Source organism: Gymnodraco acuticeps, unplaced genomic scaffold (assembly GCF_902827175.1).
Source record: "Gymnodraco acuticeps unplaced genomic scaffold, fGymAcu1.1, whole genome shotgun sequence".
In the NCBI taxonomy this organism is placed as follows: Eukaryota; Metazoa; Chordata; class Actinopteri; order Perciformes; family Bathydraconidae; genus Gymnodraco; species Gymnodraco acuticeps.
Window position 1 is genome coordinate 542,187 of NW_022991144.1, and position 71,603 is coordinate 613,789.

The window sequence follows — 71,603 nt, forward strand, 5'->3', positions numbered from 1 at the left end:
CTTCTCTTTAACGTCTACATGCTACCACTGGCTCAGATAATGAAGAACAACAAAATAAGTTACCATAGCTATGCGGATCAATCAATCAATGTTTATTTATATAGCCCAATATCACAAATGTTACATTTGTCTCAGTGGACTTTACAGTTTGTACAAAATATCAGTATGACAATACGACACCCTCTGTCCTTAGACCCTCACATCGTACAAGGAAAAACTTCCGGAGAAAACCCACAGTTTAAAGGGAAAAATGGGAGAAACCTCAGGGAGAGCAACAGAGGAGGGATCCCTCTCCCAGGACGGACAGACGTGCAATAGATGCCGTGTGTAAATTGAAAAGATAATACATTTGCAACATAGGTAGTCCAAATGTTTGGAAATGCATGTGTGTATAATAGGAAGATGAATCCACGAGGATATCCATCCAGGACCTATGATCCAGGACCACAGCCACGACTCAAGATCCAGGGCTCGCGATCCAGGACAGAGGAGCGCAGGATCATCCATGACTCCGGATCCCGGCGTATATAGACACCAAAAAGAAAGACATTTGGGGAAGCTGGGTTAATCGGAACATGAGAGTACACAGGTATAGACAGAGAGAAGGAAGAAGTAAGATGTCCCCCGACAAACTAAGCCTATATCAGCAAAACTAGGGGCTGGATCTAATCAGCCCTAACTATAAGCTTTATCAAAAAGGAAGGTCTTAAGCGCACTCTTAAAAACGGATAGGGTGTCTGCCGCCCGAACACAAACTGGAAGCTGATTCCACAAATGTGGAGCTTGATAAGAAAAGGCTCTGGCTCCCATTGTACTTTTAGAGACTCTAGGAACAACCAACAACCCTGCATTCTTGGAACGCAATGCCCTAGTAGGACAGTAGGGTATAATGAGTTCTTTAAGGTAAGATGGCGCCTGCCCATTAAGGGCTTTGTAGGCGAGAAGAAGAATTTTAAATTCTATCCTGTGTTCTATAGGGAGCCAGTGTAAGGCAGCCAGAACAGGAGTAATGTGGTCCCTTTTCCTAACTCTGGTTAGTACACGAGCCGCAGCATTTTGAATCAGCTGAAGCGACTTGACTGACTTCTTGGTACACCCTGATAATAAAGAGTTACAATAATCCAGCCTTGAAGTAACAAATGCATGGACTAGTTTCTCTGCATCGTTTTGAGGCAAGATATGCCTGATTTTTGCAATGTTACGTAGATGGAAGTAGGCGGTCCTTGAAATTGATTTTATGTGGGCGTTAAAGGATAAATCCTGATCAAATATAACACCAAGATTCCTTACAGTCTCACTGGAGGCCAAATTAATGCCATCCATAGTTAGTATATCCTTAGATAATTTGTTTCGTAGATTCTTCGGGCCAAGTACAATAACTTCAGTTTTGGTCGTGTTTAACATCAAAAAGTTTAAGGTCATCCACGTTTTTAAGTCCTTAAGGCAGTCTTGAATTTTATTTAGATGATTAATTTCATCAGGCTTGATTGATAAATATAGTTGAGTATCATCCGCATAACAATGAAAGTTTACAGAATGATTCCTTATAATATTGCCTAACGGAAGCATATATAATGTGAACAAAATAGGTCCGAGCACTGAGCCCTGTGGCACTCCATGGCTAACTTTGGTTTGCGTGGAAGATTCATCATTGACACGTACAAACTGAGAGCGTTCAGATAGATAGGACCTAAACCAGTCTAAAGCAGTTCCCTGTATGCCAACTAAGTGCTCTAGTCTTTGCAATAAGATATCATGGTCGATAGTATCAAATGCAGCACTGAGATCGAGCAAAACAAGAATAGAGACACGTCCCTTGTCAGAGGCTATTAGAATGTCATTTGTGACTTTAACCAGAGCTGTCTCTGTGCTATGATGTGTTCTAAAGCCAGACTGAAAAGCTTCAAATAAATCATTGTTTTTTAAGTAATCACACAACTGTTTTGCGACCGCTTTCTCAAGAATTTTTGAGAGGAACGGAAGATTAGAAATAGGTCTATAGTTGGCTAAAACCTCTGGATCGAGGTTGTGCTTTTTAAGAAGCGGTTTTATCACTGCTACTTTGAATGATTGTGGAACATAGCCTGATAATAAAGACATATTCATAATATTTAATAAATAAGTGCTAATTAATGGAAAAACTTCCTTCAACAGCTTAGTTGGAATTGGGTCTAACATGCACGTTGATGGTTTAGAAGAGAGAATCATTGAATTTAATTGTTCAAGGTTTATGGCTGAAAAGCATTCTAGTTTACTATCTAGTGTAATATTAGAACTTACGTTTCCGGGAGCTGTTGATAACACTATACTGGTCAAAGGCAAGAGGTCATTAATTTTGTTTCTAAGAGTAACAATTTTATCGTTAAAAAAGCACATAAAATTATTACTACTGAGTGCTATGGGAATAGAAGGCTCAATCGAGCTGTGGCTTTCTGCCAGCCTGGCTACAGTGCTGAAAAGAAATCTTGCATTATTCTTATTCTCATCTATTAATGAAGAGTAGTAGGCTGCTCTCGCTTTACGCAATGCTTTCTTATATTCATTGAGAGTAATATGCCAAATTAAACGAGATTCTTCAAGTTTAGTAGAACGCCATATCCTTTCAAGTTGTCTCGACTTTTGCTTTATTTTGCGGGTTTCGGCATTATGCCATGGAGCTAGTCTATGTTGTTTTATTTTCTTCTTTTTCAAAGGAGCAACAGAGTCTAATTTTATTCGCAGCGCATCTGTAGCACTATCAACAACATGATCAATTTGGGGTGGTGTACATTTTGTATAAGTTTCCTCCCTTACATGCAGACATGCTATCGAGTTAAGTATTGGTGGAATCTCTTCCTTAAATTTGGCTATAGCACTAACAGATAGGTTTCTGCTGCAGGAGCTTTTGACTAATGCTTTGTAGTCTAGTAACAGTACTTCAAAAGTTACTAAGAAATGGTCGGATAAAGCAGGATTATGCGGTTCGACTAATAGTTGCTCAATTTCAATACCATAAGTCAGAACAAGGTCGAGAGTGTGATTATAGCAGTGGGTTGGTTTATTTACACTCTGACAAAAACCAACAGAATCTAATATAGAGTTAAATGCAACAGTAAGGCTATTTTTATCATCGTCAACATGAATATTAAAGTCACCTACGATAATTACTTTATCTGTTTTAAGAACCAAAGTTGATAAAAACTCAGAGAATTCAGATAAGAATTCTGAATAAGGACCTGGTGCACGGTACACTGTAACAAATAAGATTGGCTGCAAAGTTTTCCAGGTCGGATGCGTAAGACTAAAAACGAGGCTTTCAAAGGAGGTATAATTTAATTTTGGTTTAGTATTGATAAGTAAACTTGAGTCAAAGATGGCTGCAACTCCACCTCCTCGGCCCGTGCCTCGGGCAATATGAGTATTGATATGGCTGGGTGGAGTGGCCTCATTTATGCTGACATATTCTTTATGTCTCAACCAAGTTTCAGTGAGACAGCATATATCAATATTATAATCTGATATTAAATCATTTACCAATATTGCTTTAGATGCTAGAGATCTTATGTTTAAGAGACCACATTTAATATTCCTGTTTTGTTGCACTGTAGTAGTTGTTACATTTACTTTGATTAGGTTATTATGTATGACACCTCTATTAGGTTTTACCTTAACTTGTCCTTGGGCAGACACACACACCGCTAATATTGGGTATTTTATTGGGTTCGGGATTCCTATGGATGACTGCCTAGGAGAGAGCGCAGAGAAGCGTGTAAGACTGCGACTCCGCCTCCTGGTCTCAACTCCAGTTTGTCATGGATTAAGTCCACAAAGCCCTGAAATGTTTGCCGAAATGAGATCGGCACCTTCCAAAGTAGGATGAATGCCGTCTCTCTTAATCAGACCAGGTTTTCCCCAGAAGGCTGTCCAATTATTTACGAAGCCCACATTGTTTGCTGGGCACCACCAAGACAACCAGCGCTGAAATGATGACATGCGGCTATACATGTCATCATTGATCAGATTGGGGAGGGGACCAGAGAAGATTACGGTGTCCGACATTGTTTTAGCATAACTACACACCGACTCCACATTAAGTTTGGTGCATTCTGATCGGCGTATACGAACATCATTACCACCGACGTGAATAACAATCCTACTGTATTTACGTTTATTTTTAGCCAGCAGTTTAAGATGCGCCTCAACGTCGCCCGCTCTGGCCCCCGGAATGCATGTGACTGTGGAGGCTTCGGTCTCTAATTTCACGTGTCTCATAATAGAGCTACCAATAACCAGAGTTGGCTTCTCAGCGGGTGTCTCGCTGAGTGGGGAATATCTGTTAGATACGTGAACGGGTTGGTGGGGACCTGCGGGTTTCGCGTTATGCCCCTTCTGAACAGTCACCCAGTCTCCCTGCTGCTCGGGAGTTGCCGGGGGACGGCTAATAGGAGCTACCTTTTGCCGGTCCGCACCGGCTAACATGGGCTTTACTGTAGCTGAGTTTCTTTCTAAGATGCGGAGCCGGGCTTCTATGGCTATGATTCCCGCCTCCAACCTAACAACTATACTACATTTAACACATGTACCGGTACCAGTAAAGGAGGTAGGGAAGTAACCAAACATGAGACAGTTAGAGCAGGAAATAGCACCCGAGGGTGGGGAAAGAGCCATGGCTAGCTATCAAGCTAAAGTAGCTACCGTTAGCAAACCCGAAAAGAGTGTAGGCAACTGTGGAGTTACAGTCGCTAAGAGAAGGAGAGTTGTGAGAGCTTAAGTTATAGTAACGTGTGATTACAACGTCAGGCAGTTGCCGTGATCAAGAGTTTTAAAACGATCGATTAAGTTAAGATAATAAGCTATCAGCAACAGAACGGACACACGGGATACCCGGAGATGACAACAACCGGAAGTTACAACATGCTTACCGCAATAGTGGTCCGAGGATGAGAAGGATGAAGGATTTCAAAGTTCTTTACTTTCACATCTCTGCTGTTGTTTCAGGGTCAGGTCTACAGTCTGATCGGTGCAGCAGGTGATAATCGCTTCGCCCTGATGCATGCTGGGTACAAACACTCTCAGGGGATCGATGGGTTTCGGATGACACACACATTTACGTAACCATTTCACCAGGAGACGATGCTCCAATTCAAACACTGAGTAAGTGCATTGAACAAATCAATGACTGGATGTGTCAGAACCTTATCCAATTAAACAAAGATAAAACTGAGGTAATGGTTTTTGGAGCCAAGGCAGAACGTATATAAGTTAGCGCTGAGCTTCAGTCTGCAATGTTCAAAACAACAGATAAAGCCAGAAATCTAGATGTAGTCATGGACTCTGACCTGAGTTTCAACAGTCACATTAAAACAGTTACTAAATCAGCCTACTATCACCTAAAGAATATATCTAGGATTAAAAGACTAATGTCACAGCAGGATTTGGAAAAACTTGTCCATGCTTTTATCTTCAGTAGACTGGACTACTGCAATGGTGTCTTTGCAGGTCTCACTAAAAAATCTATTAGAAAGCTGCAGCTGATTCAGAACGCTGCTGCTCGAGTCCTTACTAACACTAAGAAAGTGGATCACATCACTCCTGTTCTGAAGTCTTTACACTGGCTTCCTGTGTGTCAAAGAATAGATTTCAAAATACTGCTGCTGGTTTATAAAGCACTGAATGGTTTAGGCCCAAAATACATTTCTGACCTCCTGCTAAATTATGAACCATCCAGATCTCTCAGGTCTTCAGGGACTGGTCAGCTTTCTGTCCCCAGAGTCAGAACTAAACATGGAGAAGCAGCGTTCAGTTATTATGCTCCAAATATCTGGAACAAACTCCCAGAAACCTGCAGGTCCGCTGCAACTCTGACTACTTTTAAATCCAGGCTGATTCATATCTTAGACTGCACTGTAACTTTTATCCATGTATTTTTTCTTTTAATGTTTATTTTATTAGCTTATCTTTTTAATGACTAATTTTAAATGCCATTTTCTTAATGTCTTTCATTTTTTGTAAAGCACTTTGAATTGCCTTGTGTTGAAAAGTGCTATATAAATAAACTTGCCTTGCCTTGCCTAATAAAGATTTCATGTGACACATAAAATGGATTTGTTGATGGGAATTAATGTGAATAAATTAACTCTAGGTTAACGGTACTCTTGCTATCACTACTCACCGACACTCTATAAACCTTGTCCCTCATGCAAGCCCTGACAACACTGGTAAGCACACCATCTAGGCTGCACTGTTTTACGTGTCCTGACTTGTAGTGGTTCTCTCCTCTATCTACACTCTTCTTGTCATCTTTGGAAAACGATATCAGACTGGTAATTGACACAGCCATGACTTCTAGTTAAATTCAGTGTTGGTAAAATTAAAAGCTTTGTTAAAATATGCAAGCACGCGGAAGTCAAAGTCAGCTTTATTGTAAAAAATTCTACATGTGTTATACATCTCGAAATATCGTTTCCCACAGTGTGACATGTATACATAAAACAAAACAAAAAGGGCCTAGATAAACGGGGTATACAGTTTAAAATGTTAATATATTTAAAGTGTTCAAAGTGCAGTTTCAGTGCAAGTCAGTTGAAACGATCTTAAGTTGGCGTGACGTTAAAGTCGTGCGACCCTGCTGCTGTATTGGCTTGTAGTTCGTTTATAGCATAACGTTAGCATTTCGCTTTTGGCGACTAGATTTATGATTCAAAAATTATAAAAGTAGGATAGACATGTGGAGATTATCCGGCTGAACACAACGTGATTCCTCTCTTAAATGTGTGTCAACCACAGACCTTATTTCGAGCTATTTTCCAAAATTCTATGGAGAATTTGCATTGCGTTTTTCACGAAGGAACCGGAAGAAGTTTACTTCCGGGTTTTACGACGCGTCACTGCGGTTCTCTATTGGAGAAGTATGCTAATTAAATATATGTATTTTCGTATTTTCACGGCAACACATAATCCCACCGGTCACAATTGTGACCGGGCATAACACATAACATTTCAACTACTTTTCCACGAGTTTTTTTAAAAACAATGATTGATTTTTTCAAAGGGTTACTAATGACACAAGATTTGGATATTTTCATGTCTGGGAAAAATGTGGGATTAAATGGGTTAAAACCATAGACTGTAAACCCCACAACACTTTAGGCTTTAGTGTGTTAGCTTTAGGTAGCAAAAAACGGAGATATGCTTACCGTTATTCTGATCAAAAATTGTGTTCAATGGCATTAAAACGAGAAAAACGCTGGAAGACCTGGAAAACAGGCTCGGGGCTCAGTAAAGGCTGGCTTGACTTCAGGTATAATTCGTCTGTAAACACACTTTGGCGGCTATCCTAGTTAGCGTTAGTTTAGCTTGCTAAGCTAACGTTAGCTGATGTCGGTATGCTGGGCTGGTGTAATCAATGCGTAGGCTACTATTAATCACTGCTGTGTGTAATGTGAATTTGCAGAAAATGAAGAGAAAGTCAACTGACATCTCTTCTTATTTTAAGAAGAAGATGAGTAAAGGAGAGACAGAGCTGGCAGGGGAGCAGCAGCAGCAGCATAGGGCTAGTGAGGAGATGGCCATACATGCTAGAAAGTAGGCTACATGTGGAACTCTGTTTTGTAAAAGTGAAACTAAAACCTAAGTACAGTTTTATTAATGGGATTGTGACCTTTGTAATCATTTAAGTCTTCTACACACTTTGCAGCTCCTTCAAAATGAAACGAGAATCTATGCAGTTTTTCCTCTTCTGTGTTCTGAGGTTATGAGCCGACCATTAGTCAAATTTGTTTTCATAATGTTCTGTATGCTAATTTAAAAAAATGGTAACCAGTTTGTTTATAAAGTATAAATATATACATTTTCAAAACAAATGGAATACAAGCTATATGTATTACTCTCACCACAGTGGACTAATCTAAAAAAATAGAAATATGTCTCGTCACCTATTTTCTGTCTAATACTAAAAGGTGGTATTTTGTATCATTTATAATGTTTTGAATTTGCTATAAAGGTCAATAATAGATGGTGTTTTTGTGTTCAATCCATGGTTCAATCACAGTATGTATTTTCCATTGTATACCCCTTGTGTTTTTGGGTCCTGTTGAAATAAAATAGTCATGTTTTAAAACTTGATTTAAAAAAGTCATGTCAATCATCTTTGATCCCAGTGTGACACAAACAGCTTTGTTCAGTCTAAAACAATTTATAACCTAGAGACATAATATAACTGAAGAACATGTTGTGTTGCTGTTGTGTATTGTATGTGTTGAGAATGCTGGAAATGTTGTGCCTTACAATAAAGGAACTTATTTAAATTAAGCTGTATTTGTCTTTTTAAAAGGAAAGAACAACTAGCATATATAAAAAACAAAACAATAAATCACCAACACATGTATACATAACACAAAACAAGGTTCTTTTAAATGTTTGAAGTAAAATGTTAACTATCCGTATTATATTCACTTCAGGTGAATAGTATCAGAAAATGTAAAATAAGAAACCAAAGTATATCAGTAGGTGATTCTCTTTGCCATTGTTTTAATCTAGTCTGTACTTTTACAACAATTACATTCTTGGTTTTGGTGGGCCACCCCAAGATTTTCAGTGGCCCCATTTGGCCACCCCTATGAAACATTTCTGGAGGCGCCACTGCTCATATCTGTTCAGAAACTAGACAAAAGTTAAACAAGTACAAACCACAGACTGCCTGTGTCATGGCGATTACAGTCGCTGGTTTATTTATGTCTGTATAGGCCGTTGTTGTGAGTGGACGGTCGGAGCATATACTGCGTTAGCTTAGCCGATCTCCATTTAGAAAACACGCATTTTCGTCTGCCGTCTTGTCTGCAGACTTATCAAAGTATTAATTCATGGTTTTTACTAACCGGTATCAGTAGGCCTATTGTTACTTCGGCATAATTTTGAAACGTGTATTACAATTAAATCACGGTCAAATATGTTCATTTTGTTGTAGTTGTAGCCCCCTTGCCAGCGATTCTCTCTCTAGCTTAGCATATTAGCCCGACTCAGCCTCGTTGTTGGCCCGCTAAGAACCTCGATTTTATGGGGCCAGAAAAACTGTGAAATAGTACCCGCTAGCCGGTACTACGCCAAGTGGAAACGCAACCAAAAACCGTGTAGTGGAAATCCGCCATTAGACAATTCGTTGTGATCTTCCCTTAGTAACTAATGTAATATAGTTTCTCTTTTACCCACTGAAACTCATTAGAGCCAACCTGGGGAGGCCAACTTCCAACTTTGAACACTTTTGGATTAAATGATGAATTTGACATTTTTGAGAGGATTCTCAAAATTCTCTTTTTTTTAATTGGTAAACTAGAAAAAACATATGAGTGTCTGATTCTGATACCACTCCAACCAGAACAAAATGAAAATAGATATTAGTTGTTAATTAACAGAACACTCTTTGCAATCATTTTACTTTTACAATAACAGCAAATGAGAGAACGGGACAAGCTGCTTGTTCGCATGTATTTTTAAAATGGTATCAGTATATCTCAGCCTGAGTTTGATGCTTCCGTTTGCTTGCTGACTTGTCTACATATGTTGAATAGTTGAACTTGTTATTGTATTATTGTGCACATTTTCACTGCATCTCCATGGCTTCCTTGCAAAGGTGAGTAATTAGTGGCTGTAGTTGCCTTTAGGGCGCCTAGTTGTCTTCTGTCTGCATATTTTAAGTCACTGGTTTTAAAACAGCTCAGTAAAACAAACCACAATCAACAAATAACTTTTTTCTAAATAAAGACATGTTGAAATAGTGAATAGTCTTTGGCAATTATATCCCATATATAGACATCATATATATGTTAATAGGTGTAAGGGAAACTTCTGTGTAGCAATGCAGTGGGAGTCACAGACTCAGGAAGGAGACACGGTAGAGCAGGAGCTTCGATATCAAACACTGATGATTTATTTGGAGTTTCGGCCGGAGAGATTCACATCACAAGTCACAGCAGTCACGGTCTGACTGCACGGGTGGGTTGCCACGTCAATTCTCAAGAACTCTACCTCAGACCCATGTATTTAGCTAGTTCTGAGAGCATCATCAACATGCTGCATAACAAGATAAAATCACAACACCTCTATCAGCTGACGTCAACAGGCAGGAACATAGAATCATAACACTTCTATCAGCTGACGCCAACAGGCAGGCACAGGGAGACAGTACACTGAGAGCACAGCAGCCAAGGTTACGAGGTGCGTGTGCTCAGTCAGGACAGTTTGAACTGATAAACTGGGTCAAAGTTATGGGCCTTGGAAAATATTCCACAACAATAGGGAGGTGAGGCTAACAGTAAGTAGAATGAGAAACCCATCCAATAGGTTTAGACACGAGTACTCGTCTAAACCTATTGGATGGGTTTCTCATTATAGGGTTATAGTGATGAGATTAAGAGAATACTGGAAATCTGCTTTTAATGGACTGCAGTGAGAACAGATGTAAGGACCAACAGCAGTGAGATGCCTGATCGTAGCAAAATCTGGTTTGTTCAAAAAAGTGGACCCCCATGATCAATTGAATTCAGAGAATAAAGCATAAAAGTATTTTCCTGATTGGAATTACATTGAGCTGCATTAAAGTAAGGACTACAACCAAATGACTTGTTCTCAAGAAAAAGTCACCTGTGTTCACATTTACATATATGACCTATGTCCTTATGTATATTGATTATTGCTACAAGAGGTATAACAGCTACAAATGAGCTGAACCTGTTTCAGATGTTGTGTTTCATGGCCTTTCAATATTTTAGAATCTGTTCTTTTATCTGGAAACGATGATGACTGTAAATCGTGTAACACACGAGTTTTGCATAATATGAGACGTTCCATTCTACCCATGATTGGTAAAGAGAGCACAAACATGTTTGAATTGTTAATAAAAATGTGTACATACATTTTGGGGATTTCTCCTAAAGACCCTGAAACGTTTCAGCTTTATGGCAAATGGGTTGCTAAGGAACACACCATTTTTCGTTATTATGATTTTTAACAAATATTTGTACCCAAATGTCTTCAAACATGATCGAACAACACCCAAAGACCTAATTTAGACCATAGACCCCATTCATAAATAACAAAACCTGACCCCAATCAAACCACAAAAGCTAGCCATACAAGCCTTTTGTGAGAACGCATTATGAAAACCGTTCAATTGTGGTCATTTCAAGTTGCAGAGGAGGGAACGGTTTTAGAGGGTCCACCGTGAGGACATACTTTTTATTTTATTTATTTGTGTAACCTTTATTTAACCAGATAAAAACATTGAGATCAAATCTCATTTACAATGCTGACCTGGCCAAGAAGGCAGCAACGTTATACATTCTTACACATTACACAGACATATAAAATACAGAGAACACAACTAAGTAAACAAAAGACGGACTCTCCCATATTGGACTACATCAGGTTCTGATAGCATCATACCCACTAAAAAGGTATGCCGCTTTCCAACAATAAACCCTGAATCAATGAGGGTATTAGGAAGAAGAGGGTTTTCATGGCACAGGACATTAAGGGAGAATAAGGTGGTTCAGAAGGAGCTGAAGAAATAGCTGGGGCAGCTAAGGACAGCTACAAAGATAGACTGGAAGCTACCCTTGAGGCAACAGCTCAAGTGAGGTGTGCGTGTGCGGGTTGTTAGAAAGACAATGGGCTACAACCTTTCCCTGAAAGAATCTGGAATGTAAAAACCAACCTGTTTTAGACCGGTTTGACGATCCAATCCATATGTGATAACAGAGCAGCCTGGGTCTAGACACGACAGCATCATTGCCTCCCTTCACACCTATCTTCCCCAAGCAAAGCATCCTTTCCACACTGAAAAATAATTGGGGTAACATTTACTTAGAAAAACCTAGGTAACAATTTCCATGCAGAAATTCTAAGCAAATGTAACCTATATTTCAAGTGATCTACTTACAGTTAGTAAGTGTTTGTTACTAAAGGAAATCAACTCAACTTTACAGTCAAATTTCAGTTTGTGTAAGTACATTGTACTTACTATTGCATAGTAGATTTTACTTAAGATTACATTTGCATCTTATTAGAAAATCTCCAGTAAACAATATTTGGCTTTTCAGGTTTTTTTTACTTGCTATTCTTGCCTTTTATTTAATAAATATGTAGATAATATTTTAATAGAATGTATTCTACAGGTAACATCAAATGCAATGACAAAACATGAAACAGTAGACACTTTTAAACAACACATTTATTTTTGTTCTGTTGTCTGATACATGCCATGATTAAGCTACAGTTTACAATGATTTTAACTAATACTGCACATACATCCGTTCAATTTAACAAAGCAGGCACAGAAACACATTGATATACTGTCACTCAGGTCGAAGAAGGATCCGGCCCTTTACTTCAGTAAAAATATTCATACCACATTGTAAGAATACTCTATGACAAGTGAAAGTCTGGGAATGAAAATGTTACATTAGCTAAATGCTGTTTGAGTATTACACGTTAAAGTACCCTATAGTAAAAAATAAAAAATTAACCAAAAGAAATCGTAAAAGCTCAAAATTAATAAGGATTACTAACAATATTTACAATTGTTTGTACATTAAAAAAAAAAAAACAGAAGTGTATACTTGATAAACTCCATAAAAGATCTAGTGAAGCACAGACTACAATATTTCCATTTAATTTGTACTGGAGTATAAAGTGTAAACGAAAAGAACATTCTCAAGTGAAGAGCAAGTACCTCAAATTTCCACCACTGCTTATGCAAAAAGTTGGACTTTCAAGAGAAATCTTGAGGAAATGAAGTTCAAGAAAGATTTTTGAAAAACGACAGAAGCGTATTTCAACTTTGATGTGTTACTTAAGTTCATTGCATGGGTGATGCCCGTGAGCAGAAGGCAGGCGTTCACCAAACATTTACACTCATCAAGCACCTCCGATCCCTCGATGGAGATGGGCACGTTGGGAGGTGTGGCGTCTTCTTTTGCTGAACTTCATGGAGGACATGGAGCTTCATGACACACTCAGCATAGTCCTTTTGTTGACGATTTATTTGCCTCCATTCCGTCAAAACATGTAAATCAGTGTTAACATACAATACTGTAAACTTTTCTTTGACGTTACTTAGAGTTAGCTATTTCATTTAGTATTTAAGTAGCCATTGATTGTACATGTTCTTTTTAAGCAGAGATGGATGGGGTGAGCTTCAAAAGGTGCAAAGGGCTTTATTATCATATGCATTAGATACAGTGTGGATATGCAATGAAAAACTTCAGTCCCAGGCTCCTCCAACAATGCAACATAAATATAGGACATAAAAGAAATACAAAATATATATAAAATAGTGCAAGCTCAGGATACTATACTATTACTATACTATTATTACTATTAATGATATTAACTCTTATTTGTTACGGTCAAAGTATATGACAACAAGTAAGGAAGCTCAGTTTATTAAACGTTAGCTTTGTTTCCATCAGGAAATAAACCCGATTAAATAATTGGGTTCTACAGGCTCAAACTATCAATCCTCCTTAAAAACACATTTTGAATCAAAATATTAAACATTGAAATTGAGTAAGTTTGAAAATATATAAATAAATATTATACAGTAAAATTAGAGGTTGTTCACATAATGGCAAGATGTACTTACCCTTAGAGCACATGTGTCAAACTCAAGGCCCGGGGGCCAAATCAGGCCCTTGGTGGATTTAATTTCGGCCCGCAGGATAATTTCTAATTACTATTAGATCTGGCCCGCCGGTATATTGCACGCTTCACTCAATCCTGAGGATCTCCTCAGCTCAGAGCCTGACCCCAAACATTGATGAACTTGCACTCAAGATGAGATGCCAAGTATCTGGCTTGAACTAGCATCACAGAGCAGCACACTGAGTTTAATGGATGTTTCCTTCTGCTATTTCTTTCTTGCGACAACAGGGCATGTTTGGTTTTTTCTTTGAGGGAAATTGGTTTTTTAAAGCTGTTGTTGGCCTGAGGAAAAGCTGCAGATAGAGCCATAAGAAATGAATGCAACTGATTATTTAATGTTGTTTTTATAGGCAATAATTCAAGCTTTGATAGTTCCAGGTTTAATATGTGCAATAAGTTCATTTCAATAAGTCATTGCAATAAACATTGAACCAGTCCGGCCCTCGACTAGTACCGATTTCTTAATTTTGGCCCACTGTGTATTTGAGTTTGACACCCCTGTCTTAGAGAATAGAGATATTCATGTACAAACAGAACAGCAGACACATTTTAACACAAATCAAGCGGAACATTTACCTGGTTCTCTTTAATCAGCTACGCTGCAGACTCTTCCAGAAGCTCCACCAGGCGGGAGGGTGGCGTCCGTCTAACTTCAACGTGGTGCTGTTTAACAGACATGTCAATTATTGTAGCGAACACACATAACTGTACAGAAAGAAGTTGGAAACAAAGATTATGCCTTAACTTAAATTTAACGCGCTACAGAAGGAGACACCAACAGTTCAACTTCTAATAAAGTCACTATTGTCAGGCGACTGCCATCTCGTTCACCTGATGAACACCTACAAATTCCTTGGAGATCACATTAACAATAAAATGGACTGGACTGACAACAATTATGCCCTTTAAGCTGTTCATTTTCAGAGTTTGCAATGGCTTGCAGCATTTTTAGATATGCTAAGATTTACATAACAAGTCCAGAAAATATAGATGATTGTTTCATGATGACTGTTTTTTCTCTATAGCCTTAATAGAACTAACTCTGGTAATCTTGCCCTTTGATCCTATTAACTTCATAAGGCTGATTGGTTGAGTAGTGATTTGAGTGATTGGTTGATGAGCAGGGCTAGACAATGAGTGTTCTAGCATTTAATATATGAATGTATAATAGTGATAATTGTCGTGACAGATAATTAGTGGGCTAAACACCACGTATCAAGTTTGAATTTACATAACAATTATACGTTTTATGCCCGCCGTATACACGATTCAACTTTCGCTTTTGTTAGATAACGAACCAACGGGGATCCGTAGTTACGTCAGCTAATGGCAATTGTCAGAGTGGCAAGATGGCTACTGAACCAAATAAGACTGAGATCCTTACCATTTTCAAAAGATTAAGATCTATTCCTACAAACAAGGTAAACTTAAAAGACTCTGCAGTTGTGCGTGTATACTTGTGTATGTCTTGCTTGTGTTGGCAGTGTTTTAGTCAGAGGCTGTGAGCTGGCTTGCTGTATTTTTCTGTCACCCAGCTAACAGGAGCTAACCGCTGCTGCCGGTGAAGAGTCAAACATAAAGGCCACGTATACGATCTGTGTGTTGAGGAGTGAAGATAATCACTAAGCCACACTTAGTTTATGTAAATAAATAAATAATGAATTAACAGGTTAGACTGAATTCTAGATATGTCCAAACTACGGCACACAGTTTAGTAATAATATGAACCTTCTCCATTTGAAGTCGTAAGGCTTGACGGTATTAAACCATATGCTATCCAATGCTAAAGCTAACAGTGTCAGTTGTACAGGAACTTCATGACACTTGATAAGCTTGGGAGTCAGATCCATATGCTCAGTTTAATATTCAAATACTATACATTGCCTGGTATATTTTTGTATCAAAAAGTGTTTGTTAAATGCAGTGCTGCCGTCTACCTAGCTACACTTAATGCAGCATTTAAGTACAATGTGTAGGTACTTACTTATTTAAAATGTTTATTTCACGCTACGTTATACCTATATATTATAACACCTTACTCCTTTGCATTCTAATTTAATTTTGTAATGTTTGAATTAAACTAAAGGATAGTATGTTGTTGTATGGGTTACAAAGTAATCCCTTCATAACATGTTAAAGGTGCGTTACATGAAGATGCAAGTGATGTATCATCACCCCACCTTTACTGTAACCACAATGAACTAAACGATTAACATTAAGTATTGTTAAAATACCACAATGTAAAGGTATGTTACATCATGGATGGTAACAAAAAACTGCTCACTGTAATGAACATTCAGATGCTGGGAGCAAGTAATATTAATAAATAAAATGTACAAATGTGCCTTGATATTATTCCAACAGGATTTTTCAAAGATGTTTTTCGTTGCATGGCCTCAGATCTACTTCATATAGTAAACAAGTCTCTTGAATCAGGTGTTTTTCCACAGGCCCTGAAAACTGCAGTCATTAAACCGCTCTTAAAAACGAATAATCCTTCAGTAATGAACAACTACAGGCCCATATCAAACCTGCCATCTCTAGGTAAAATCATTGAAAAAGTGGTTTTTCAACAGTTGAGTAATTTCTTGCATTTAAATAACTGATGTGTTCCAGTCACACATTTACGTAACCATTTCACCAGGAGACTATGCTCCAATTCAAACACTGAGTAAGTGCATTGAACAAATCAATGACTGGATGTGTCAGAACTTTCTCCAATTAAACAAAGATAAAACTGAGGTAATGGTTTTTGGAGCCAAGGCAGAACGTATAAAAGTTAGCGCTGAGCTTCAGTCTGCAATGTTCAAAACAACAGATAAAGCCAGAAATCTAGATGTAGTCATGGACTCTGACCTGAGTTTCAACAGTCACATTAAAACAGTTACTAAATCAGCCTACTATCACCTAAAGAACATAGGATTAAAAGACTAATGTCACAGCAGGATTTGGAAAAACTTGTCCATGCTTTTATCTTCAGTAGACTGGACTACTGTAATGGTGTCTTCACAGGTCTCACTAAAAAATCTATTAGAAAGCTGCAGCTGATTCAGAACGCTGCTGCTCGAGTCCTCACTAACACTAAGAAAGTGGATCACATCACTCCAGTTCTGAAGTCTTTACACTGGCTTCCTGTGTGTCAAAGAATAGATTTCAAAATACTGCTGCTGGTTTATAAAGCACTGAATGGTTTAGGCCCAAAATACATTTCTGACCTCCTGCTAAATGATGAACCATCCAGATCTCTCAGGTCTTCAGGGACTGGTCAGCTTTCTGTCCCCAGAGTCAGAACTAAACATGGTAAAGCAGCGTTCAGTTATTATGCTCCAAATATCTGGAACAAACTCCCAGAAACCTGCAGGTCCGCTGCAACTCTGACTACTTTTAAATCCAGGCTGAAGACTTTTCTTTTTGCCGCTGATTTTAATTGAACTATTCATATCTTAGTAACTTTTCTTTTAATGTTTATTTAAAAAAATATTTTTTTTTAATGACTGTTCTGAATGTCTTTCATTGTTGTAAAGCACTTTGAATTGCCTTGTGTTGAAAGGTGCTATAGAAATAAACTTGCCTTGCCTTACATGTTGTTTCCGTTCAGGTGTGTTTTGACTGTGCGGCTAAAAACCCTAGCTGGGCCAGCATCTCCTACGGTGTGTTTTTATGCATCGACTGCTCTGGCATCCACCGCTCCCTGGGAGTGCATCTCAGCTTCATCAGGTAAGCTTCAGTGTAAATCAACAATATCACCAAGCTGTCGGAAGTTATCGTCATGGAGAATACGATAGCCTTCGCAGCAGCTGGCCCTAGGCTTTGGAAACCTCTACCCCTCCATGTGAGGTCGGCCCAGACCCTAAGGGTTTTTAAATCTACACTTAAGACACACTTCTTCTAACTGGCCTTCTAGTCAGAGCGGAGCACGACTCCTGACATTTCCCTGTGTGTGATTTTATTGTTGCTGTTGTAGAAGCGTTATAGAGTGCTATATAAATAAAACTCAATTTGATTAGATTTTTATTTGAATACTTCTTTGACAATTTGCGTGAGCAGTTGAGCTTTGTGAAAGAAAATCATTCCACCTTTTAATTATTGTTTGCAGTGCAGCAAATAGTTCTGTCTTGAGTACAGATTGTTAGAGGCTCAGAATTCATGTGTGTCATACCGAAGTGCTGACTTTTCCATTTTGAACCTAGGTCCACTGAGTTAGACTCCAACTGGAACTGGTTTCAGCTAAGATGTATGCAGGTCGGAGGCAATGCCAACGCGGTAAGTCAAATTGCAGTTAGGAATGAAGCCATATAAATAATTAACTTAATGTTCTAGGTGAGGTAATTGGCAAGCTTTATTTTGCTGTCTGGTTTATTTATATGATTCAATAAGTCCCTTTGTCCTCTTCTGAAGATGGCCTTCTTCCGCCAGCATGGCTGCTCCACAAATGACACCAACGTCAAGTATAACAGTCGTGCGTCCCAGTTATACCGTGAGAAGATTCGGCAGCAAGCTAATGCTGCATTGTCCAAATATGGCACAGATGTGAGTATCAATCTGTTTGGGGCATGGGTCCTGTGTCTAAATCATAACATATATTTATTCAATTCCATTGGGGAAGTCAACAGTAGACTCTCTGTCTTTGTTGATCAACTGTACACAACCTGAGGTCATTGTTATTATCAGTAATGAACCGTTGTCCTGTGTATCATCTACACAGTTATGTAAGAGGTGTTATCACTGTCTGAGACGTGGTAGTAGATGCAGTGCAGAGTCCACTAGGTGTGCAATGATTTCATGTCAGACAGGAAGCCAAAACAATAACATTTGGAATTGCAAACATTGTTTAAACGTAGTTGATGAAATTGTGTTTCTCTCATAATAACAAAGTCTGGCCTTCTTTGTTGCAGCTATGGATTGACTCTTCTACAGCGAGCACGCCTTCAGCTCCTGAGAAGAAAGAGACAGACTTCTTTGCAGAACACACACAGGTTTGTGTTTTCCTACAAAATGATGGCATGCTGCTAAAAAACCAAAACAAGTCCACAACATATCGGTGTATTTTTCTCTAGGTGGAACAGGAAGGTTTTTGTGTCGTACTATTTTAGTAATACTGCATTATTTGATTGAAAATCATTTGAATCCTTGTGTGTTTAATTCAATGTATAACTAGCTTAACATTTTCTTTTTTATGTTTGCAGGGTGCTAATGACTGGTGCATGGCGCCGCCCTCTGAGCCAGAGCTGAATGGAGCCGCTGTCACCTCGCAGCTGACGGACCCAACGGCCAAAGTCCAGGATGACATCCGTAAGTATTAAAAAACCTTTATGTTGACTGTCTGTTTTACCGTTTTGTTTTACACACACAACAGGCACTCTGCTTATTCAGCAAATAAAAGTCAGACGTCCTTTGTCGGCTCTGAAGGGAGCTCTCCAAAGTCGGACAATATAACCCGATGATGGCATCAGGGTTATTTGGTCAGACAACAGAAAGACTCCAAACAAGTTGGGAATGTTGGGTTTTTAAACGTGTTCAGTTGGTAGGAAAGTTATGATAAAAGGACATTATAGTGGTGCATTATGGGAAGTAGGGCTGTGCGATTATGGCAAAAATCATAATCACGATTATTTGGGTCAATAATTGATATCACGATTATTTTTGACGATTATTCATTGACCATTTATTGAACTTTAAAACAAATAATATTTTACCAATAAACAAGATCAACAAATATGTTGGAGCGCACTTCCAAAACCATACTAAACATATATTATTAATATGATAAATAAAAAGAAATTAGACCAAAATAAATGAAATCCAACATGTTGCAGTGCACTGTCACAACCTACTGAACACTCCTTAACATATAGCCAACATTTTGGTTCAACATATTCAACATATTCCACTCAGTTAAACGTTGAAGGCTGGCCAACCGTCATGGTCCAGAAGTAACAGGAAATAAATGTTGAACTACAATTTAAGACCAAATAAAAATGTTTAGGCCACCATGGCAAATGCTGGTAGGGCTGCTCATGTCATCTCTTAAAGATTTTTTGCAAGAAACACCAGGCTGTTTACATGGTCTGGTTTCAGAGATGAGCGCAGGCAGGTGACAATATTGCCACCTGTACTGAAGACCCTCAGCCACGCCCCAACACATGGAGTGACGCCGGCCAATCACAAAGCTTTGATGCGTTCAAGTGCATTATTCTGGCACAGGAAGAATATGTTACAGGACATTAACGATAAAACAGAATATTGTTGTTCTATTTTTAGACACATCTTGTAATCAACTGGTTGGGCAACCCTGGGCTAGACCATAGGTGTGGTCTCAAAGTAGTCAGCTGAAGCCACATCTCTCTCAACTTCCCCACGGCATTTGTCACATAGCGCAGGCAGCGCAGACCTGCTGAAATAATACCGAGACGGCATCGCGTAACGCTTGTCGAACGTGTTGACAAGTTGCTTAAAGCCCTGGTTGCTAACAGTGCTAACTGGGCACATATCTTTAGCGATGTGAAATGTAATTGCAAAGTACTTGCAAATAGTGGAAATAGTTTTACCCTTCTTTTTAACGAGTTGCTGCTCTTGTTCTGACATCTTCGCTCGAGCTGAACACTCACAACACATGTCACTCCCACGTGGCCGAGTGGGCTTTTAGGGAGGGGTGAAGCGCACCCAGCTAAATAATCGTATTTTGTCAATTATGCTGTTTTCATAATCGTCGCAAGCCATAATCGTAATCGCGATTAAAATACGATTAATTGCACAGCCCTAATGGGAAGTGTAGGTTCCAAAATGACTGGAGTTTGTCTGATACAGGGACTGAACCTCATGATAACTCGACCTCTGCTGCTTTACATTGAACCTTTTTAGAAAAATAAAAAATGTATATCAGCTTTTACCTTCTAGTCTTTGGATTAAGAAGATTCTGCTGGGGTGTCCTTTTTCTTTAATTTTCCATATTGAAAGACACTCAAAAAATAAAAAAATGGACTGGCATGACATCACTTAAATACAAATAATTACAGGTAATACATAAACATCATGGTCATGGTAATAATAAGTCAAAAGAATCAAACATTAAACAAGCTGTGGAATAAAATGAATGTTGTTTTTGTTGCTTTAAATGTTTTCCTTGGTTCCCGCTGTAGATCCGGAGGAAGGACCCAGCATCGAAGGTCTGAGCTCGTCCCCCAAAGCCTCCATCGGTGAGTACTTAAACATGATTCATGGTCTGTGAGCGAAGTCACGAGCGTAGGCCCGCTCTTTCGTAACTCCAGCCCTGTCTTCTGAAATTCTCATTCTCAAGTTTGATGTGCGTGCTTGTTCGAAGGGTACACACTCCTCGCTCTGAGAGACTGTCTCTCCGTCTCTAGATCTCTTTATTTGTATATATGAACATGTACTGGATCCCTCTTTTTATTTCTTAAGTCGCTCCAAAAGGATTCTAGTTTATTATCAATTTCAATGAATCCGCAGATTTTTCCCCCAAATGATTCTTCACACATCAAATGAAATGATATAGCATGTGCTTCACAAAAGATGAAAAGAACAAGATAAAACGAGAATTAGCAATATTAAAAACAGCAGAGGGATTAAGAGAAATCGAAAAGAGACCTTAAATATCGATTCAAATCAAAAATGTCCTTCCAACTCACAGATCATTCATGGATTCATCATGTAAACAGTCCTTTATAGCCATTAGCCGTATCTATTGATAAATGTCTAATTTGGACCCCGACATGTTTTAATATAGCATTCTCTGTTAAATTCGACTTCTTCTGTGTTTTGGATCACGGTTTTGGTGACGGGCTTTGTCCGGTCGTATAGAGGACACCATGCGTTTGTCCTCAGATGAAGGACGGCTACTTAAAGGTGATTAGCTGTTGTTTATGCCGGCTGGATTATGCCTTTACGATGCATGGTTTTGTTGCTTGATTGACATCCCTCCACCCCTCCCATTCTCCTCTCTCTGCTGATCACACAATGGAAACAAGCTCATTCTCACACCTGCTGCTCAACAAGTTGTCAAGTAATAAATGTGTGTTGGAAACAGTCAACCAAGGGCCCTGCATTGTGTGGAAAGAGAACAGTCCTTGTCACGTACCTGCATACCTGCAGGTAATTGCTGTGTGAAGGAGTATTTTGCCGCTAGCATTGAAACATGCTAAAATGTTGGTGTCATAACTCTCTAAGGGTGGACAAGTGTCTAAATATAGCATTTGTGACAATAGTGTGGTGTCTCTAAATGAATGGTTTTCTAAAAGCATCTCTTCACTGAATTCCCTCATATTGCAGATTCCTCTGAAAACATACTGACGCAGAGGAATATCATTCAAACTGAATGGTGCTGCTAAAAGAAAAGGGGCAACATTTTTATAAATGTTATCAGTTGTTACAAAATACACTGTTGTTGTTACTGTTAATAAGTTGCCAAGATATTATGTAACTCTGCTGAACAATAGCCAGTAGTGTCATAGAGAGTTGAAGTAAAACTGAAAATTGTACGAGTGTTATGAAGGTTTGAAGTTTTTCGTCTTGCGGTTACATTTCCTGAACTCCAGTGTCAATGCGAGTTTATAATGCTGCGGTGCTCCTGCTTACATGTCCTCCACTGAGAGCAAGCAGTGTGGGAATTAACAATAAAAACCAGCCCAAGCTATGTTTTTGTATCGGTGTGATTTCTATGCGATATTAACTTATGGTGTGTTTTTCATGCTTGGATTTGAGGTTGTCTTAGTCATTGTCAATTGGCCTACTACTAAATGAAGGCTTAACATAAGCCTATTGCTCTTTTGACATGTTGCATAATGTGTTACAGATGTGAGACCTTCCATTATTGGGAAAAAGAAGCCCATGGCTGCCAAAAAAGGGGTAAGTCATATTGTTGCCATACCTTGGGTTTTAGGAGCTGCAAGCTGTGTCCCTGGTGCTTGAGTAACATTTATTGTGTTACAATTAGAGAGGGGTTTTTCCTTCCTCCCCCCCCCCCCCCCCTGCCTGAAACTCCTCCATTGGAATCCCTTGTTTACTATCGTAACATAGTGACATCACTATGTAACACTCACACTTCTATTGGATAGCACTCCAACACATTGTACGTGATAGGCTAAGGGGTGGGACATTTCTAAGTCGTTGACCAATCACAACAGAGCCGGCCAGCTAACCAATCAGAGCAGACTGGGCTCTGGTTTCAGACAGAGGGTGAAAAGAGGTGCTGCAGCACAGGCAGTATGAGAACAATAAAGAGCTTTTTGAACATTAGAGCATGGAGACACGTCACAGTAGAGGCACTAAAGATAAATTAACCTTAAAATGAGCAGAATTGGGCCCTTTTTAAATCGATGCAAGAGCTAATCTGTGCACTACTTTTCCATCTCATGCAGCTCGGTGCCAAGAAAGGTCTCGGTGCCCAGAAGGTGAGCAGCAAGAGTTTCACGGAGGTGGAGAAGCAGGCGCAAGTGGCGGAGAAGATGAGAGAAGTGCAGGCTGTGGAGGTGAAGAAAAGTGCAGAGGAGTCCATGTAAGAAGTATTATTTCATCTATTTTCACACAGAAATCCAGGTCCATTTTCAAAAGATCGGTAAAACGTTGTAACTTGTTTTTGCTTTTGCAGCGTGGCTTCGATGCGTCTGGCCTACAAAGAGCTGGAGATCGACCGGAAGATGGAGGAAAAGAAGATGAACACACTGGAGGGCAAAAAGAGGGAGCAGGCGGAGAGGCTGGGCATGGGCTTCGGCAACAGGAGGTAACTTCACTGATCAGAGTTTGGGGACGGTCTGTTTCTCTGCAGAGGATCACATTGATTATGAGGAGCATCAACTTAACTGATGGATCATGTGTAATCATCAGGGTTAGGCAAGCTACTGGAAACAGTAACAGATACCACTTATTTGTCTGTATGAAGATTTCTACAACATCTAAGTAATTTGGTTCTCTGGAAAGTAACATTTACATTTTATTTTAAATATATGCTTCAACTCTCACATAGCTATAGTTTAGCTATTCTGTATGTCATTTAATTTATAGCAGCCGCTCCCTGCGCCATAGAGCAATATTATCTTTATAATGCTAACACAACACTAGTACAATGTGTACATTTGTACTTCATATGTTTCACATAAAGATTTGTATTTTGTTTTATATTTTAATGGATTATTTTAACTTCTTATCTTCTTTTTTTTGCCCATTACATGTATTTTTTATTTAATCGATGTTTATTTTATCACAATATTAAATAACTTTCACAAAACCCACATTTTACTGGTAAATAAATTGCTCTGATGAATGAGTATAAGAGTAGTTATTAATTGTGATAATTAAAATATATTTATATATATTAAGTTACATTTCTAGTTTCTTTTTTCTTTGTTGAGACTAATATCTCAGAAGATTCAATAAGTGTGTGTGTGTGTGTCCTGTTTCAGCGCTGTGTCTCACTCGGTGATGTCAGAGATGCAGACGATCGAGCAGGAGACTCCAGTGGGGACCAAGTCCTCCTCTCGCTCCAAACTGGACATGTTTGATGAGCCGGGCTTCACCTCGGGACCCCCAAAGTACGTATGACAGCTCTCGAACGATATATATATATGAATATGATTCAGTTTCAACGAGTCAACTTGCAGTACAACCAGGTGAGTAAGACATTGTGTTTGATGTCTCAGATATAAGGACAACCCGTTTACAGTTGGAGACAGTTTTGGATCGCGGTGGGATACAGAGGGAGGGACCGCCTCCTTCACCACCTCCTGGGCTCTGGAGAAAGAGGACCCCAAAGAGGAGGTCACCATCTCTAGTATTCAGCCAATCGGAGAGAGGTATCTATCCATGCACTGTCATTGTTGAAATAATAATGACATTTGTGTCCCCTCCACTGGGAACAGCTCTGATGTGTGTTCTTGTGTCTAACCCAGACTTCCCAGCAGGAGGAAAGCGGAGGTGTCCGCTCCAGTGTCAGAGTCCAGTGAGGCCCGAAATAAGTTTGCAAACGCAAAGGCCATCTCTTCCGACATGTTCTTCGGCCGGGAGAACACTGCAGATGTGAGAAATAATTTCAGTTTTCAATTATAACTTGTAGCACTTGAAGCTTGCATTCAATTCCTGGCAACTATGTGTTAAAAGCAATAACTCCTGGAGAGATATTGATGTGCTAATTGTGTATTGTCATTACCCAGGTGTTGATTTTAGTTTGTTCTTCTCTCAGTATGATGCCAAGACCAGACTGGACACCATGTCTGGAAGCACCTCCATCAGTTCAGCTGACCTGTTTGGAGAAGCCAGTGACCATACAGGTATGACCTATTGTGCATTATCTTTTATTTTTCTTTGTGTCACAAAAATGCCATGAGGAGACCACAGCAATTTATGTCTGTGGAACTCAGGCCAAAGGTCATTGGTTTCTACCTGAGACATACATCTTAATATATTTGTGAGCGGTATATTCAATCTCAGTAGTTTTCTTAAACAGCTTGTCACTGTAGCTTCTAGCAAATGCATCTTAAACGGGAGTTAATAGTGCATTTGTTGGGGACTATTTTGAGCGGCGGATTACTCCACATTAAGTGTTGCACTACTCATACATTCTGTATTCTGTGTTTACTGCAGGTTTGAACGGTTTCCCCTTACACAATGAGCTGAACTGAAAACAAATCTTTATGTATGTTATTTATTTAAAGTAGTGTGACTTACATACTTCCTCTTCTCAGGGAGGGGAGCGGGCTACGACGGTGTGCTGCCCGCCGGCCCGGACATCGCTCAGTTCAAACAGGGCGTGAAGACTGTTGCCGGCAAGATGGCCGTCCTGGCCAACGGTGTCATGAATACCATCCAGGTGAGAGTTTGTAAACTGATATGTGATATCGTTTTGCTGCAGCCATAGAGTGGTGCATTGACAACCTAGGCTAGAAACAAACTACATCACGGTCACACGACTTCACATCATCACCACCGCTAAGCTAAAGGTGGCTAACATTCGGAGTGATGACTTTAGTATACTCTTCAAACAATGAGACTTGAACATGATTCAATATCTGACTATCTTCATTAGCTTACACACAAATGGCTGCTTCTGTTTCTGAAACATGTAATGTCTCCAGGATCGCTACGGCTCCTACTGATTCGCCCTGAGGGATGAGCACCAAGCTGTGGGAAGACATACCAACTGACGCCTGTGAAGAGCCCCCCCCCCCCCGCAGAGAGGCGGAGTAAATGGGACGATGGAGAGACAGGAAGCAGAAAGGATTGCATGAGGATAATAAATCATCCTTCTCTCCCGGTCTCTTCTAGAGACATTTTTTACAGGAGTGAGACTGTATTTTCTTCTCTCATTAGCTTGAGTTTTATTTTCCTAAAGGAAACCATCAAAGAGTGTAGTTTTTTCTAAACCGAGAGATATGTTGTAATTTAATGTTGTTGTTTTTTGGTCTTTAGTTTTCAAAATGACGTCAGAGTTAACTCTTCCATATTTTATTCCTTCAACAAAAATCAAAGTATTGTTTTTGATTTATATTATCGAATACTTAAGTCTTTTCTTTTATTGTTATATTAATACACAAGTGCAGTGTATATAAGTTAAACCGTCGTTGCGTTGATTTGAACAAAAATCCACAATGTGTGCATTCAGTGTTTGATTTACTTACAGTACAGTTCATCCACAGGTTATTTGTATTCATGAACAGAGCACTGAATGACCATTTTAGATGGTTTGTTTAGAGATTGGAATTATGCATTTCAGTTGGGTGAGAGTGTATATTGTGAAACGGTGGAGCATCCCATATTTGATGTCCTGGTTGCTATTAGTCTACATGGCAGCACTGGGAAACCCGGGAATGTCTATTATGGTTCCCCGGCATTTAGTAACTGTCAGATAACTTGCATATGTTGGGCATTTTAAAACATTTGCATAAATTGCGTTAATGAGCATTCATTAGTGAACAGGTTATCTGCTGGATTCTGCACAAACTGACTGGCCAAGGCGGGAGTTGTGCGGCAACCATTCGCTGTAGGGAACTGAAAATGATTACCTCAACAGTGGACAATATTTACAAATATATATATAAGCAGTCTGTCAAAGACAACATTCCAGCGTCTTCCAAAACTACAGAATTCATCAAAATCGACCCAATGTGTCAGGAGTACCAATATGGCCACTATCTGGTCATTTTGGAAAATATCAGAAATGGATTCAGCATCCTCAATAACCCCCAAATCACTCCAATAACAGCCAAGCCCTTTTTGAACTATGATCCATATAGGCTATAATGCAACCTATGCTAAGTGGGAGCCTTACTATACATTTCTTTAGGGTACTCCACAAATACGGGTTCACAACAGGACTCTATGGTCTGGAAAGTAGACTATATGGTTATTTAGTATCTATACTTGTAATACCCTGTGACCAATACATCGTGTTCCAACAAACCTAAGAGGCCGTGCCGGGGATGAAACCCAATCAGTAATGGTACAACAAATAAGTCTCATTTAAAGTATGTAGATAAGAGGTAAAGTCATGAAACACTGATATCATTTTAAGACCTGGAACTTGTTTCAAGTTGAATCTGAAGTCTGCCCTAATGTACTTTAACTGAAACATTCGGACATGTCTGCCTTCTTCTCACTTTAACCTTTATTTTTGAAAGGCTGATGTCTTTTACATTAGCTGATCCGTTTTGGACCTATGAAAAATAAAAATGCATTTGACATTCAGGATGTAGAGACAAAACCATGCCTTATTTGGCAGACAAACCCCCATTGACATCTTATTGAAATGCAGTTAACCTCAAGGATAAACATCTTCACCCCCCCCCGGCAGGCAGACTTGACATTCAACAAGTTATTAAAAGAACTGTAGAAGAGGAACCAGTTTGAAAAGCTCTTTGATGGATCAGTGTCATATTTGTCCTAGCGTGGCCATGTGTACGTTCCGACCCGTGATAAAACTCCAAAAAAGTAACAAATGTGGACTGAAAGGATGAAACATTCAACTATTTATTTGTAGACTACAAAAAGATACGTATTCAGTATGTTAATAAAGATTTAAAACATCTGGATTCTTCTCATGTTGGACTCTTTCTCCCTCACACCCCCAGCTTCAAACCTGTTTGTGCTGTCTTACAAGTTGTCATGATATTTTATCTGGTGTTGTACAACTCTTTCCTGCCAGCAACTCTTCCCTGCCAGCAACTCTTTCCTGCCAGCAACTCTTTCCTGCCAGCAACTCTTTCCTGCCAGCAACTCTTTCCTGCCAGCAACTCTTCCCTGCCAGCAACTCTTCCTAAAGAAATGGAAATGCAACGCTTGCTGGTGGAAAACAGACTGTCAATCAAGGTGCTGGGTTTGACATGCTGCCTTTAGTCACATGTCGTTTTCACAGTACTGACACTCATGAATCGTCACCTACCCAAAGAATGGAGATCTCCAACATTTGGCTTACAGGGCAAATTTAGCTTTTGAAGCATTCATCAAACCAGTGCTTTGTTCCGTCAGAAACAAGGTAGTAAAACATGTAGGGCTTATTTCTTAAGTAACCAGGAATAAGGAGGGTCCTCGCTGTCAGGGGAAAGTGGTAATTATCTCCACATCATTTCATCTGATTTGTGGGGAAATTATAAAGCGCCTGTCCCTGGGCCGGACCGTTCCGTTCTCATTGTTGCCCTCGTCGACTTGCGAATGATAAAGTTCCGAACACATCCATGGGGGTTTATCCCCAGTTGTAGAAGTAGATCTTCTGCCAGGAGGGGAGGTAATCCATCAGAGGCCCTGGACACACAAGCAGGATCAAAACAAGCACCAATGCAGTGGTGTAAAGTAACTGAGTACATTTACTCAAGTATTACACGCTTTCATATTCAAAGAGAAATATTGTACTTTTTAATCTACTACATCTATCCCACAGCTTTAGCCACTAGATACTTTGCAATTAAATATTTCTGCCTGAAAACAGTTTATAAAACAGGATATGTTGTTATAAATGAAACTAGCTTTTATGTTTAATAATTTACATTTGGCTGAGAATACTTTCTTGCGATAACTTAAGTAACATTTCCAATGCAGGACTTGTACTTGTAGTACTCTTTACTATGGAGGGCGGAACATGATGTAAATAAATGTATGAAGAAATAAATAAATGCTGAAATAAATACACAAATAAATAAATAAAAGAATATATTAATATGGAAATAAATACATCAATGTATAAATAAATAAATAAAAGAATATATAAATATGGAAATAAATACATCAATGTATAAATAAATAAATAAAAGTCGAAAATAAAACAGAACACACGTTATATATCTTTCATCTATTTCTACATTTAAGCGACATACATTTATTTATTTATGTGTCCGTATGCTAATGAGGTAGGCGGTCCTAACCTCAGTCTGAAGCAGGATTGGTTATAGGAGTGTGTGATCATTTCTGGCAGAGGGCTCTATTGGTTTAAGAGCCATTGGAGATCATTTACGATCATTAGCGGACCATTTAGAGAACGGAGAACCAAAAGACTATGTCCAGTTTCGTGTGGAACGATGTATAGAGGACTTGGCTCAGCTCGATGTGGATGTTAACCCAGCTGTGTTTGAGAGTCTTCAAGAGGTTGCCCGCCAACTTGAAATCCTCTCGGAAACAGAGGAGGCGACCCTTGGGCGTCCATCTTACATGTTGCCCCCAAACGTTATTGAAGCACATCTTCGTTGGGGGCACACCGCTGGGGACATCGCGCAGGTGTTCGCGGTTAGCCAGTAGTAGAGCCCTCTGCCAGAAATGATCACACACTCCTGTAACCAATCCTGCTTCAGACTGAGGTTAGGACCGCCTACCTCATTAGCATACGGACACATAAATACATAAATAAATAAATGTATGTCGCGTAAATGTAGAAATAGATGAAAGATATATAATAACGTGTGTTCTGTTTTATTTTCGACTTTTATTTATTTATTTATACATTGGTGTATTTATTTATTTATTTGTGTATTTATGTTAACATTTATTTATTTATGTATTTATTTCGTCATTTATTTATTCCTGTATTTATTTATTAATTCCTGTATTTTTTCATACATTTATTTATTTATACTTATGTCCGTCCTCCATACTTAACAGTGTGGTGTTTTTAGCTAAGTATCTGAATACTTCCTTGCCTTTATGTTATGAGCTGTGAATGGGATAAAAGAGAGGAATATCATTCAAACTGAATGGTGCTGCTAAAAGAAAAGGGGCAACATTTTTATAAATGTAATCAGTCGTTACGAAATACACTGTTGTTGTTGTTGTTACTGTTAATAAGTTGCCAAGATATTATGTAACTCTGCTGAACAATAGCCAGTAGTGTCATAGAGAGTTGAAGTAAAACTGAAATGAACTGCATTCTAAATGAAAACGATATTGCCAATAAAACAAATGAATGAAAAGGTGGGTTGATAAAGCAGAAACTAAACGTTGCTAACACAGGTGTTGGTCCTGCCACAACTGCGTCACTCTCATGGGAGCTGTAGTCTTTTTAAGTCCTTCAAAATGGCTCAGGGTTACGTTGATTCACCACTTTGATTCCCACTGACTTTTCATCCAGCTCCACCCAGAAGTTGACCTTTAGGGTTTTTTGTTAAATATCTCAACAACTTTTGGATGGATTAACATAACATGTGATATCTATGATCACTGATCCCTTCACTTCACAGTTCTCACACCATTCTCCCTTCTGTAACAGCCTGTCAACACTTTGATGAAGGTATGTTGCTAAGTAGCACTGTTAACCCAACCAGACCAGACCACACGTCACGAGGGATAGACTGTGCTAAGATAATAAGGATGTTGTTATCCAAACAATATTTTGTTATTGTTTTCACGAGCTATGAATGTTAGACTCTCAGGTATGAATACAGTACTTACGTGCAATGAGGCCTATCCCTGGGACATTATCAGCCAGAAGTCTGAGCAGGAAGAGAATCTTTTCCCTAAACAAACACACAGCTGTTAAAACACTTTGTGGTGCAAACAAAATCAAAACAATTCTATTGGTATTTCCTGCTATTTTACAAATATTCGAGTGATTCTTGCAAAACTGTGTATTTCACATAGGAGAGGAACAATGAATCGATTCTTTGGCTGATAAATGTATTGCAGTATAATCTTTTGTTTGTAATCCTTTCAAAGCAGATCTGGTGTCGAATTCTAAAATGTAAGGATTTCATATAAAAGAGTAAACTGAATAGAAATCCCAAATCTCCTCTCTACCTGAATCACTAGTGTCAATCAAGTGTAGACCACGCCCCTTCCAAAGCCTACAAAACTCCGCCCCCTTCCCCCCCTCCAGAGACTGCTGGACAAAGGACTGAGTGGCACATGGCATTCCCAATAGTTTGTTACTCTTTGATATGAAATGTTTAAGTTAAGAGTTAGTGTTTATCAACCTGCTAGATTCCTTTTGTTTTGAACATACGTTGAAGGAAAGTGAGCAGTGAATCCTGTGGATGCATTACATGATCTCAGTGACATAGTCAACCTTATTCTAGAATTGCTATTTTTGCCTTTATGATAAGACTGGCAATATTCTTTTATTTAGATCAAATCATCCACATTCGCCACTCGTGCTTTAACTGCCACCAAATCACCGGATTGTGAAATAAAAGGTGAAAGGGCCAGCTGGGATGTTCAGTGACCCACCTCTCCACACAGTATAGTTTCTTTCAGAGCCCCATTATGTTTTTGGGGGGTTGTATCTTTCCTGTAAGGCGCTATATAGGTTTCTCTCCCTGCCTGAAACGCCTCCACTTGACTCCTTTGTTCACTTCTGTGACATAGTGACATCACTACATAACGCTCGCTTTTCTATTGGCTAGTGCCCAAACACATTGTTTTTCTGTTGCATGCTTGATCGTCTGGATTCTATCCTGACATCCAGACATACTCACTCAGAGAACTTGTCGTAGAAGGGTGATCGCAGCAGGTAGTAGAGCAGAAGGAATGTCCTTCTCCTCATCTCCGCCTTCTCCCATCGATTTTGACATTTTCTTTCACTGAGCACAGCGAAACTGAAAAGAGAAGCACAAATAACTGGAATAACTTATTGTACTTTCTTCTCGTAAAGGCACACCAGATAATAATTGGTTGCTGGATGTCTTATCTCCGCTTTGTGTTTTCATAGCTTAGCTTGTACTCATCAAGAGTGACAGACATCTTAAAGCACATACCCACAGCAGCAGATCCTATTTAATCAGAGGGCTTTGTGTTGGTTCAGTCATTTAGAAAGGTTTTGATCCGTGGGCAAAACATGATGTCGACATAGTGGCGTAATATACTGTATGTCCACATCTAACTGATACAAAATAAATGATTCATCTTAAATAATTGTACTTCTATCTAAATCACATTTGTAAACATTTGCTATTTCCCCCCCCTTTGCACTTATTAACTCATGAACCAGAAGTATTTTATCCGCCAACTAATGATATATATTAACATCAATAATATTGTTTTCCTTTCAAAACATGGAGGACTAGGTTACATTATAATATGTAGTAAGTAAAGCATCCTGTTTGGATTTCAATACGTCTAAAACAATTCTTAAAATTAAAAAAAATTTAAATAAGGAAAATAAATTGCTAAAAGAATTGCAAAAAACTCTGCCATAGTTTTGCCCGCTTGTGTTTATCTAACAATACAAATTATAATTCCTAAAAATTGTTTTTGTTTCAAGAAGACAATATGTATTTCTTTCTAAATATATGAAGATAATTAGTATTCTACATGTTGTGTTAAGTAGTTACAGATCCGGCCTTGAATGTAAATGTAATATTTGGATGTGAATCGGTATATACATTTAGCAGATAAGGAGCATGCTAACCTGGAGAGTTCGAGGACTCCAGACATGAGCCAGGGCTTCCAGGACCGCTTCCCACAGAGTCCCAGGCAGAGCACTGGGCCGGCTTTAAGGACTAACACTTCAACAAAAGCTCTCTACACTGAACAAAAAGGAAACGTTGACTTTAATTAAATGCATTATGTCGACGGATTTCACAAAACTGTATTAAGTTGGTTGAAAGCAATAATATTACATTTAAATACAAAAATATTAGTTTCAACTTAATAGTATTGCTTTTAACTAACCTAATAGAGGTATGTGAAATGTGTTGACATAATACATTTAATTAAAGTCAACGCTTCAGGTTTTTCAGCGTAGTTCAAACATTAGTTTTGTTTTTGGCATCTTAAAGCTTTTATGTCTGCTTTTATTCTCGCTGCTCATACAGCAACAGTTTGCCATCTAGAGGTCATCACTATGAATGCAGGACAGTCCTCAGTCAGTGCACTTCTGCTAATACACAGAAGTTCATTTGAGAAATTACAATATTGATAGAAATAGTAACGATAAACTTAGTTAGAAAAAATATTTGGAAGGTCAAATATATTTAAAAAGATGGCTGTTAAGTTTTCATGTCTACAGCCGAAGAACCTTTTGATGTTCATTTCTAATTTAGGTGCTTTCTGATTAGTTGTATTCATTAAAATGTGGTTTATGAATTGATATAGATATAATATGATGGACTAAGTTACAGTACTGTTAGTTTTGGCTGACTGTCAGATTGCTTTAAATAAAAAAAGTCATAACTATTATTGACATCTGAAAAGAAGGCTTCAAGTCACCTTTTTGGGGGTCTCTGGTGCTTATTTGTTGCAAGATACCTAAAACAAACTGATAGCATTTTGGATATATCTTCAGGAATTGAAAAATGATGTGATGAATCTTAATACAGCTGGAGTGACGATATGGAAGGATACAGTGCACGAGAGGCCGTCCGATGTACACGGCCTCTGCGAGGGTCTCCTGAAGACCCAGAGGTGTGGCGTGGAGCTTCTCCCCGTTGGAGCCGCTCGTCCTCTTACTCTGACCCGGGGCTCCCCACCGCCGCGCCTGCAGGGAGGGAGCTGAACACCCCAGAGCAGACGGAGGAGGAATGTGTCGGTGAAACGTCAATACACCTACTCAAACATTCCTTTTGAACACGTCATTTTCCTGCTCCATGTCATGCTGCTCTTCCTGACTGTTTGCAACATAAATATATCATCTTTTGGCCTTTTTACAGTTTCTATTCAAGTAATCATCACTTCTATTGTTAACACCTGTGCTTGTTTTTGTTCAAAAGAAGTGATTAAAACATCTTAAGATAAGACATTTCAATAAAAACTTCATACCTGCAACAAACTTTACAAGTTGTTGCCAAATGTGTTAGTTAACAGTTGCCTGTTACCACGCGCAGCAGAACAGGAACATAAGCATTGATGACAAGCTGCTCAATAGCCACTTCTGTTTTTGGTCTCTAGCAACTCCTGAGGGCATTTCCTGTTACGTTAGCGGCTTTTGACTTTCTAGCTAGAAACTGCCTGCTGTAGCACCTGAAAATAAGGTTGAGGCGATTGCAGAGATTGAACCAGCGGCCTCAAAACGATGCTAACGAGAAGTTTTTAATCAGAACTCCGAAACAATTACATACTGTATGTATTATAGCTGCTTTAAGCAAAAGTACACATTTTATTTACCCCCAAAAAACATTTGAAAGGGGCCCTATTATGCTTTTGGGGGTTTGCCTTTCCTGTAGTGTTATATTAGGTTTTCGTGCATGTAAATGGTCTGCAAAGGCTAAAATGGTAGCGTAAGGTTTACGTAAGGCAGAACGCTGAACTTTGACTGCTCTTAAGGCCATGTTGCTTTTACCAAACCCCACACAAGTTTAACATTCTTCAAAGGTGTCTGCTCTCTAACTGTATGGGACCTTGAGTGGGTATGATCTTTAAGTATGATCACTTCATGTCGAGTAGTTCATAAGTTACCTCCTGAGTAAAAGGAGAGACCAACTGTCACCACCACTCAGTCACACGGTTGCTTAAAGGCTAAAACTCCACTAATTTTAGGGTTTCGTCAAACTTAAGAAGATTGTGTTTCCATTCAATATGTAACTCACTGCTGCCGAGGGGCCTGATGACCCGTCCTGACCTCTGGCCCACGTAGCAGGTGTCTTCTTCTTCTTGTTGTTCCCCGTTAGCCTCATCTGTGAAGAAAGGAAGAAACAGTCCAATTGAATTGACTCCTTATACACACATAGCTTTTTCAATGCAATGTTAGATTTTTTTCTTTCGCCACAATGGAACAATCAGTAAAAACTCACATATGACCATATGGAATTGTTATTTGCCTTGAGTATTTACACAGAGCACCACATTGTGTCTTCTCCTTTATGCTCGGTTTGGTCTCCACCAACTCCTGCTATCGGACTGCTCAATGCTCTACTGTGTTCAGCAGCTTGTCTCTAAGTGTCTGCCTGCTGTTTGGTGCTGGGAACCGTATATTCTTTTACTTTTATGTTGGAAAAAGCTGCCTGTTGCAGTTGAAACAGTTACTCTGTGTAATTAAACACTCAAACAAGCTGTCACCTCAGACAGAAGCGTGCTTTTTTTTCAAGATGCTGTCAGAGGTGACAACTTTGTTAGACTGTATTTGTCCTGAGACCTGTTGGCTCTACCGCCATGCTAGCATCTCTGTCGTTCCATGCTAAAGGCTAACGTCATGTTGACAATGACAATAATAACCATGTCAAAAGTTTGCCTATTACTAAGAATGAAAAATACAATTTCTTGTTAAATATCAAGCAAAAACATGAGTACTACTTGTGAGTTAGAGGATACTGACCTTCCCCGATGTATTCAGCTGCTCTGTCAACGGGCATTATGGGAGGTGAAGTCTGGATGCCAGATTTGTACCACAGAAGAAGCACAAGGCGAAAAATGGCCCTGGAGATCAATGTGAGATTAATTATATCAAACATAGTACACACTTTAAATTGGAGCATACTCTTTTCTTAATAAACATTTTATTTGTTGGTTATACTCTACATTGCGGAAAGTACCGGTAAGTGGATACCCATTTAATTATTAGTTCAATAAAAATAATTGATAAAGGTATCACGGTTTATATCGGTATTTATCTATTTTTCAATGATTGGAAATGTATATACATTTATATTTGATATGTTTTTTTTTAATTGTTATTTTCTCTATTCCACTTACTTCTTTTTTTAAAAAGTATTTGTAATGTCTGAACACACTGCTGCTTTTGTAATGAAAGAATTTACCCAAATTGGGATCAAAAAAGTATACATCCAATCTATTTATATGTTTTTCCTATCATAGGCAGTCCCTCTGACGAATGTGTCTTCAAGCGACGCTTGACTCGACTTTAGACATTTCATCAGCGTTGCTTGTTGAAACAGATCGTATTACCATACATTCTTCGTACTCCAATAAGTGCTTTCTGTTGAGGTGATGGAGTAAATCACTTGTGTTACATCCTTGAGCAACAATTTTTGTTCGACAACATTTGCAATAAATGTTAGTTTGGTCCATGCCAGATTTTTTAAATCCAAAAAACCTCCAAACGGCAGACACAGCTCCTCTCCTCGACACAAGTTCTGTCATTCATGTATCTCCATCTCCAGTCTCATTTTCTTCAGTTTCCATCTTTACATTCAGCTTCACATGTTATGCTAATGCTACTAGGCTTGCTGCTCGATCGCCCTTCCTAACATTTTTAACGGTATTGTGGTATATGAAAAATTCATATCATACGGTATAAAGTTCACGGTATTCGGTATGAAACGGTTCTGCCCAGAACTTTCAAACAGATGGTTAAACATGGCACCCATTCAGACACAGGAGTATGGCTGATGTAGGGTCTGGATGTGTGGTGTAGGTCATCTTACGGGTGTGGGATGGGGTTGAGGTCAGAGCTCTGTGCAGGCCAGTCTATCGCTTCAACACCAAACTGGGGATACAATGTCTCTATGGAGCTGCTTTGAGCATGGGGGCAATGAGATTTCGAAATAGAATACATTATTGACTAAAAGTTGGAAGTGTGGAACTTTGTCTCCCTCCTTTGGTAGTAAGAGGAATTACCATACAGGAGAGACTGAAGAGACAGGGCAGCAGCTAGAGGAAGATACATTTCAAAAGTGGGTGTTCAAGATTTTAAAGGAAGGATTAAAGTGATAAAATGCAGTGCACTCCTGCAGGCTTATGGGCCCCGAGTGTGTCAAAGTTAAACGACAGACACACTTAGCTTAGATGTGTAGGGTATATTGAATTTGTCCTTTTATATATGCGTTTTTCTTCTCATGTTAAAAAAAGAGATACTACTTCAAGAGGAGGGAAGCTTACTTGAATATCTGAATGAGCCCGATCACCAGCCAGCGGCCTGCGTCCCCCCACAGCCTGCAGGATCCCATCTCCAGGAAGACCTCCACATGCTCCATCACCGAGAGCCAGGTGAGGAGCCTCTGCTGAGAGAGGGGCTGGAGAGACAGAGGAACAACGCTCAGAACTTTCATCTGCAGCACAGGAACAGCATAGCATCTTATTCAAAGCCGCCTGTTGCTTTATTATAAACCCATAACAAGGCAGTCACACTGATGTTGTTCTTTCTTCAGATACTTTCATTTATTTATTTTTACAAGTGCTTCCACTTATGCTTTTTTGGCTGTTCCCTATCCTGTAGTGTCTTCTATGGGTTTTTGTGCATGTCAATGATCTGCAAAGGCTCAAATCCAGAGGGAGTTTCTCTACGGGCGACTGTGGCTGCGAGAGAGTGCGGTCGTCTTTCAACCAGAAGGTTGTGGGTTCGATCCCAGCCCATGCAGTCAACATGTCGATGTATCCTTGAGCAAGATACTTAACCCTGAGTTGCTCCCGATGGCCAACGGTGTGTGAATGTTAGTGCATGTCCTAACATACACTGCTCTGTATGAATGGGTGTGAATGGGTGAACGACATGTAGTATGTAAAGCGCTTTGAGGGGTCTTAAAGACTGGAGAAAGCGCTATATAAGTACAGTCCATTTACGACCCCCTTCCTGAAACGCCTCCATTGGACTCCTTTGTTTACTTCAATAACATAGTGACATCACTACGTAACACGCGCGCTTCTATTGGCTAGCGCTCCAACACATTGTATTTGATAGGGGCGGGACATCTCCAAGCGTTTGACCACAACAGAGCCAGCCTGTGATACTTTGCTTTTTCTTGTTGTACCAAACCGTACCGAACCGTGACCTCCAAACCGAGGTACGAACCGAACCGTGACTTCTGTGAACCGTTACACCTCTATATCATACGGTATAAAGTTCACGGTATTCGGTATGAAACGGTTCTGCCCAGAACTTTCAAACAGATGGTTAAACATGGCACCCATTCAGACACAGGAGTATGGTTGATGTAGGGTCTGGATGTGTGGTGTAGGTCATCTTACGGGTGTGAGATGGGGTTGAGGTCAGAGCTCTGTGCAGACCAGTCTATCGCTTCAACACCAAACTGGGGATACAATGTCAGAGCAGACTGGGCTCTGGATGACAAGTGAGTGATGCCTCAGACACTCATTCATTAACCAAAATGACATCCATAAATAAAGATGAAACTATAAATGAGGATGAACTTCTTACAATGCTCCCTCCAATCCACTACCACCCTCCCTTTTGCCACTACCCCCCAGAAACCAATTCACTGACAGATGATTGAATATTCAACTGCACATTTTTCAATACTAGCTAAACCTACAGATGAATGAAGCAGTCTTATGTATTTTCTGAGCTGGATGATAGGTTAGATTGTTTGAAATGCAAAAGCTATACAAAATGGAAACAAGTTGTAAATGTTGTGCACGTTTTTCAGCAGGATTGGATAATATCATGGTAGGAACCGTGCAGCGGCAGAAATGTATCCACTGGAAGAGATTTGGCAATACCGTAACGTTTCCACTTAGCTCTTCTAATGTGATCCTGCCGCAAGGCAACATGATTTTGGCAAACATTCAGACACACATTGATGTTGTATAATCAGGTTAAGAGAACTCTGGATAAATCATTACCTCACAGCTTTTTGGATAAATGATTAGCAAAACCTGCAGGAATAGTCAATCGTTTTTCTGGTGTTCTTTCACGTTTTTTTGTGATTGTTCATTAGCTTTATTTAGCTCTGAATTGGTATCTATTTTGATCCAGCACTATCTTGGTACATCGGCCGCTCTGTAGCCATTTTTCTTTCTTGTTTATCTTCGTGTAGTACAGACTGAGCCCGGCGTGTATCAAATCCCTGGCCTGTATGAACGCTACCAGTGTCTGTGTCTCTTGAAAGGCATTTCTTCTTCTGTGAATGTAATGTGAGGTAAATCTATCCAGCAGTGCTCACCACAGGGAGGGAACATCTCAGCCCTTTGCGCAGAATACTGTCATTGAACAACACCAGCAGGTTGGAGGCAGAGTACACTGAAACATAAAAGACATGAGGAGAGATCAGGCAACACATATATTCAATAATGCATGAACAGCAACCATTTAGGAAGCTTGAAGATGGTATTTTACTTGGTAATTCTAAGCAAAATACTTGGTAACTTTTTTTTTTAGCGATTATGAAAAACAGTTTTCTGTTGATTAATTATGAATCTATTATTAGTTTATGTTAACCTATGTACGTTTAGTTCTTATCATTCATTTTACTTTCAGTTTTGCTCCTTTGCATCATCTACTTTAGTCTGGTACGTTTCATTTTGACATTTTCAATATATTTCACTCGTCTATATACAAAAGAAATAATGCTGTCAATTGTATTATTGTTGTTGTCAAAGCATGCACCATCTTTGCTGAAGGAAGAAAACCTCTTGCTTTAGTCAGATGTGTGCAATATTACATCATTTGAAAATCTACTCATTTCTAAAGTTCACATGACACGCCATTAAGATTATACTTAAGATATGTCTTTCTTGTTGTGATAACAGGATATTATGCCCAATCATATGTAGGATATGAGCGTATTAAACATTTAAACTGTTCAAGACGTATTGTTAATATGTTTGTTTTTACTTTCAGTTTTACTTGCATCATCTAGTTTGATCTGTTAAGTTTCTATTTGACAATTACACTTTGTTTCACTCATGTCAAAGCACCAAATATCATGAGACCCTCTATGAATCACTTTTATAATAATTAGGTTACCAAATTGTCTAATTTTAATTTTAATGCATTTATATGCTTTATATAAAACCCTGAGATTTGCCTTTGTGTTTGAAATGTGCTATACAAATAAACTTGCCTTGCTTGTCTGGTGGAAAACTATACATGTATAAGACATGTATGTTATGATTTGCCTTGTATAAATATATATATTTCTGGCATTTCTGTACAGCAGCTTCTGTATAATTGCACCAGATTATTTAATTATTAAGTCAACTCTTTACAACTGATTTATGAAGCGTTAAGGGCAATATCATGGACAAAATCATCAACTTTCAGTATTAACATTTACCCTTACACTAACTCATACTTGATATTTGATGTTGTATGTAAATATCTATATGCAACTAGATTGACCCCTACTGTTGACCAGTTTAAATGTTATGGATGGTCATACTGTTTGTAATGCAACTGCTAAACACACGTCAACTGACCTTGAAGCTTATTATTGAACCTTGACTTTTACTTACCTAGTTCAGATATTAAATGGGAATCTGTGAATCGCCCTGAAAAAAAAGGTAAGAAAAATAATAATAATGTTTATTGGCCAAGTTTTAGCTTACACAGAAATAGACACAAGAGCAAGCACAGCGAAGCTGGAGGAACACAGCTAATGAATAAACAAGACTTTATGTACACAGGTTTGTGAACAAATATGTATATTTTATTATTAAGGACCAATGACAACCTAAATAAAATGCATGCAAGACAAAATGTGTCACATGTTCTCATTTATTATATGTGGAAAACATTAAATCCAGAATCTTTATGTGCAGCATAAGCAGCTAGTGTCATGGTTTTAAGTTATAATGAAACTAATATCTGGTCTGCAACGCAAGTTTAAGTGAACAGAAGTTAGAGGTGGAGTTAAGCCCACACACAGTGTTACAATGTTTTAATATATGATTCATCTGAGTAAAAGCTGTGTCACTGACCTGCGATCAGGTATGAGAGGGTCCGCACCGTCCCCTCCACCTGTGCGGCGGCGGAGGGGTTTCTCTTCACATACTCAATGTACCGCTCATAAACACGAGTCACTTTATCCACGTACTCTTTAAGAGGAGACATTTCAGCTTATACTTATTCTACACTAACATATAAACTCTTCATGTAGCCGCCATGTTCATAAAATACCAGCTATTAAGGAGTTAGTTTGAAAAACATACGACTTCTTGAAAACAAAACTAACTTCCGCCCGGGAGAACCGTCAGCCATTAGCGTCCCCCCGCTCCCAGGTCTAACACACTGGTTCCGGTTCCTACCGTTACCATATAGTGCACGGTTCTTGTTCTTCCGGACACGTTATTGTTGCATCAGCATCCAACCATCCAGCACTGTGGATATGTCGACCTCAGGAGAGCCAGGTACTGTAAATGTTTATTTCTGCTTTTAGACGCGTTAGTTGGAAATATGTAAGAGGGCCGTGACAGCACAATTGAATGTGTTTTGACTAGCTGTCACAGCCAATAAGCTAATATGAGCCTTTTTAGCCCTCTGTGGTGCAAAGCCTCAGCTGAAGGGAACCGGTCAGTGACAGGGACAAGGCGAACCCCCTTTAAAAACCAGGGGGTTTAAAGTCATAGGTAATGGAGCAGAGTGTATCGGCTAAGACCCTTACAGTAGGTCAATAAATAAGATTCAACAGCTTGCCGGAATGTAAATGCAACACCATTTAGTCACAAATGCATACTCCATACAGCAGTATTATGTTAAACGACTGAAATACTTTATGTTTAATTGGTGCAATATTTTCAATAGTGTTTGGTGTGGCGTGTTCTGTAAAAGAATATGTGACGTTATTAGACTAATCGAAATGCGTTATAGCTGAGCATTTCAAGGTATTCCAGGTCTATGTTTCTAGTGTAATATTAAAAAGTTCAACAGGGCACAATAGGCTCATATTTCCACAATATGGCCAAATTAAAGACAATTTATTTCGTTTACAATAGTAAGCAAAACGGTTGTTTTCACATCAGGCCAGATGTTATTTTTGATCCCTTTTTCATCAGCATTTTATTTATAAAAATAATTATTAATGATGTTATAGGTTTTGTGAACATTAGTTGGTTTTAAATTGTAAAGGTTTATTTATTTGTATGCTTTTTACTTTCAGTTGTGCTCTGTTCCATCATCTGGTTTGTGTTTCAGTTTGACAATGTTACTTGATTTCACTCATTTCTATATACATTTGAAAATGGGTTAAATTGGCAAATGTCCTGAGACCTGGAATAACTAGAATTATTACATTTATTATAATAAGTAATATTATATTTTAATATCATTAATGAGTATTTCTTGTTACTGCGTGCCGTTGCAACATCCGGTTAAATTAGTCATAAGTGCAATATTATTTACATCATTCGATGAGTTGCTCTTCTTTACAGTTATAACTTCATACTGAGAGATGTTCATCGAAATGTTTACTTAAAATCAGTTTGAGAGGTTCATGTTTGTTTAATTCTTAATTTGTTTGTTTTCACTTTCACATTTGCTCTTGCATCATCTAGTTCCATCTGTTACATTTCTGTTTGACAATTGTACATATTCATATCTATTCAAGATCAGGTGCTAAAGGGCCTGAGACCCTCTTGGAATCAATCTTCACAATAATAATAACATGTAATGCATGTAATTCAGGACTGTTAAAAGTCATACCTTTTTTGTTAATGGGTTGAAAGCTTCCTAAGAACCACATGTATTAATATTTTAGAGTTTTAGAGTATGGTTCAGAAGCAATTTTCATTCAAGTACACCAAGCCCTTTTTTGTGTTATTTAATATTCCATGTACTTCTTCTTCCAGCTGTCACTTTGTGTGCATACATGGAAGGCTTCTCAATTCTCTAATTTCCCCTCCTCGACTCCTATCCTCGTGTCTTAGTCCCGCCCACAGGAGATGCGAGCGGAGGAGCCGAGGAGGGGAACCGAGGAGAGAGGAGGGGAAGCAGCAGGCGGTTAGAGAAGTGAGAACTCCTCTCCTCTGAGCGGTCATTTTAAAGAGACGTCCATTAATGATGACAGGAGGCACAGCTGATGGACAGATGTGTTCATGACGACTTATATATTTACGTTTAATTCATTCACAGTGCAGTATAATGAGACAATAACAGGCTACAGATGCGGACACACACACACACACACACATTCATCCCGCCAACGGAGCCCAGCCCCACCCTGAAATTCAAGGTGTTTAAAAAAATAAAAAAAAGATGTTTTTTTTTTATATATATTTTTTTTTTAAATATATATATAGCACCAAATTGCAACTAATCTATATCTACTGTCACTTTTCACATTGAACATGTGCTCTTTTATTAAATAAACTAAACACTTTCATTTTAAGTTGTGAGTTTAGTGTTTTTGACCCTAAGAAACACTGATGCATTAATCAATAACAATAATCCACAGCTCCTCTCCCTGCTCCAGAGGATTTAAAAAAAGTTATATCCCAATTGTTTGGTACATATCCTCTTTAAAAAATCCTACCATGATCATAGTATGTTTTTCAATGTAAAGGAGATGAATGACACAAATACAATCATTGCCTCCAATATCAGTTAAAATGATCTCAATAAGTTCTTGTTTTCCACATTGTGCAGCCCTGGGTTTTAGACTCACTCAAAGGCAAAATATGTGCCAGTCGGTTTTTTGTGACATCAGGAGTTAGTGCCAGTTGTCATCAGTATGATTTCAGTTTTGTTTTTTGTAGTTGGCTTGGTGGTGTGCCGGGTACATTTGTGCTGCTGTTGTTTAGAGTTTTCCCTCCGGCTGCTGCAGCCTGGTCGGTAATCCATTGCGAATATTTGCCCTCTTGTTTCTGCAGCCTTTGAGTATGGCCCCTTGCTACAGATAAATGAGGAGGCCTCGCTGGCAGCGGCCCTGAATGACTACCTCACCTCACGCAGCTACCTGGCGGGGTTCTGCCCCTCCCAGGCCGACCAGAAAGCCTTTAATCTCCTCCACAGGCCCCCAGACCCGCACCATGTCCACGCTCTGCGCTGGTACAGACACATAGCAGCCCTGCAGCTGGACCTCCTCCCTGAGAGCAGCAGTGAGTAGAGAGGCATGATCCAGCTTTGACGTGGCCCCTGAAGTAGCCTGAGGTCCCCGAGGCAGGGAACCCTCACACCTTAGTAAAAGCCCTGAACACGTGCATGACCCCAGCAACAGTTTGCATTTCCAGTTTTGCACTCCTCACAGTAGCATTCAGCATGTCGTGCAGTGTTTCCTTTGGTGCCGTTTCTATAGGCTATATAAAAAAGGACATCATCAAGGCATGTTGATTTATATTTGATCAAAAAGTAGGCTATTTCAAGTTTAATAAGTACACTTAATAGAATCAAAAACTGAATTAAAGAGGACATATTATGCTAATGTCAGGTTTATATTTGTGTCTCTACTGTGACATGTCTCCATGCTCTAATGTTCAAAAAGCTCTTAATGTTTCTCATACTGCCTGTGCTGCAGCACCTCTTTTCACCCTCTGTCTGAAACCAGAGCACAGTCTGCTCTGATTGGTTAGCTGGCCGGCTCTGTTGTGATTGGTCAACCACTTAGAGATGTCCCGCCCCTTAGTCTATCAAGTACAATGTGTTGGATCGCTAGCCAATAGAAGCGCAAGTGTTACATAATGATGTCACTATGTTCCTGAAGTAAACAAAGGAGTCCAATGGAGGCGTTTCAGGTAGGGGGGGGGGGAGTGGTCGTAAAGAAACTCTCTCTGGATTGTAACTTTTGCCGACCATTTACATGCACAGAAACCTATATAATATGTGAACTGACGGCTTCGGGCCTGGTAACTCAGCACTTTAGTGAACAGTTTTGCACTTTATTAGCGTGATTGCACAGTACCATTTGGCATGGCATATTTGCACATTTTATATAATTTATACTAATTATTGAGATAGTATTTATTAAAGGATTAAACCGTATTAATTGAAATGTCATCTGGCAGGTGCTGGTCGGGTCCTCGGCTCCGCCTGACAAGATAGGGGAGTTAGCGAGAGCTCCGAAAGTGCTTATGCTGGGGTAGAATGACAGCGGTTAAGAATAATCCGGGTGCAAATAATATGTGGAGGTGTGGACATCATGAACTTCTGTTCAGTTATATGTTTGTGTTTGAAAAGTGTTCCCCCTCCCGTTATGTCTGTGGCTGATGATTGTGTGCACCTGTTGCCCGGTGTTGTCTCCTCCCCCCTCACCTGTGTCTAGTTGCTGATTAGAGTGTGTGGGTATTTAGGCTCTGTTTCCCTGTCTGTTAGGGGGAGGGAGTGTGTGAGAGATCCTGGTGGCTGCAGGCTGGGCTCACGTGAACAGCAGCAGCAGCAGGATTGAGGCTGTGTGTAATGTGTTCATGTTTTAATAAATGCCCACACCGGGCTGTATTTTGGACGTTCTGCCTCTGCCTCCTTGCTTGGTCGGGCCGCTCAATTGTCAGCTTCACAATTGGTGTCAGAAGTGGGATTCGAACCCACGCCTCCAAAGGAGACTGCTACCTGAACGCAGCATAACGAAGCATAACTATACAACTATAGGAAAGGGGAAACCCCAAAAAGCATAATAGGGCCTGCCTAACGGACAGAGCCTGTAGCTGCGTGCAGGTGAGAGTTAGTCTATCATTGTTCAAACAAAACGTCAGCAGCTGGAACAATCCTCACTCATGTGCCTACAGACACCTACCCAAAGGTTATCTGACACAGAAGTGAGACATTTACAGTGTATTAGATATCATTTATCTCAGGGTGGCGTGTGTTTTAAAAACATTAGATGTGTGCTGTTCCCTGCTGGCTGACTCGGCATGCTCTCTGTGGCTTTGACAGCTAGTTCTAGTTGGAGCAACTTTAACATGTATGGCTGCATTGCTTTGGGGAAAAGATAATCCTTCACTTTTGGGTTTATCTCCTCCATTTTGCCGCCCTTTTGCTGTATTTCTCAACAACGTTTTTTTTAACGTTTCTGGAGCAAATTGTCATTCAAGATCATCCTTGCAAAATGTCTGTTATCTAATTTTATTTGTGCTTGTTTCTCCAGCTGTCACTTTGTGTGCATCTATTCTTAGTGTGTGTTCTCTTCTGAATTGCTTTCACTCTCTGTCTAAGCCTTTAATTAGTCATGCTAGATGGAGAAGATGCATTTAGTGTGTTCGAAGGGTATCCTTTCCATTTCAGTTTCACTCTTAGTCCATTTCTAAAATGGTGCTGTTTGTAGATGAAGAAGCACATTAGCATCATGATGAGGGAACACATATTCATCACTACAGTAGAAGAAGTCTTTAATGCTTTACGTCTGCTGCACAATCAGATCGTTTTACATTCAGAATAGTTTATAGATTCATGCAGGTAAAACACAATCTAATCACAGCCATGACATTTGAGTTTGGGAAAAACTTGTTGCAAAGTTATCAAGCAAATCTTTTTAATTGACTGTTTGCTCTGTGTGTCTGGCTTAAATTATTATCGGATGTATTTTTTAAGGACAAATACATATTTTGTTTGCATTTTGCCATTTCTAATAATTGTTTCTTTTTTGATTTCAGCCAAAGGAAAGCGGGTTCAGCCCCCTTGGTCTCCACCAGCAGGAACAGATGTCCCCCATCTGAGGCTCTACAACAGCCTGACCAGAGCAAAGGTGTGGGGGGGGGCAAAAAGGACTGTCCTTGAGTTATTTGTGTGATGGAGATTTACAAAGTGAAACCGTCAGTGTATAAACGGAAAAATAAAGATCCTTATAGGGTTATAAGGAGCATGTACTGTATGTATGACAATAAACTGCATTTTGTTTGAGTCCATCAAAAATACTCACATAACTGCAAGTTGTGTGTTTGAAAAAATGAATCTTCTTGTTTGTTGCCTACGTTTAATTGTGTAATTGTATGTTTGCTTTCCTTTTATAATGTGTGATGTCTTTGTTGTAAAAAGTATTCGTGAAATACTCTCAACGAAAATGATTAGCAGCTAAATATATAATACAAAATCGATTTATGTAATACAGCGGAGAAACTTTAATGTAGTTATTAGTAAAAAGTCATTGAAATACAATCGTGAAAAATCTTAAACCGGGCAATAAAAACGGAGCTAATCAGATTGTTACCTGAGGATGTGTTTAGATCACATCCAGTTTATTCTTTGTTTTTCCATCATCTCACTAACTTCATGTTGTAGGAGCCGTTTGTCCCCCAGCGCGGGAACAAGGTCACATGGTACAGCTGCGGGCCAACAGTGTACGATGCCTCACACATGGGACACGCCAGGTAAACACATCACAGGGGAAACCGTGCAAAATGACTCTCATTCCGCTAAGGTTTTTGTGGTGTAACAATATTTGACTTTCTAATCCGTCTCTGTACAGATCCTACATATCATTCGATATTCTGCGAAGGATACTGAAGGACTACTTTAAGTACGACGTCCTCTACTGCATGAACATCACAGACATAGATGACAAAGTGAGTGTGAACAGCTTGCAGGTGTTATTTTTTATTTTTTATTAAATTAATTAAAATAATTAACATCATTTTTCTAGGTCTGGCCAAATATATAAAATGTTCTTCTTGCGTGTTTGCAGTTTCAACTTCTAAAATAAGATAAATAGTCTCACATTCTTTGCTCTTTAAATAAAACAAATAGTGGTTTTTGGTGTTTTAAAATATGAATGCCAAAGATGCAACTTGCACACTTTTATAATATATGTATATATTAGCCTTTGTTTGTACATTACAGTGTAGTCTAATATATTCTTAACAATCTTTTATTTTCCAATCATTTTAACTGTGACCTCATCTAAAAATGATATATCTATTTTGAAGGATCTGCATATGGCATCTGTATTGTAGATGAGTGTTAGTATTGAAGTATTACATCTGGATGTGTCACTATCGATATAACTACAGTCGGTGAAAACAACATTTGTATTGGGTAGTAATTATGTACTATTGGTCATCATGGTGATTCATTAAAAATGTACTTTTAATGAAACAGCTCAATGTCTACTATTGCACTGTCATACAGGTTTTCCTAAGTCCATGATGAGTAGGTTGTAGAGTCTCGATGTTGACCATTGTTGGCTCTGTCTCTCTCTCAGATCATTAAGAGGGCCCGGCAGAACCACCTGCTGGAGCAGTACACGGAGAAGCAGCCGCACGCCGCTCAGATCCTGCAGGACGTCCTGAGCGCCAGAGGGGTGAGAACATGCTCTCTGGGAGCGCTGATACAACAAGACTCTTTGCTCTTTGCTTTGGGGATCAAGCACAAATCACATCACTGAAGATTATTATGAATCACTAATCATGTTTGGCATCTAAAACGTTCTGGTGCACTTGAACGATAAAGTGACACAAACTGCATTCACTCCCACACTGTTGTTGGTTGACTCATAATTACTCATTTAATCATATATTCAAATGTAATCAATCTTAATTAGAACAAAGTGACCACACAATGCTTTGTTCAAAGGTGTCACTAAACAAACAAAGTGTAATTACAAACCTCTTTGCTGCCGCCGGAGCTAAGCACTGTTGACTTGCAGTCAATTTCCCAATAGGGTAGTAATAAAGTATATCAGATCAAATGTTTGGGAAGCAGAGACTGGTTCAAACAAATGGCTGCAATTGATCAGACTTGATTTGATCCACCAGAGATATAACTAATGACATAAATATCTTTACCTCTTGAAGCCTAAAATGTGCATATCTATGATTTTACAATTCTACCTATAAAGTGTAGATGACCTGTGGGTGTCATTGTTTTGACCGAACTCTTTATGTGTGCTCATTTTCAGCCCTTTCAGGCTAACTTGGCTCTGACCACAGACCCCGATAAGAAGCAGATGCTGGAGAGGCTGGATGCTGCTGTCGCGGCCGCTCTGCAGCCCCTGCAGGCGGCCATGGAGGGCAAAGCAGCCCAGGAGGTCGCACAGCCCCTGGCAGAGGTAAGGCTGAGGAGTCTGCTCACGGATGGTACTTACTGTAAATCCACATGTGATTTACTTTACTTGAGAGACAGAGAACGTGAAACGTTTCTTATTTGCTTATCTGAACAAAATATATTGGCCAGGCTAACTTGTCTGAAAGAAATCTCATTTGATATTTCATCCTCATGTAATTTGCTTTCAATTGAATTGAATTATACTCCCTCTTTAATGGCGTGAAAGCAATGTCAGGAAAAAATCAACCAAAAATTGTACTACTAGATACTGTATTAAATAAGAGAAAAACTAAATAAACAACACTTATTAATAGTTAATATAAAAACACTAATTTGCACACTTTAAATCCTTCTTTCTTTCTTTCTTCCTAGGTGCTGCTGCAGAACTCCAAGGACTTGCTCTCTGATTGGCTGGATACGCAGTTTGGAAGTCAAGTCACAGAGAATTCCATCTTCTCCATTCTGCCTAACTATTGGGAGGGAGATTACCATAAAGACATGGAAGCCCTGAACGTAAGTAGAAGCAAAGAAATGTCCAAACTGTGGAATATTTATGGCCATGTAGTATGACTTTTTGTTATATTGTTGTTATTGTGCATTAATCGTGTGTGTGACCCTCAGGTTCTTCCTCCAGACGTTCTGACTCGAGTCAGTGAATACGTGCCTGAGATCGTGGACTTTGTGAAAAAGGTGGTCTCAAACGGTTACGGGTGAGGAAGAAACATGTGTTTACAATTCATATCACACCCGCACCGTCAGTTATTACTGGATTAGTTACATTTATTTGGCTTTCTGATGTTTACAGGTATGAATCGAACGGTTCTGTGTACTTTAACACCTCCATGTTTGATGGCTGTCCGCACCACTCGTATGCAAAACTGGTGCCAGAGGCTGTCGGAGATCAGAAAGCTTTGCAGGAGGGAGAAGGTACATTCTCTCACAGTTCAGCTACCAGAACTGGCTTTGTGATTATAGCGGCTTTCAATCACTATTGCAGTGTTTCTCAAAGTGTGGTCCGCGGACCACTGGTGGCCTGTGAGCACCCCCTAGTGGTCCGTTTGTATATTGGTACAATTTCACCTTTGAAATAAATAAATGAATATACATTTTCTGCACTCCTGCAATGGAGCGAGCTTAACTTTCGATTGCATGATATAGCCCAGCGTTTGTGTTTGTACCATATCCAGGCGATTTGTAATCTGTTCTAGAAAAACTGTGGGTTTTTTTTTATTTCAAGAAGCGTATAAAACAAACAATGGATGTCTTTTATGAACATTTATAGGTAGGCAGACCATGCGGGCCAGCCCGATGGTCACCAAGGTTCATGTTTTAATAGCATTTTTACAAAAAAAGCCCAGGTGAGCCTAACATGTGAAAAAATGGCTTAGACCTCAGAGAGTTAAACTTGGGCCTGCGACCATAGTTTTACTGTATTTTGTTTTGAAAATCCACAGCGGAGGTTTGTGTCGTACTATGCAGTGTATTTTGCATTTCTCTCAGTAGCCAACGATCTGTGAGTCTGTTGGCTCAGACATAAACTCCGTAATAAATGTAGTCTACATTTTACAAGAGGTGTAAAACCTGAGAGCATTTTAATTCGCATTTCAACAAAGTGCTTAAATAATCTGTATTTGTATTGTTGATTTAATGTGTGAACGAGGCGATATAGAGAGGTCACGTTAAGCTGTTGTTGTTATTAGGCTGTAATTTGTTATATACTGTTGGAGTGGTAAGCAGGCCTATTGTTTTGGGATATTTTATTGGTTAAGTGGTCCTTGGTTTGAAAAATGTTCTGAAACATTCTAATGTTGCACACAGTGACTTTAACATGAGTATTGAAGACGGTTTTCTCTTTGTAACTGTTTTACTTATATAATAAGTCAGATAATATGGTCATTGTGTTTGTTTTCTGTATTTGCCGTGGCCCTGCAGGTGACCTGAGCATCTCTGCTGACAGATTAGGGGAGAAAAAGTCCCAGAACGACTTTGCCTTGTGGAAGGCCTCCAAGCCCGGAGAGCCTTCATGGGACTCTCCATGGGGGAAGGTGAGAGTTCACTCCTAATGCTGATAAACCACTAACAGTCTGTTCCAGGAGGTAGAACATTAGGAGCCATTTTTTTATATTGATTGTTTGTTTTTATTTGACTGATTTAGGGAAGACCCGGCTGGCATATTGAATGTTCAGCCATGGCTGGCTCCATCCTGGGAGAGTCCATGGACATCCACGGTGGGGGGTTTGATCTTCGATTCCCCCATCACGACAACGAGTTGGCTCAGTCCGAGGTACAAGAGCAAAGTTATTTATTAAAAAGATTTGCTATTGTTTGGCTTTGAAGCTCTTTACCTTGCCCAAGGTTGTAATATTGATCCATCATGTCATAGAAGACATTACTAGAGGTATTTAAAGATGATTAACTGTGATGCATTCCATGCCACCTCCATGATCGTCATTGGTTGTTTTCCTCGCAGGCTTTCTTTGAGAATGATCACTGGGTCAGATACTTCCTGCACACTGGACACCTGACGATCGCAGGCTGCAAGATGTCAAAGTCTCTGAAGAACTTCATCACAATTAAAGACGCCCTGGCAAAGAACACAGGTGACTGCTCAGCTCAGCTTGTTGTCATTAGTGTCAGATGACAGTGTCCTTATTGAAATGATTCCATCTACCATGTAAAGTGTAGCTCAGTTTAATGTCACACTTCCATTTCAGTTTCAACAAAACCATTTCATCAAAACAGTCTAGAAGAATCAAATGAACTGTCACTCGATCTTGTTCTTCGGCCAGATGTGAAATGTTTTCCTCTTTCCGCCCTCCTTCAGCCCGTCAGCTCCGCCTGGCTTTCTTGATGCATTCCTGGAAAGACACCCTGGACTACTCATCCAACACCATGGAGTCAGCCGTGCAGTACGAGAAGTTCATGAATGTAAGCTGACTATATAACAAACCATCTGGCTTTTTAGTGCAGGGGTGGTATGAATCCCAGAGGTGGGGACTCGAGACACATGACTTAACTCGAGTCAGACTCGAGTCGCATATTTTTTGACTTGAGACTTGCTTGACTAACATTGATAAAAGACTTGACTTGACTTTGACTTGGTATTCATGACTTGAGACTAGTGTTAATTTCGTCAGCTATTTTTTTAATTTAGTTTTAGTCTTAGTCCTGTGTTAAATTTCCTTTTTAGTTTTAGTCATATTTAGTCACCTTCATCCTGTTTTTATTAAGACAAGTCTTATTAGTCAAAGAAAACTAATTATTTTAGTCTACTTTTTGTCAATGAAAACTGTTGAGTCTTTTTTAGTCATCAGATTATATAGAACATTTCAGTCAAACTAGTCTAGAAAAAAACAATAATTTGTCATTTTAGTATATATAAATAAATACGATTATATCTTGTCCTTATTTGATGAAAAACACAGGTTGAATGATTAAGAAGCTTTGCAGAGAGTATCCGGTCAGGTTTGTGGTGTTTTTACCAGCTGTGTTATGGCCACATTGCTTCGCATTGTAGCAAAAATGGGCCCAAATATCACATTGTTTCTTTCTCCCAAGCAGTGGTGGCTTTAGACTTTTTCGTTTTCCGTCATAATCCATTATTACCCGTCGAGTGCACAATTTATCACTCACTCGCGCTGACGGGGGTTATTCGGTTAACGCGAGTGCGACCACTGCTCCCAAGCCCTGTTGCCATTTCATTTTCTGTTAAATAAGGTTAGTTAGACCATGAGTTAGACCCGAGTCTTCCTGACAGTTCACAGTGTGCCGCTGCCCGGTGTAATTCAAATGTACCGCCGCGCGCACCACAGACACACATATAGCTGCTGCCCTGCCGCAGCCCCGGAAATGGAACTGCTGGGAGAAAAACTGACTATCAGAAATGTAACGTTATCTTTGATAATATTTCGTCTCCTCATTTTTCATCAACGAAAGTAAAGAGAGATTTTGGCATAGTTTTTATTTAGTAAACTACATTTTCGTCTCATCACTTTTCGTCACCGATATTGCATGATGCTTTCGTTACAGTTATTGTTTACTGCCGTCGGTGCCGTCTCGTCATCGTCTCGTTTTCGTCATGGAAAAAAAGGTTGTTGACGAACATATTTCGTCATAGTTTTAGTCAACGAAATTAACACTACTTGAGACTTGACTTGAGAAAACTGCGGAAACTGGGCTTATTCATCAGAATTTCGTATGACTTGACTTGCCTTGCTTGACCTGAGCAATGACTTGACTTGCTTGACTCTCACCACAGTGACTTGGGACTTGCTTGATACTTGTAGGTCAAGACTTGAGACTTGCTCATGACTTGCACAAGTAGGACTTACTCCCACCTCTGATGAATCCTATTATGAATCTGTTGTTTTGTGCTCGTTTTAATTACCAGGAGTTCTTCCTGACTGTGAAAGACATCATGCGCGCTCCTACTGATATCACCGGGCGATTTGAGAAGTGGGAGACAGCAGAGGTGGAGCTCAACAACAGGTAAGAGAGAAAAGATTGAGCCATCTGAATTCTTTAAAATACATTATGCAGAAGCCCTTCTTGATAGCTTAATGGCTCAGGACTTATTTGCACATTTAAACCACTAGAAAAACACATCACAACTAAAAGCTAAATGGCTACTTGTTTGGTCCAGTTTCTACAACAGGAAGTCTGCCGTCCATGAGGCTCTGTGTGACAACGTGGACACGCGCACCGCCATGGAGGAGATGAGAGTGCTGGTCGGCCAGAGCAACAGCTACATCGCCAGCAGGAAGAGCGCCAAGCTGAGGCCCAACCGCATGCTGATGGAGAGCATCGCTGCCTACCTCACCAGCATACTGAAGGTGGGAACATGTAAAGTAGCAACCATTGTTCATCAAGGTTCCTGTGTTAAATTAAGATGTATTGCATTGGCAGTGAAAGCAGTTTGAACTCACTGACATGAGATTTTTGTCATTTAGGTATTCGGTGCCATCGAAGGATCAGAGCCCATCGGTTTCCCAGTGGGACAAAGTCAGAACGTTGATGTAAGTAGAAACTTTTTTTCAGTTTTCGCTGTTAGAAATGTGATACATTTGAATGCCTATTGTTCAAATTAGGGAAGCTCCGATCGACAATTTTGGGGCCGGAATCAGTATCGGCCAATACTGATCGCCGATCCGATCGAGTGGGCGGGGCCTATGGGGATCTTCCAGTGATGTGATGTTTAAAACTCAGTTAATGGGGCTCAGTTAATGGCGCTTCCACAAACAACAACCAACATAATTATTACATTCAAATGAAGTACATTATTGAAGTTTACATTAACTTTGGAGAATAACACGGGAGAAATGAGCGGAAGCGCTCTCTTTTCCTCTCTCTCTCTCCCTCTCTCTGTCTCCTGACAGCCTGTCAGTATTTCATGCAGCTCACTGATCCAGTAATGAGGGACCCGACAGTGAAGAATAAATATATGTATAACTAGTTTAGCTTGTTCCAGAGGTAGATAAAATGGCTAAGTGTGTTAGGTCTAACTCTTGTGTGTTTCGCTCCGCTCACCGGTCTGTCACAGCGGGTGGAGCTGCAGGATTTCTGCTTCACACACGTTGCATAGCGCTATTTTCGGAGCATCCCTAGTTAAAATGTAGCTCTGCTTACTGTGAGGAAAACAAATGATTTCACAGATTGTTACTGCCCCTTTAGTAGTACTATAGTAACTTACATTGAAATACTGTCTTTGCTTTGTGTGGCAGCTGGAGAGCACAGTGATGCCGTACCTCTCAGTGTTGTCAAACTTCAGAGAGGAAGTCCGTAAAATAGCAAGAGACAAGAAAGGTAAGAACATGTTTTATACATTTGAGAGTCCAACAGATGCTAATAGTTCTGTTCTCCAAGAGTTTAAACATATTTACCTTCCTCTTCAGAGTCTAATTAAAGTCCATTGTTTTATCTCATCTAGTGATGGAGTTGCTACAACTGTGTGATGTTGTCCGAGACGATACGTTACCGGAGCTGGGGGTCCGTCTGGAGGATCATGAAGGTGATGGAGTTGTTAACTTAAATATTCTGTCCTGTAGAACAAAAAGGAGAAGAAAGTATGCAAGCATTACCCAGTCACTTATCATTATAAAAACATTACTGAGGATTATTTATCAGAAATCTTATTGTGTCATTATCTTGCAAATGCCCAATAGTCAACCCAACAATATTGTTGCAACATTGATTTAGTATTATTCGGTCAAATACATGTTTTGAGATATTAGATTTGTTTCTATCTGGTTAACACTGGGATGGGTATGAGAGTGATGAGTGACTCTGATGAACAGTGGCTGTGTTACAGGTCTGCCCACAGTGGTGAAACTGGTGGACAAGGAGACCTTACTGAAGGAGCTAGAGGAGAAGAAACAGGTGAGCGAGCCACATTTGAAAGGAAGACAACGGATGACCAAGAAACTAGTGACTTGCTCAATTCATTTGTGAGGGATCTGTGAAGAACATGACAACAGCTGCACTACTGGTATTTAGTATACCAGCAATTGAGGGTGGACAAGTTTACTACCACTTTAGTTTCAACTAATTGTGTTAATTACTTATTGTAAAGCATTTGAACATTATTTTGTGTCACATTTTCATTATTAAGGTGATGTATAGCTGTATAGTATCTTAATTATTTAAAATATAAGGTGACTAAAAATGGCAACCGTATTTTCAGTTTTGGAAACCAAAAGCTGATGCCTGGTTGCCAGCCTGGCAACCACTTTTAAAAGTTAGTGTTGGGCCCTGAGAGGGCATGAAAAAAAGTATATTCTCGGGCTGCCGGATAGCACAGTGGTTAGAGCTGGTGGCCCAGCTCACCACTGCCTAGCAAGGCGGTTCGAATCCCGACCCAGACAAATATTTCAGGCAATGTCCTCCCCCCTTTCAATTCTAAGATCTCCAATAAAGGCTCTCTGGCCCAAAGATATGTTAAACATAATGGAAGCTGTATCCTTTTTTTCTAAAAATGTAAAGAAACAACCACACGCAAAAAGGGTCTCTGATAATGAGAAATTGAAATCTAACAGTCAGTTTGTTGAGTAGTAATATTTAAAAAGCATGAACCTTATTTGTTTGATTTTCTAATATGATGGTAAAGGTAACTTGTTTTTTTATTTCATAGGTGGAAGAAGAGAAGAAAAGGAAGAAGGAAGAAGCTGCAAAGAAGAAACGGGAACAAGAGGTCACTCAGATGCTTCCATAAAGGAAAGTTTTGTTTCCCTAATCGGGAACAAGTTCACGTACTCATGTCTTTTGTTTCTGTTTCAGATGGCTAAACTGGCGAAGATGAAGGTCCCTCCATGTGAAATGTTTCGCTCAGAAACCGACAAGTATTCCAAATTCGATGAAACGGTAAGTCCCTCTTGCACAAAAGAAATAAAGCATAATACTTAGCTTTTTCACATATACAAATAATAATGTCAAATAGTTATTAACTATCCTATGTGTTGACCTGTTGTGTCCACCAAAAGCTGTGTATTGCTCTATTTAAGTAGCAGTAGCACAAGGAAAGACATTGATTTCACTTTTTAGCAGATTTTTCTAAATGTGGGTGAAATGTTTGCTACATTGAGACGGAAACTAATCAGAATGAAGTTGATATGTGTTCTTGTTTCTGTCAACAGGGTTTCCCCACTCACGATGTAGAAGGGAAGGAGCTGAGCAAAGGACAAGCCAAGAAGCTTCGAAAGTTCTTCGACGCTCAGGAGAAATTACACAACGATTATCTTCAGATGAACCAAAATGGCAACTGATAATGTTTACATACTGCCCAAGACATCCAGGCTAAAGAAAACCTAGAGAATAAATGTTTAGGGTCATCTTTTCTCTACTCTCCATCTGTTTTGGATCAGAAAACAAATACGGTTTTTCATTCGAAGCACTTCATTACCAAAGTCCATGTATAGCTTTTCAAAATAAAAGGGGGAAAAGAAGAGCATTAGAGGAGACAGAGGTCCTCCTTGTTCTGTTTCTCCACAGCAGCAAAACAAGGCAAACACTAAAGTGAGGTTTTATGATGTGATAAAACCATTTTTTATACATAGATTATGTTTTTGATTGAAACTGTAACACTGCCAGTCGTTTGAAGGATTAAATAGATTGTTTGCTGTATGATTTAACTTTGAATTTCGAAATGAACTACAAATGAATGGATGTAGGAAATTGGGATACATCTACACTATGTAAAGATGGACGAAGAAAACATGAATTTCCAAGTTTCTGGACTCTACTGTGTTGAACATCATTCTTTCAATTTGTATCGGTGCTTAGATTTCCATAGATGTACCTAGGATACTTGATGTATTTAAAAAAATTAACTTCAATTGCATTTGGGGCATTCCTTGTTTCAGTTACATATTCTCTAAGTTTACTGCATTTGTACAGTCTTAAAGGATACAATTGTTGTGTTCTATACTTGTTTTGTGTCAATGATTCCCATGAAAAGACCTACAATAACAACATGTTTGCCTATCTTTCCAAACTTTACCTACTGGAAATGTAAATCTTTCAAAAACCTATAGTTTTCTTTCCTAAAAATGTTTCCTATATAACTCAAACAAAAGGAAATTGTGCATTTGTTAGGGACTATTTTATTAGCAGTGGATAAATTCACATACAAGGTAGCGCTGTGCCACAGGGCAATAACACAGTAGATATTTTCCTATTTGAAGGATCAATTTATTGTTGGTCTTTTCATGTGCTTTGTTGACAAATAGAGAAATATAGAATATCAGCAACCTATTTCTCATCATTCTGGAAAGATACAGCTTCTCACACCCTCTGTTAGTGTGATCTCTCATGGCTTGAGTGACACCCCACAAAGAGGAGCCTTTTATTATTCAACCGTCCATTAAGGTCATGCATTGTTGTACTGTTTGTGTATTGCAATTCCATGGTTGTGTGAATGCATAGCTGCAGTAATGCTTTCATATAGGAAGAAGCTGAACAAATAAAGAGGCAGAGAGCGCTACTGATTTTCTTTCAAGAAATAAAATGGATCATTCTTGTAAACGCTTGTTACTTCAAGGATTTTGGCTTTCATCATGAAACTCCTATCAGAAAGAGAATTTAAAGTGGCCCTGTTATTCTATTTGGGGTTTTCCCTTTCCTGTAGTGTTCTATAGGTTTCTGTGCATGTAAATGGTCTGCAAAGGCTACAATCCCAAAGTTTCTTTAACCCTCCTGTTGTCTTCGGGTCAAATCTGACCGATTTACTACTTTCATCAATCATAACTTTTTTGTTTTTCATCCAATTGCCTCAAGACCTTATGTTATCCTCCACACTAGGCCTCTGAACATACAATTGATGATCACCACTTGCTTTTAGGATTTATTCAACAGTGAAACATAGGAAATGAATGGGTATGAGTGTATTATGTTCTATTTCGTATATGGCTTCGCCCTCTAAGCAGGGGTGGACTGGGACAAAAATTCAGCCCTGGCATTTTCTGTCCAGACCAGCCCACTACATTATCAGAGGACACTACATAGAAGTCCACTAATCTCGCGGCATCTTCTCTCATGCATACTACAAAGGAGAGTCATAGTCCTTGATAGCAGTTAACAAATAAAGCACTTAACTATGAACTCAAGGACTAAAATTGACAGCTATAGCAATCAATCAATCAATCTTTATTCATTATAGTGTCAAATCACAACAGAAGTTATGTCATGACTAGGGGTGGGACGAGACTAACGGGAAGAACCCTTATGCTACCCTTTCAGTTTTTAGTCTGTGACTGAAAATCTTTTGGTGTAAGCCCAGTATTAGTTAAAACCAGACTCGGACAATAATAACAACAAAATATCCTGACAAATAATCTAAATAGAAACATATTGCAGACAGTAACAGCATTAGAGCTGAAACTCACTCACTCAACGGTGACTCAGTCATTATGAAACCATAAATAGAGAATTGGAAAAAAATATATAAATATATATATAGCTGTGTGAAAAGTCTAAGACATGGGTTACAGGTTTGAATAGATATGCATTCTCATATACATGTATGTGCAAAAGTATGTATTGCTCTACTTCCTGGTCCGCAGCCAGCCAGCTCCACTCCTCACCAAATTCGTGACCTGCAAGAAACAGCAAACAGAACTTGTACTCAGTATCTGTGTACTGACAAGTATATGTAGCCATGTAGCCTTTTTGTGACGTAGTGACGCTTAGTGAACACATTTATCTGTCATAAAGGATGACTTAAGTCTCAAAAGAGCCCTAAGGCCTACCTGCATAACTGTTCATTGAATTTAAAAGATATGCAGATGTTTGAAATTAAAACTATCAATATGAAAATCTTCAGCCAGGAAATAATCATAATCAAACCTTTTGTTTCAATCTGAGACAAAACAAGTTGCATAATAAACTCACAGTCAAGACGAAGCTCTCAGATATGATGGATGACTCAAGCATCATAGAAGAACTTCTAGCAGGTCAGGAAAAGCTGTTTGACAGGAGATAATGGTAGCAGAGAATATAAAGAGACATTTATGAATTACCAATTGTCATTTTATCACATATAGTATGTTTCTTCACATAAACCTTTAAACATACACATATTGCATTCCTCTCACCACATGAAATAAGCTCAGGAACCCAAAAGTGGCCCAGTGAATGATGGAGGAGACAAAGCAGGTCCTCAAAAGGGGACAGAGGGAAAACAACTTATTAGGCTCTCATATATAGGGTGGTCAACCTAAAAGAGACATGGAAACATTATTAAGTCTCTCATCATCACAAATCAAGTATAATTCATATAACATTATAAGACACCTGACATACTCAACTAATCATAGACTTCTCAGTAGCCACAAAGTGGTGAAGTGGAACAAATCCTTGAAAATGGACGGAGGGGGAACAACTCCTCAAGCTCTCACATGTCAAGTGGTCAACCTGAGAGGGAATTGGACACATTATTAAGTCTGAAAAATAAATAAAATGTGTTCCTCTCACCTAGAGTTGAAAACTTTTGGGATGTGCGTTTCTTTCAAAACTTTTTTAAAATGATGAAGTATGAATTTATACAACATTAAAAAATACATGATAAACTTACCAAATTCTAACAGTGGTCCCAAATGAGAGAACAAGTCCACATATAGAACAGAGGGAGAACGACTCCTCAAATATATCAGAACAACCTGTAGTGGAGAATAATTGATCATTTCGTGTACATGATCACACCATTAAGGATCAACACATGAGCACAATAACACTTCTGAAAAGCATCATTCAAATGACAAATAATGAATTACTACATCCATAATGTGTGATGTGTGATAATAAAAATAATATGAAATATTTCTCGCCTTATCAGTGGAGCAGCTTTTTAAGCAGCTCACTCTTCTCTGCAAGTCTGTCTGTCACAGAGTCCAAGGCCATGAGGATGTCTTTCTCTGTGGCCATCAACATAAATGCCTCCAATTGATCAGATGAGAGGGTGCTTCTGAGTCTGTTTTTAATAAACTTCAAAATGGAAAATGTGCGCTCACAAGCCACCTGTGTGAGGGATAATGTAAGCAGGTATTTATAAGCAAGGCCTAGGACAGGGTATGCATCTGTTAGCATGTTGAAACGGCGAAGTATCTGGTAGCAGCACAGAGGGCATTCTTTGCAGGAGCGACAGCTTATGGGAGTTATCTCAACCTCTTCTGTGTTGTCCTCCTCCTCACCACCTGATCCATCTTCTACTGTTCTTGCTTTGTACTCTGCCAATGGGGATGCCTTCAGCCTGTTCCACTGGAGTGCAAAGCTTTTCAACTCGCCCTGCATATTTTCCTTGGTTGCCCTGCTGTCAAATCCTTGCAAGCACTTGCTTAAGTCTTGAAGGGCAGACTGGGGAAGAGCACTGGGATCCAGACATGCCAAGTCAGCATATAGATTGCCGTGTGTTAAAAAGCGCCTATGAATGGCTTCAATTGCTGTGTCCATGATCCGGTTATGCACATTCACCTCATAGGATGTTTCTGCATCATCCAGGGTCTCATCCTGAGCCATCTCTCCAGGCAAGACTTTCTTCATCCTCCTCCTCTTTTGTGGCAGTGTGGCCTCCACTTCAATGTCCGTGTCATCTCTCTCTTGGATTTCTGTGTTTGTCCAGTTGACAAATGTGTCTGCTGCTTTTTTTACAGATTCAAAATCTCTTCCCAAGCTTTTCAGCGTATCCTGTGTCGATGCCACCATTCTGTGAGCAGAGAGGATGTCCAATCCTGCCGTCTGAAGGTATTTAGACAATGGAGAGGTATGTTCAAATATGCAGAGGAAGATTTGAGCCGTCAAGATCGTCTCATACTTGAGCAATGACTCTGCATATCCTCTGGCCATGACACGGATACATGGTTTCACTGTTGCCTGTTTCTGTATAGCTGATAATGTCAGCAGCACATCAACGTACAGAGCATCTTCGGGTTTTCCAAAGGAGCCAAACACCTTCTTCAGGGCCTCATGCTTGGCCCACCAGCGTGTCTCTTCTTCAGGGCCTCATGCTTGGCCCACCAGCGTGTCTCGCCAATAGGAGCAAGGCGTCTACGTCTCTTGTTTTGGCCTGACTCTTCCCACACATTCATCCTTTTATATGACTCTTTGATGAATACCGCAATGCCATTGAGGAGCGCAAACAGGGACCCACTCTCAATAACAATCTGGGTTGTGTTTGCAAGCACCAGATTTAGTACATGTGCGTAGCACCACACATGCACCTGGTTTGGAGATTGTGCAGACAACAGTGAGGAGAATCCTTTGTATTGGCCTTGCATGTTTGATGCCCCATCAGTCGCATTTCCAATGCACATGGTCTTGCTGAGGCCCATTTTGTCCAGAACCTCTGACAGCATGTTGACAAAGGCCTGTCCAGTGGATGAACTGCACTTCAGCACTGCAACAAGCCTCTCATGAACAACATCAGTAACATACCTCATAATTATAGAGCATTGATCCTGAGAGGTGATGTCCTGCGTTGTGTCCAGCTGCACTGAAAACATTCCTGCTTTCTTGATATCACTGGAGATGTTTTCTTGAATCAGATGGTGAATTGCATCTATCACTGAGTTCACTGTGGTTTTGGAGAGTAAAGTTACAAAGGAGCCTCTGCTCTCTCGTGCCACCAGACAAATGCAACTTTTTGCTGTTCTCAATGCAGCTGTCCAGGTGCTCTTTTAAACAGAAATCATACTTCCCCAGTAGAAGTATGAGTTCCAAGAAATTACCATGATCAACTGTGTGGTCTTCCAGAGTATATGCTGCCTCATTTTCTGACCTCCTGTATGCAAGCCCCCTCTTCCCAAGAACCTTGATGACATCTATGATGCGCTCCAAAACCTGCCGTCTCTTTCTGACCTGCTCTCTGTGCGCCGACATCTGACTGCCACCAAACACACTGCTGATATCAGCACTGGCGGATTTCAAGAGGTAAGCTTCAGCACAGTTTCTGTGTGCACTGCTTCTCCCATGCTCCTCTGTGCGCTGGTGTATATGCCTCCAATCTGACATTCTCTTACCGAATGCCATGCAGATGAAACAATACAGCATGTGACGCTCTGGACAGCACGTCAGCCACCTTCTACTGGTGCCGTCTCTGCTACAGAACACTTTCTGCACCACTGGATTGCTACTTTTTTGCTGCGGATGGTAATTTAAAAATGACTGGAGATTTTTCTGATCAGGTTGTGAAAAAAAATCAGTTATTTGACTGGCACACTCATAGCTCTCAACAGCTGTTTCCCTCTCAGGTGATCCTGTCTTTGGGCTAACATACTCCTCACTCTCTACAGCTGTTTCCCTCTGAGGTGATCCTGTCTTTGGGCTAACATACTCCTCACTCTCTACAGCCTTTTCCCTCTCAGGTGATCCAGTCTTTGGGCTAACACACTCCTCACTCTCTACAGCCTTTTCCCTCTCAGGTGATCCAGTCTTTGGGCTAACACACTCCTCACTCTCTACAGCCTTTTCCCTCTCAGGTGATCCTGTCTTTGGGCTAACATACTCCTCACTCTCTACAGCCTTTTCCCTCTCAGGTGATCCAGTCTTTGGGCTAACACACTCCTCACTCTCTACAGCCTTTTCCCTCTCAGGTGATCCTGTCTTTGGGCTAACACACTCCTCACTCTCTACAGCCTTTTCCCTCTCAGGTGATCCTGTCTTTGGGCTGACATACTCCTCACTCTCTACAGCCTTTTCCCTCTCAGGTGATCCTGTCTTTGGGCTAACACACTCCTCACTCTCTACAGCCTTTTCCCTCTCAGGTGATCCAGTCTTTGGGCTGACATACTCCTCACTCTCTACAGCTGTTTCCCTCTCAGGTGATCCAGTCTTTGGGCTAACACACTCCTCACTCTCTACAGCCTTTTCCCTCTCAGGTGATCCTGTCTTTGGGCTGACATACTCCTCACTCTCTACAGCTGTTTCCCTCTGAGGTGATCCAGTCTTTGGGCTAACACACTCCTCACTCTCTACAGCCTTTTCCCTCTCAGGTGATCCAGTCTTTGGGCTGACATACTCCTCACTCTCTACAGCTGTTTCCCTCTCAGGTGATCCAGTCTTTGGGCTGACATACTCCTCACTCTCTACAGCCTTCTCCCTCTCAGGTGATTCTGTCTTTGGGCTGACATACTCCTCACTCTCTACAGCCTTTTCCCTCTCAGGTGATCCAGTCTTTGGGCTGACATACTCCTCACTCTCTACAGCCTTTTCCCTCTCAGGTGATCCTGTCTTTGGGCTAACATACTCCTCACTCTCTACAGCCTTTTCCCTCTCAGGTGGTGCAGTGTTTGGGCTGACATACTCCTCACTCTCTACAGCCTTTTCCCTCTCAGGTGATCCTGTCTTTGGGCTAACATACTCCTCACTCTCTACAGCCTTTTCCCTCTCAGGTGGTGCAGTGTTTGGGCTGCCTGAATTGGTCTGGCTCTCTCCCTGAACTGACCAGCTGGACTTGCCCTGAACCTGTCTGGGCTGGACATAGGGAAAGCATTTATCATTGAATGGGGAAATAACTCAAAACCACAGAATAATGTACAAGATAAAAGATTAGTTCATATTGAACGAAACGTTCGCGAGCGCAACAACACTAGTGGCTTTGCCATGTTTTCATTATGACACTTACTAGTGTTTTCCAATGCAAAAAAGTCAGATCTTTGTGACAATACCTGAAAATGCTCAAGACAGCACTATACACAGCCATTTGAAAACTACAGTAAAAGTAACACATTTACACAGAAATTAAAGTTACACACAAATTATGAAATAGTTATCACCTCAGTAAACAATAAATGAATTGAAAGATTACAATAAATTCAATGGCAAATATTGCAAATTAAACTAATTATTTCCTATAGGTTTACTTGTATTTTGTGCTAAAATTCAAAGTATCTCATCTGTATTTACAATACAGCTTGATTCTGCATCGCTACTTACAGCTCGTTGGTCCATGTGAACGTTTACTGTTGCTATGGCAACAAGAGACCGCTGACGTTAGCAGCTCTTAGATAGCCTAGCTAAATCATCTGAACAATAATAACCCATAATATCACAATTCAGCATATTTAAAACTAAATCAACCACAACTACCAACATTCACAGCCCTTCAACTCTGGGCTAATATGTTGTCACAAGTAGGACTATGCAGTTAATTAGGTCACATCACATCTTTTGGACATGTCTCAAAAATGTAGCCTAGCCAGCCCCAGGCTAACGTTACTTACCATGTATGCCTCCACTCGCTCGTCTCCCGGCGCAGCAGCACCTGCTGGGGTGGTGACCAAATAGGTCCGTCAATTTAGAATATTTAGCAGCCTCCACCTCCAGAGACTTCAGCTTTTTAAGTCGCAGTTTTTCAGCGCCACCCGGGCGTTTCTTCCGCTTATCCATTTTCAGCTTAGCAGCAGCCCGTCCCGCGACTGCCGCCCATGCCATGAGGTCCCGCCCCACCCTGGTTTGTGTTGTGATTGACAGCGCTGTCAGGGCTCTCTGAGCCTGTCAGACCATGATTGATTGACAATGACAAACAATAGACCAATAATATGTGTCGATGCTGGCAACACACTGCTAGCCCTCTGTAGCCAATTGGGCGGCCCAATTGGAGGGAATTTAGAGAAAAAAAGAAAAGAAAAAAAACAGACAGGACCGGCCCACATTGGGTCAACGGCCCACCGGGACGATGTCCGGTATGCCAGATGGCCAGTCCACCCCTGCCTCTAAGGCTATCGCTATTGGGTTATCCCTCTGCGCCCCGCGCAGCACTGAAACACTTGAAGTCCACTCCCACCCGCTAGGTGGGCCCCACCCTCGGGCCTCCTTCCGGTATAAGTAGGAAGGGGGCCCGGCAATCTGCTCCCTCTTTTCTTCAGCAACCAGCACAGTACTGAAGCAGCACAGGAAAAGTCAAGTCATGAACAACAACTGTGTCCGTGATTGTCCCTCATGTAAGACGGGGTACATCCTGAGCTATGACTTACACGCGATATGCGAATCCTGCCTGGGGCCAGAGCACGCGGACGCGGCTCTCAGCCAGCAGGTCGCTTGTTCGCATTGTGCCCATCAGCCGACAGGAAGCGAAGAGCGGACGCTCTAGCTGCTGTGGCTGAGGGAGACAGGGTAGGAGTCGGACGACTCCTACCCTGTCTCCCTCCATGGCTCGCCATGCGGCTCTCCCCTCCCCCCTCTCCCCTGGACGGGGAGACGGGGGTTGGAGCGAGGTACGGGTGTGGCGGCCGAGCACGCGGTCCCCTTCTCCGTGGCCACGGCGCTACCGACGTTGGGTGGCATTATGCTCGAGCTGCCGGAGATAATCGGCAAAGCAGCAGCATGCAAAGGTCTCCCCCGTTCCCCTAGGACGGGAGAGGGTGGCTCTGGACGACATGGCCGGAGTGTTTTCCCGAGTTCAGACGGGCAGGAACCACCCCCGCTCTGGAGCCGAGCTTGACGGCGTTCTTTGGGGTTAGGCAGGCCAACTTGATCGCCGGACGGCGCCCTACGTTGGCCTCCCCCAAGGACCAGTATGTCGCCCGCCAGGCTGACCGGGCGCACCAATGTGCGTTTCAGGCGTCTGCGGCGGCAAACAACATCGCGTTGGCTGGCCAACTCGGTGGTTACGCTGGTGGAGCGGTCCACCACCGTGGCACCAGAGGAGGCGGAGGAGATCGGCAAGGCGGCCAGCACGGCACTCACGCTGTGCGCAGCCGTGGCTGTCTCCCAGGCGAGGATCGCAGCATGGATGACGCAGATCCAGCTCCACCTCTGGCTGCAACAGGCGGCTGTTACAGAGCCAGCCAGGAAGGTCTTGCTGGACGCTCCGATCAGCCCGGACGGGCTGTTCGGACCCCAGTTTCTAGCCATGGTCGAGTCCATGAAGGCGGCAGCGGAGCAGGCAGATGATATCCGCCAGCAGTCGGCTGGCTCCAGCCTGCGGCGAAGCCTCAGCGGCACCAGGGGCAGCAGGAGCAGCGCCAACCCGGCCACAGCGACAGGCAGAGAGACGCTCACAGCAACCGCAAGCCGAGGCGTCAGACTCGTCCGTCGCGGCGGCAGGGGCAACCGTCCCGCACCTCCGCCCCCCCACCAGCAGAGAGGGGGGGTCAAAAGGGAGTGAGGTACTCCCGTTCGTCGTCTGCTCCGCGAGAGCCGCCGAGGAAACAGAGCCGGCCCTTGACGGTTTGGGAGGGAGTGTGAGGAAAATAAAGAAGCTTATTTCCCAACATGTTGTCTGAGTCATCAGTTTCAAATGTGTTTCACATATCCCCCACTCTGGGTGAATCAGCTGCCTATGACCTATCGGTTAATAGCTAGCAGGGTTAGTTACAAAAGCCTGCGCATTTTAATCTATCGATTAATAAGCTGCAGAGCGCGGTAACTACGCCAGCTGCCTCCAATCTGTTGATTAGTAGGCAGCAGGTTCGCTGCAGAGGCCTGGTGGTTATGACTTTTCGGTTATTAAACCACAGACCTCGCGGCATTCCTCTGTCCGAGATACGCCACCTACACACGGTCGCAATAAGCCCATGAGCGCCGTGGTAACGCCTCATGTGGATGTCACTGAACACACCTCCACTCATCCTCTGAGCGTGTACGCGCCTCATGATGAGAGTCGGAGTGAAATGCAGCGTGTGGAGGCCTCCTCACAGCCCTTTCGCTCTAGGCCCACCTTGGCTTGCCTCACGGGCAGCGGCGGCGAGGGCTCTGGCGTGGCTCGTCGTCGCGTGGCAGCGCGTGTTCTGATGGACAGATGGATGAGCAGGCTGATCAGCAAGGGGACACCCTGCAGTTCGCCTCTCCCCCCCCCCCCCCCCCCCCCCACAGTTCAATGGATACAGGAAACACTCCTGTCCTCCAAGAAGCTAGCCTATGTCTTGCGCTCCAATCCGAGCCGCTGGAACTCCTGTTGAAAGAGGAATTTCCAGGGTTCCTCAAAGGGAGGAAAATCAGGGTTTTCACTCCCGTTATTTTTCTAATCCCGAAAAAGACTGGGTCAATGAGACATCCTCAATCTGTCAGTATTCCACATGCTGACGATCAAACAGGTGCTGGAATGTGTTCACCAGGACGACTGGTTCACTTCCACCTGAAGGATGCATACTTCCACGTACCCATTGTTGCAGCCAATTTGATGTATTTTAATATTTGTATATGAAGGTGCTGTGATACTACTGAATTGACCTGGGCATAGGCGGGGACTCAGCCAATTTCAGGGTACAGCCTACTATTTAGGGAGGACACAGGTGCACAGCAGGGATTGGGAATCACCAGGGAAGCCACACAGTTTTTCACACCGTGCGTGTTTTCGCTTATTTTCTGTTTGTTTTGAGTTAATTTCAGTTTATTTCTTTATCACAGTTAGTTGTTTAGTTATCAGTTAAACACACCCGGCTCTTGTTTTGCTGTCATCCTCCTGCAATCCACAATAAACATCTTAAATGCACTCAAAGAGAAGACCTGATTTGCTGTCAACACCACGCGTCTGGAAAAGCTTCCACCATATCCCTCACTGGCAAATATTTGTTGTTCGGTTGCCTTTACAATTACACCACCCATCAATCCCAAACACCAGAAACACAGGAAATTCCTGCGTTTCTCATTTCAGGGAATATCAGACCAGACAATCGTCTGCCGTTCGGATATTTCCTGGCTCCTCCTCCCGTTTTTGTGTAGAGAAGGCTGGAGCCACTAGAGGAGGGATGAGAGTGTGGTTTCCTGGACGACCTGCTATTTGCTGGCTCGCTCTAAGGAGGAAGTCGCTTTACAGACGTTACATCTCGTATCGCATCTGTCAAAGCCTGGGTTTCATAATAAATTGGAAGAAGAGCTGTCCTCTTCCCTCTCAGACAAATGTTTATCTGGGAGTGGAATTAAACTCAGCCAGCAAAGCGCGCCTCTCGCGGCAGCGAGTAGAGAAACTGACAGCTCTCCTCCGGCATGTCACAACCCACACAGCCCTCTCCGTGACGCAGCTGCTCGGCGTTGGCGTCAGCTGGTCACGTGATGATCCCCGCCTTGGGTCTCTTCCAACAGGGGGACACAGGTGGTTCATTCGCTGCAGAAGCCTGCTGTTTTTAACCTATTGGTTTATAAACTGCAGAGCTCGCGGCATCCCAGATATGCCTCCTACACGGTCATAATAAATCCACGAGCACCGTTATAACGCCTCGTGTGGACAGCATACACACACCTCTCATCCTCTGGGCGTGTACGCGCCTCATGATGAGAGACGGAGTGAAATGCAGCGTGTGGAAACTCCCTCGCAGCCCTTTTGCCTCACGGGCAGCGGCGATGGCGTGGCTCGTCACCATGACGACCATTACGGCACATCACAGAGAAGCCTCTCCCCCCCAGCAGTTCCATGGGATACAAGAAACACTCCCGTTATCCCAGGAACAGTGTCTTGCGCGGTTTACTCCCGCTATTTTTCTAAATCTACGGAAAATAACGGGGGAGTCGCCGTTGTCAAACATGTGTTGATTTGCACAGACAACAGGCCACGGCTATGGAAGCAGCTGCCTACCTCAATTGCCAGGGAGGAGTACAATCTGCGCAGCTTCTGAACGCAGCCAGGCGGCTGCTGTTCTGGGCGCGCACACACGTTGCTCTCCATCAGAGCAATGTATATTCCCGGCGAATTTAACCGAGGGGCTCGCAGAACGCAGCAGCCGTTGTATTGTATGTATACGTATTTGGTGTTACGCGCACTAAAGCAAAACCCCATTTGAACCTGATCAGGTTCCCCTTAAACTGTTTTCAGCCAAAGTAGTATACTTTTGGCTCTATCAGAGAAAAGGGTGAGTGATTGGTCTGCTCTCTCTGTGGCTCCGTCAGCTCTCCGGATCCAAGGAGATGCAGTTCAGCTGTTTTACGCCATAACCCGGCTTCATGCCTAAGGTCATCACAACTCTTTTAGGTCAAGAGTGATCACCCTGGCTGGCTTATTCCCCCCTCCACAGGTCGGAGGAAGAAGCGTCTCATCTCCTCTGTCCTGTACGCCGCTGTCTTGCTATGTGGCGCGCACGGCGGCCTGGCACCGTGCAGCGCCTGTTTTGCACTATAGAGAGCGCTCGATCGGGCAACCTCGGTCTGCACAACGGCTGTCACACTGGCTGTGTGAGGCTGTGTCACAGGCATATGTCTCCTCTGGGGTGGAGCCCCCGGAGAATATCAAGGCGCACTCCACCAGAGGAATTTCCTCCTCCACGGCGTTGCACGGAGGAATGTCAGTGGAAGATATTGGCACTGCTGCATCTTGGTCTTCCCCCTGTTCATTTTTCATTTTTATTTGAGGGATGTCTCCATTCCTCTCTGACGCACCCTGTACTGTACTGGGTGTCCTGTCGGAGTGAGTGACATCAGGGATCCAGCTGTGCGCCTCTCTCCTGCCTCTCGGCACGCGGAGAAGCGGCCCTTTTCCCCTCTTATGAGAGGGATGTTCCTTTTTCCTCTGACACACTTTGTACGGAGTGCCTGGTCAGAGTGAGTGACGTCAGGGATCCAGCTGGGCGCTCTCCTACCTGTCTGATACGCAGAGAGCTGCTCTATGATCGCAGGACAAGGTGCACCTTCGTCTCTATACTTTCTCACAGCGGCCGGTATGTATTGTTCCCCCTTCACCCCGTCGGGAAGACAGGAATGTTTTTGCTATATGTTCCAGGGACGGTGATGCGCCATTACGCATGGCACAACAGGCAGGGTGTGTTATTGAGCAGGTGTGTCTGTGTTTCTAGTGCCGGGCGGACCCAGTGGGGCAGACTACATCATGCTTCGCCCTTAACCCAATAGCGATAGCCGGGCGAAGCCATATAGGCCTACGAAATAGAACTGAGGTGACCTACTGTAACCCCCTGATCCCACCGGAAGCGTCTGCGCCGCTCTGCGACCTCCTCCTGCGTCCTAACCCACCAGGCGCGTTACTAAACGTTGCGGAAGCGGAGCGTCGTGTGTGCAACCTCGCAGTTGTTGGATGAACATTCCACTTCCTGCCTGCGCCGCGCTGCGCCGCGTCAAAAATAGGATTCATCCTATATTTTAGAAATTCTTGCGGCGAGGAGCTTCTGGGACGCTTCGAGCCGCGGCGCAGCGTGTCTGGTGGAATAGCACCCATTGACTAGAGTGGCCGCGATCGCTAAAAACGCCGCAGCCGCAGCGCAACGCAGCGCAGACGCTCCTGGTGGGATTAGGGGGTAACCCAGCTTCTATGAGTAAATGGCGCAGCCCTCTAAGTGCGGGGCCCCACTGGCTCTACGAATAGCTGAAGAAAAGTTATATTGTATGGGAGCAGATTGCCGGGCCCCCTTCCTACTTATACCGGAAGGAGGCCCGAGGGTGGGGCCCACCCATGGATGTATAATAAGAACTGGATACAGCGTGGGAGGCGGGGCCTCATTCATTCCTATGAGAGCTGCTCATTAGCGCAAATGGCCCAACTTTTGAGAGAGTGAAACGTCACAGATTACCCGGCATGCCTGAGAAGTAACCGTATGTGCGCTCATAGAGCATGCGCAACTTTAACCAAAATGCTCGTTCACATCAAGCACGTCAATTTGCGTACACGTAACAGCACCGCACGTTCTTGACAGCATGGTAATGATTTGTTATTATGATGGATTTGATATTAACGAGGCGGCAGTTAGCGCTAGCGGCTAGCTAGTCATTATGCTAACGTACACATCAATCGTATGTACTTATTACGCTGTAAAGGATCTAGATATCCAACAGAGCTTCATTTAGCTGAAATAGTTATTGCACCGTATATATATTATATATATATATATTATATATATATATATATATATACACAGTGCAATAAGCTTCTTAGTGCAATACGAAGCTACAGAGACGTTAATAACGTCGGTAATATTAACTTTATGTAATACAACATTTACGGTACAAGATGTAATCATACAGCCCATGTAGTATGATGATGAATTACAGCAAACATGTGCAATATATCCATTATTACAGCTCCGTGGGATGGCAGTAAGACGATATGGGTGCGTTCTTATTGTGCATCCATGGGTAAAGACAAACGCAACTCACATTGGTTTCTCAAACAGCATCTCTGTAAACTACGTGTATTCACTGAATTTCACTCTGCCTTTAACGGCTCGTTGTAGCTCCAATAGCTCCAGCCCCCACCCTCCCTGTGAGCACAGTGTGCTCTGATTGGTCGGGACACGTAACATGAATGTGCCGGGCGGCGTGGTCCCGTGGGTTGCGCGTTCATAATGCAGAGGGAATAACTCTCAGAATAACGTTATTAGCACATTTTACAACTTGAGGAACGAATGTTTTTAATAAGGGCTATACAAGTGTTCATACTGGGTAGTTTATTTAGTTTAAAAAAAATTATCCAACGAGTTACCGACCACTCTTTCCCCATGTAACTCAATGGGAAAAAGTGTTTCCGGGCCTGGCAACCAAACGGAAGTGTAGTACCGCCGTTTGGCCAGCACGAATATTTTCATCTGAGTCCGGCGCACTTCCTGGG

General features: G+C 41.1%; 3 protein-coding genes and 1 long non-coding RNA gene across 5 annotated transcripts; 2 read left to right on the forward strand and 2 right to left on the reverse strand.

Moving 5' to 3' along the window:
* The first annotated feature begins 14,973 nt into the window (after positions 1-14,973).
* Positions 14,974-27,713, forward strand: arfgap2 (ADP-ribosylation factor GTPase activating protein 2). Of its 2 annotated transcripts, XM_034237263.1 has the most exons (17): positions 14,974-15,098; positions 17,276-17,394; positions 17,868-17,940; positions 18,076-18,207; positions 18,573-18,653; positions 18,864-18,969; positions 20,817-20,873; positions 21,496-21,540; positions 22,487-22,539; positions 23,052-23,188; positions 23,282-23,413; positions 24,093-24,221; positions 24,330-24,482; positions 24,579-24,705; positions 24,869-24,956; positions 25,371-25,495; positions 25,761-27,713. In XM_034237263.1, exons 1-17 carry the CDS (start codon positions 15,027-15,029, stop codon positions 25,779-25,781), a joined length of 1,650 nt encoding a protein of 549 aa, XP_034093154.1. In that variant the 5' UTR covers positions 14,974-15,026; the 3' UTR covers positions 25,782-27,713. The 2 variants fall into 2 exon arrangements, with proteins under 2 accessions (XP_034093154.1, XP_034093155.1); XM_034237264.1 differs by lacking the exon at positions 21,496-21,540.
* A 191-nt stretch (positions 27,714-27,904) lies between these two features.
* pex16 (peroxisomal biogenesis factor 16) lies at positions 27,905-40,962 on the reverse strand. Its single transcript, XM_034237265.1, has 11 exons — positions 40,651-40,962; positions 40,186-40,221; positions 38,895-38,971; positions 36,874-37,007; positions 35,351-35,451; positions 34,626-34,712; positions 33,445-33,591; positions 32,510-32,582; positions 31,578-31,697; positions 30,556-30,620; positions 27,905-28,422 (listed from the first exon to the last, which is right to left on the reverse strand). The coding sequence occupies exons 1-11, from the start codon at positions 40,781-40,783 to the stop codon at positions 28,364-28,366; spliced, it is 1,032 nt and encodes a 343-aa protein (XP_034093156.1). The 5' UTR covers positions 40,784-40,962; the 3' UTR covers positions 27,905-28,363.
* Positions 40,928-57,649, forward strand: cars1 (cysteinyl-tRNA synthetase 1). Its single transcript, XM_034237262.1, has 22 exons — positions 40,928-41,079; positions 46,249-46,340; positions 46,874-46,962; positions 47,061-47,157; positions 47,793-47,891; positions 48,489-48,638; positions 49,007-49,147; positions 49,256-49,344; positions 49,440-49,561; positions 50,567-50,679; positions 50,790-50,918; positions 51,105-51,234; positions 51,459-51,562; positions 53,025-53,122; positions 53,277-53,466; positions 53,584-53,649; positions 54,355-54,436; positions 54,561-54,641; positions 54,942-55,009; positions 55,761-55,820; positions 55,907-55,990; positions 56,263-57,649. Exons 1-22 carry the CDS (start codon positions 41,058-41,060, stop codon positions 56,389-56,391), a joined length of 2,235 nt encoding a protein of 744 aa, XP_034093153.1. The 5' UTR covers positions 40,928-41,057; the 3' UTR covers positions 56,392-57,649.
* A 122-nt stretch (positions 57,650-57,771) lies between these two features.
* On the reverse strand, positions 57,772-59,800 carry LOC117560390. The gene is made up of 5 exons (XR_004571158.1): positions 59,697-59,800; positions 59,431-59,536; positions 59,218-59,339; positions 59,015-59,087; positions 57,772-58,719 (listed from the first exon to the last, which is right to left on the reverse strand). It is a non-coding gene; the product is annotated as an uncharacterized LOC117560390 (long non-coding RNA).
* Between the last annotated feature and the right edge of the window lie 11,803 nt (positions 59,801-71,603).

What these genes read in the sequence shown, in the direction of transcription:
- arfgap2 (XM_034237263.1), top strand. Translation starts at nt 15,027, where the DNA reads ATGGCTACTGAACCAAATAAGACTGAGATCCTTACCATTTTCAAAAGA. An exon ending in GATCTATTCCTACAAACAAG is followed by an intron (nt 15,099 to 17,275) that starts GTAAACTTAAAA and finishes GTTTCCGTTCAG; the next exon opens with GTGTGTTTTGACTGTGCGGC. An exon ending in TCTTTGCAGAACACACACAG is followed by an intron (nt 18,654 to 18,863) that starts GTTTGTGTTTTC and finishes TTATGTTTGCAG; the next exon opens with GGTGCTAATGACTGGTGCAT.
- pex16 (XM_034237265.1), bottom strand. Translation starts at nt 40,783, where the DNA reads ATGTCTCCTCTTAAAGAGTACGTGGATAAAGTGACTCGTGTTTATGAG. An exon ending in CCTCTCATACCTGATCGCAG is followed by an intron (nt 40,222 to 40,650) that starts GTCAGTGACACA and finishes CTTTTTTTTCAG; the next exon opens with GGCGATTCACAGATTCCCAT. An exon ending in AGGGATAGGCCTCATTGCAC is followed by an intron (nt 28,423 to 30,555) that starts GTAAGTACTGTA and finishes TTGTGTGTCCAG; the next exon opens with GGCCTCTGATGGATTACCTC.
- cars1 (XM_034237262.1), top strand. Translation starts at nt 41,058, where the DNA reads ATGTCGACCTCAGGAGAGCCAG. An exon ending in ACAGCCTGACCAGAGCAAAG is followed by an intron (nt 46,341 to 46,873) that starts GTGTGGGGGGGG and finishes TTCATGTTGTAG; the next exon opens with GAGCCGTTTGTCCCCCAGCG. An exon ending in ATTCCAAATTCGATGAAACG is followed by an intron (nt 55,991 to 56,262) that starts GTAAGTCCCTCT and finishes TTCTGTCAACAG; the next exon opens with GGTTTCCCCACTCACGATGT.